At 44.7% G+C, this 67,893-nt stretch overlaps 3 protein-coding genes across 5 annotated transcripts in view; 1 reads left to right on the forward strand and 2 right to left on the reverse strand.

Moving 5' to 3' along the window:
• Positions 1-1,450: 1,450 nt before the first annotated feature.
• On the forward strand, positions 1,451-13,733 carry adam17b (ADAM metallopeptidase domain 17b). Of its 2 annotated transcripts, none has more exons than XM_044168155.1 (18): positions 1,451-1,921; positions 3,134-3,266; positions 3,367-3,500; positions 3,581-3,669; positions 4,829-5,009; positions 5,465-5,595; positions 5,680-5,766; positions 5,845-5,955; positions 6,132-6,276; positions 6,354-6,445; positions 6,714-6,866; positions 6,953-7,152; positions 7,520-7,623; positions 7,716-7,850; positions 8,336-8,466; positions 8,547-8,714; positions 10,038-10,094; positions 10,455-13,733. In XM_044168155.1, the coding sequence occupies exons 1-18, from the start codon at positions 1,831-1,833 to the stop codon at positions 10,836-10,838; spliced, it is 2,526 nt and encodes an 841-aa protein (XP_044024090.1). In that variant the 5' UTR covers positions 1,451-1,830; the 3' UTR covers positions 10,839-13,733. The 2 variants fall into 2 exon arrangements, with proteins under 2 accessions (XP_044024090.1, XP_044024091.1); XM_044168156.1 differs by having other exon boundaries at positions 1,620-1,921; positions 6,135-6,276.
• A 653-nt stretch (positions 13,734-14,386) lies between these two features.
• On the reverse strand, positions 14,387-30,609 carry cpsf3 (cleavage and polyadenylation specific factor 3). 2 transcript variants are annotated; one of them, XM_044168157.1, is made up of 18 exons: positions 30,415-30,609; positions 29,752-29,815; positions 29,554-29,651; positions 29,008-29,136; positions 27,633-27,810; positions 25,191-25,280; positions 24,948-25,098; positions 23,976-24,151; positions 23,715-23,873; positions 22,254-22,400; positions 21,315-21,467; positions 20,796-20,904; positions 18,534-18,632; positions 17,399-17,493; positions 16,686-16,773; positions 16,540-16,606; positions 15,884-15,980; positions 14,387-14,760 (listed from the first exon to the last, which is right to left on the reverse strand). In XM_044168157.1, the coding sequence occupies exons 1-18, from the start codon at positions 30,483-30,485 to the stop codon at positions 14,620-14,622; spliced, it is 2,112 nt and encodes a 703-aa protein (XP_044024092.1). In that variant the 5' UTR covers positions 30,486-30,609; the 3' UTR covers positions 14,387-14,619. The 2 variants fall into 2 exon arrangements, with proteins under 2 accessions (XP_044024092.1, XP_044024093.1); XM_044168158.1 differs by lacking the exons at positions 29,008-29,136; positions 29,554-29,651; positions 29,752-29,815; positions 30,415-30,609 and adding an exon at positions 28,189-28,194.
• A 10,852-nt stretch (positions 30,610-41,461) lies between these two features.
• asap2b (ArfGAP with SH3 domain, ankyrin repeat and PH domain 2b) overlaps positions 41,462-67,893 on the reverse strand; it is a 32,583-nt gene continuing 6,151 nt past the window's right edge. Inside the window, exons 2-24 of the mRNA XM_044168154.1 lie at positions 62,218-62,290; positions 59,595-59,740; positions 59,332-59,406; positions 58,250-58,299; positions 57,467-57,596; positions 55,428-55,513; positions 55,003-55,078; positions 54,663-54,749; positions 53,379-53,482; positions 52,699-52,768; positions 51,485-51,569; positions 51,326-51,374; positions 51,059-51,225; positions 48,658-48,791; positions 47,762-47,856; positions 47,103-47,292; positions 46,845-46,930; positions 45,214-45,329; positions 43,994-44,061; positions 43,073-43,180; positions 42,766-43,000; positions 41,894-41,998; positions 41,462-41,802 (exon numbers count right to left, since the gene is read on the reverse strand). Coding sequence (XP_044024089.1) covers positions 41,477-41,802; positions 41,894-41,998; positions 42,766-43,000; positions 43,073-43,180; positions 43,994-44,061; positions 45,214-45,329; positions 46,845-46,930; positions 47,103-47,292; positions 47,762-47,856; positions 48,658-48,791; positions 51,059-51,225; positions 51,326-51,374; positions 51,485-51,569; positions 52,699-52,768; positions 53,379-53,482; positions 54,663-54,749; positions 55,003-55,078; positions 55,428-55,513; positions 57,467-57,596; positions 58,250-58,299; positions 59,332-59,406; positions 59,595-59,740; positions 62,218-62,290 — 2,661 coding nt within the window. The 3' untranslated portion in view covers positions 41,462-41,476. The remainder of the gene's footprint in view (positions 41,803-41,893; positions 41,999-42,765; positions 43,001-43,072; positions 43,181-43,993; positions 44,062-45,213; positions 45,330-46,844; positions 46,931-47,102; positions 47,293-47,761; positions 47,857-48,657; positions 48,792-51,058; positions 51,226-51,325; positions 51,375-51,484; positions 51,570-52,698; positions 52,769-53,378; positions 53,483-54,662; positions 54,750-55,002; positions 55,079-55,427; positions 55,514-57,466; positions 57,597-58,249; positions 58,300-59,331; positions 59,407-59,594; positions 59,741-62,217; positions 62,291-67,893) is intronic.

Consider the following 67,893-nt stretch of genomic DNA (forward strand, 5'->3'; position numbering starts at 1 on the left):
ATTAAATGTTGGACGTAAAGATTCTTTGCAGGATAAACATTATTTAACAGTTTGAAACGAAGCTCTTTAGCTTTGGGAGGGACAGGAAGTTTTAATATTTACATCTGAACTGTTTTATATTCTGAAACCCTCCGTAATATTTCGTCGTCTTAAAGGAAAACATTCGTTGGACAAAACAGCTCTTAGGAACTCGTCGTTACATTTTTTTTGTCTAAAAAGGAAAAGTTTTGAATAGTTTAGGGAAGCAGAGTGTGCTCATCCAGAAGCCTTTAACAGAACCAATCACAGCTCGCGGAATCGCATCGATTGACTTGTGTTCAATCAATCGATCGATCGATCTGAACAGCAGCACAAACAGGTTTCCTGTCCTCTGCACGCGACCACGAAGACAGGAAACGCGTCTCCTCCGCACTTTAACGGAAACACTTCTACTTCAGATGAACAATGAGTTTCTTCAGCTGTAGCTGATGGTGATATTATCTGTTGCCCATCACTTCCGGTTGTAGTTCTCTTGCAGTAAAAGCGGATCTGGATGAGCTCAGAAGTTATTTATAGAGCTGCCAGATGTCTCTGTGTTTACTCTCTGACACAAGATGGACGACAGGCAAAGCTTCACCTCCAGCGCGTTTAAACTTTACGTTTGTGAAGCAGCTTTAACTCAAAATCACGTCAAATAACAAGAGTTTTATTCTTCTGTTCAGGAGCTTTTTTTGGATTCCGGCGTGTTTGACTCACACGCGCGTCAAGCTCTCCACAATAAGAGCACGACACGACACGACGGATTTTCAAAATAAAGCTCGTTCTGGGAAATCTGATTTTAGCAACCTGCAGGGATTATATTCTGCAACACAACAATAAATCTGTAATATAAAACACTGATGCATATATATAAATAACAGTATGCATTATTTCCTGACCAGCAGCACGAAGAAGGATTTAAAACTACAGTTAACTGAACAAATAAAATATTAAGTATTCAGTTTGTTTGTCTTTTAAGTGTTGGGGCGTCATGGATTAAGTATTTTTTTTATCTGTCTGTATTTTTATTTATTAGTTAATTCTTTTTCATTAATTTTTTTTTACAATTCATTTCACTGTTTTAGTTTTTGAGGGGGGGCTTGGATTCAGTGTCTGTTGTTTTTTATTATTTTATTTTGTATTTATTAAAACTGATGTATTTATTTCATTCATGAATATTAGTAATATTTCTTTTATTATTATTTTTAAAAAACATTTTAGGCTTTTTTCTGGGGGTAGCATTAGGGGACTCCTCTTCAGGGACTTCAATATTTATTATATATTTTTTATTATTTATTTATCTAATCCGCATTTATCATGCTTATTTTTCAGAGTATCTATTTATGTACGGTCTATGTATTATTTTACATGTATTTATAACTTTTATAACATTTTATATATTTATAACTCAATGTTTTTAAAATCCTGGTTTTCATCAGTAAAGCTTCATTTTCCTCTCTAAATGTTACCTTGCCTACATTTGTCGTCTTCAAGCATTGATGACTTTATGTTAAAAACGTTAGTTAGTATGTAATATTTCATTATTCCTGTTTGTTTTACTTTCTCTTTTATTGTGAAGGCAGTGACGCCTACTTCCGCCCTGCCTCACCTGGCTGCAGGTGGCTTGACTCGGCAGCTGTGTGTCTTCCTGGTTCTGCGGGACTGGACGCGTTTTTTCTGGGTATTTTAAACACAATAAAGAGATTCACTCAACTTTGTCTCTAAAGTGTTTTTAAACTCAAAGTTTCTTTAAAGACTTTAAAGTCTTGAATCCGACTTTGACCGGAAACAAGCAGCTTTTTTCTGTCGAACATGAGACAAGAAGTCACTTTCTTTACCGTTTTCATCGTTTTAACGGAAGCCGCCGTTTCTCCGCCCGCAGATGCAGAAGAGGAGCATTTCAGTAAGTTTCTGCTCCTGCAGCTTTGTCTAAATGTCTGGTTTTAATGTTTCCTGCCTGACTGCAGGTAACACAGGTAAAGGTCTGGAAGCTCACATCGGCCGGAAAAACACACACAAAAAAACCAAATAAAATACTCCTCGTGAATCCACATTATGAGATAATATGTCAGATATTTGAGTTTTAAAGTCAAACAGTAAGTCAGAATCATGAGATAATAAGTCAAAATGTGGTTTTAAGTCATTATAATGTGATAACATCTCATAATTTAATAAATCAAAATGAGATTATATAATCTAAATCTTATTAATTTAATATCTTGTATCTTAGTTACTATCTCACGTCCTGTTCTGTGTAAAACTTATGAGAGAGTAAAACTGAAAGTCCGAATTTTATGAGTTTTAAAGTCAAACAGTAAGTCAGAATCATGAGATAATAAGTCAAAATGTGGCTGTAAGTCATTATAATGTGATAACATCAAAATGACGATGATTATAAATCTACACTTTGACTTTAAAACGCGTAACTGTGAGATACTAAGTCAAATAAAAGTGTATTCTATGTAAAACTTATGAGAGTTAACTCGTAAAATTCAGACTTTCAGTTTTAAAGTACGAGATAGTAAATATCTCAAAATTATGAGACACTGAGTCAAAATTTGGGGATAATAACTCAAAAGTTTGGTTTAATATTTTAACATTTATGTACAATCTTACTGACTTACCATCTCGTATCCCGTTATGTTAAAATTATGAGATAAATACAATTAGCAGACATTAAGTCACAATATTGACTTACTACTTACAGTCTATATTTCTTACTATCTCATAACTTATCTCAAAATTTGGGGATAGTGAGTCAAAAGTACGAGACACTGCGTCTTAACTTAGAGACAGAAAATCCCCAAAAAATGTCAAAATCATGAGCGTAAACTATAACGATCCATTTTAGTTTAGTTAGTAAAGTGAAACGAGGAGATATTGCATTTTAAATCACAACAAAAGTAAAAGTTTGAGATATTAATTTAACTGGATATAACTTCGTGACTTCAGCCTCGCAGGACGTAAACTACGCGAAGGCACTCGTCTGTATTTTTGATTGGTCGGGGTCCAACGGGTCAACCCTCTGAGCCAATCACGGCCCGAGTTCACGACTCTGTCAGAAGGTGTTACAGGATCAGACACACGGCGGCTGAGACTCTGTTCCCCTCTGCAGCGTCTCTCAGGTCGATGCTGGACGACTTCGACGTGCTGCCCCTCTCCAGCCTGCAGGCTCACTCCGTCCGCCGCCGCGACGTCCAGACTCAGACTCACGTGGAGAAACTGCTCAGCTTCGACGCCCTGCAGAGGTCAGAGGTCACGTTTCGCACAGTTTGGTGCCACAGAAAGACGCCAGAAGGCAACAGTGTGTGTGTGTGTGTGTGTGTGTGTGTGTGTGTGTGTGTGTAGGCAGTTCAGACTGTACCTGAGGACCAACGACCAGCTGTTCACGGACGACTTCAGAGCCGTCGTCGTGGACGAGGACGGCCGAGAGCGAAGCTACGCGGTCAACAGACACAACTACTTCACCGGACACGTCATCGGTAACGCCGGCCGGCCCGAAACCCAAAGACCTTCACGGACGAGATGGAAAAATGTTTAATGCGTGTTTTTTCTGTTCCAGGGGAGGAAAACTCTCGCGTTCAGGCTCACATAGACGACCACGAGTTCTCGGCTCACATCCTGACGGACGAGGCCGAGTACAACATCGAGGTGAACGCAGGACAAGCGAGTCTTTATTACTGCAACCAGGTCTCCGTCAGCGAAACATCCATGAGAAGAAAAACCAGGATGATTACGAACAGAAACATCCCAGCTCCGCTTCAGTCAGATCACACGACACAAAATAACACCCATATCAGTTTAATGCTGATATATTTATATCCTTTATTTTCTTTATTTACTTTTTAAGAGGCGCGTGTGCACGTTGTGCAGAACGTGAGACGAAACAAATCAATATTTGAGACATTTAATCAAAGAGCGAAAGAGTGAAATTACATTTTGTGATTCATGTTTTTATAAAAAAAAGGTTTTTATGTGAAATTGCTAATTTAAATTACCGCGTTTAATGTATGAATCACGTTGGAGACGTTTTTGTAAGAGGCTTTTTTTTACCGTTTTGGTGCTAACGTACCTCAGGCCGCGCTCATAGCCAGTGTAAACACCGATCATTTAATCATTTTAACCAGTCTGAGAGTCTACAGCCATGTTAGCAGCTCTGTGAGGCTGCACTTACACACCGCGCTGTGAGCTAAATGCTAACGTCGGTAGGCGATCGACGGAAAATTAATCTGCGACTAATTTGATAATCGTGTAATCGCTTGTTGTTTTTAAAGGAAAACTGTTTCTGGCTTCTTAAATGTGAAAATGTTATGCTTTTATTTGTCAAATATGATCGTAAACCGGCTTTTTTTTGACAAAAACAAGACATTTGGACACTGGGAAGCATTTTGCACTTTTTTCTGGCGTTTTATAAAACGCCACGAATAATCGACGAATTGAAAAAAATAGCAATCGATACAGAAAATGATTGTTAGCTGCAGCTCTAAACTTCAGCATGCTAACATTAGCTGGTTAGCAGTAAACACAGAGTGCAGCTGAGGCTGATGGGAGCGTCAGCAGCTCTGCAGGTGTTTGGTCAGAAACCAAAGTGTCGGACGCGTTAACGTGTCGACCTGATGGTGGCGCTAGATGGAAAGTCAGAGGATCAGCAGAGTCAGTAAAACTCGTCCTCTGGAGACAAAGAACATCAGTCCAAAATTTTATGACAATCCATCCAATATTTGTTGAGATATTTCAAACTGACATTAGCATCCATAGAAATGTTCCTGACGTCTCCTTCTGCGATTCTTCTTCTCTCCACTGCGTTCAGCCTCTGTGGAGGTTCACGTCGGCGCCCCCTGACGGCCGCCTGCTGATCTACCGCTCAGAGGACATCAGGAACCTCAGCCGACTGCACCAGCCTTCAGTCTGCGGCTACGTGACCTCTGACACGGGCCACCTCTTCCCCGACGGCGTTAAGGCGGCCATGTTGGAGGACCAAGAGGAAGAAGGTCAGAAGAGTTTAACACAGACAGAAGAAGGATTTCTGCTTCGTGTGTCGTGTGATTAGATTACTTTAAATTCTTTATATTATTGGCCCATTTTGAGGCAAATTCAGCAGCTAAAAAGAGCTTTTAGTGTGAAAAGAGAGCTTTTAATGTGAAAAGAGAGCTTTTATTGTGAAAAGACAGCTTTTATTGTGAAAAAAAGAGCTTTTATTGTGGAAAAAAAGAGCTTTTTAATGTGAAAAAAGAGCTTTTAATGCAACTCAACACTTCCTGCAGCTGCTTCACAGTAAAAACTTACTACTGTAAAAACAGATCATCATGATCATTAATTAATTAAGCACACACTGTTCGTCTCTTTGTTTGACATCTAGATGTTGTAGCAGTTTAATTTAATATAACACAATAAATTCATTGTGTTCTTGTGATCTGACTGTGTTTACGTGTCGTTACCTGGTCAGAGTCTGTGTTCAGAGGGAAGCGTCAGGTCCACGATCACCTGAAGAACACCTGTCCTCTGCTGCTGGTGGCCGACCATCGCTTCTTCAAACACATGGGCCGAGAGGAGGAGAGCACCACCCTCAACTACCTGGTCAGTGCTCAGTCCACACACAGTTTTAATTTAACCTCCATCGCCTCCACGCAGCGACGTTCACCACCCCGACTGTGTTTTCAGATCGAGCTGATTGATCGCGTGGACGACATCTACAGAAACACGTCGTGGGACGATGAGTTCATAGGTTACGGAGTTCAGATCCAACAGGTGAGGACGCCTAAACTCTTCTTTTAATACAACATTTAGACCACGAGTGGCGCTGACACGCTGTGTGGCTCCTGTCAGATCATCATAGAGAAGAGCCCGACCCCTGTAGCTCCGGGAAAAAGCCACTTCAACATGAGAGGAAGTCCAGTGGAGGGTCGAGATGTCTGGGACGTCAAGAAGCTGCTGGAGGTAAACACCTGACAGACAGACCATTTCAAAGAGTGCACTTATAACTCCCATGATTAGCAGCCTTAACAAAGCTGCAGCAGGTGAAAGGGCAGCTCCACCTGCGTGAAGCCTGATAAAAGTGACGTCACCTGAGTCAGCGCCGGGGTGACCTCTGTATGCCGTTTCGATCCCTGCAGCAGTTCAGCGTCGACATCGCGGAGAAGGCGTCCAACGTCTGCCTGGCTCACCTCTTCACCTATCAGGACTTCGATGAAGGCACTCTGGGTCTGGCCTACGTCGCCCCGTCCAAACCGGACTTTGCCGGCGGCCTCTGCTCCAAAGGTAAAGTCCCGCAGACGCTGATTTTCTTCCAACACCAGAAATAACTGACGATTTACTCCGATGCTTTTGTTCTCCAGCCTGTCCGTCGTCTTCTAACGAACAAAGAGCGATCTACCTCAACACGGGCCTGACCAGCACTAAGAACTATGGGAAGACCATCCTGACTAAGGTGGGCTGGTCTTCTGAAAGCTGTTCATGCAGTTTGGCATTCACAGTTTACTGAGCTACATTCTGCTGTAATGCAGTGATGTTTTGTCCACAGTCCGTGAAGGTCACTAACATAAAACTAACTGTAATGACTACGTAAAGAAATACGTTGATTTAAGAGTTTTTATTTCTGTAAGTCAGACATCTCATCCACACTGGAGGAGACTGTAATGGGTGTAGCGAGGGTGTAGCTGTCAGAGATGACGGTCAGTTTGTTGTCGTCCCCACAGGAAGCCGACCTGGTGACGACTCACGAGCTCGGCCATAACTTCGGAGCGGAGCACGACCCCGACAACATCCCGTACTGCGCCCCCCGAGAGGACCACGGAGGGAAATACGTCATGTACCCCATCGCTGTGAGCGGAGACCACGTCAACAACAAGGTGCCGGCTCCGTTCCCGTCGCAGCTCGGAGGTTTCTGCAGTGCGACGCCTGTCCGCTGATACATGTGTCTCTCCTGTGTGTCCAGATGTTCTCCAACTGCAGCAAACGCTCCATCGTGAAGCGTCTGAGGTCCAAGGCCCCGTCCTGCTTCAAGGAGAGGAACGTTAACGTGTGCGGTAACTCTCGGGTGGAGCAGGGGGAGGAGTGCGACCCGGGCCTGCTGCACATCAACTCGGACCGCTGCTGCACCACCGAGTGCAGGCTGAGAGCCGGCGCTCAGTGCAGGTCAGCTGCTGCTCACACGAAACACGCTCAGCGCTTTCTGTTCAGGTCATACGAGTCAAATCCATTTCAAAAGTAATCAGTGCTTCGGTCTTTGTCCTTGTCTGAGCAGCGCTCCCCTCGCCTGAAACAAAGGCAGTCACCCGCTAACGTCACCTGACTTCTTGTGATCCCTCATGACCAATCAAAGAGAGATTTCTCCTCAGACAGTTTCATTCGAGTATTTTCAGAGACCTGCGCCCGGCTGGCGGAGCTGGTGGAGGCGTGTTTGAGTAGCGGCTTTGTGATACTGAGACAGGACGAGTACACCCGCGGGGTTTCACTTCCTCTCGCACCTCAGATGACATGAATCCGTCCTCTCTGTGTTCAGTGACAGGAACAGCGCGTGCTGTAAAAACTGCAGGTTCGAGTCTGAAGGGGAAGTCTGCCAGGAGCCCATCGACGCCACCTGCAAAGGACACTCGTACTGCACAGGTCAGCCACAGGTCAAAGGTCATAGCCGGTTGTTAATGTGGTGTGGAGCTTTGAGTGACCGCAGGCCGGTCTGCTGTGTGTTTGTGTCGCAGGAAACAGCAGCGAGTGCCCGCCTCCAGAGAACGCTCCGGATGAAACCGTGTGTCTGGACAGCGGCGAGTGTCTGAACGGAGAGTGCGTCCCTTTCTGCCAGGCCGTCCTGAAGCTGCAGCCCTGCGCCTGCAACGGTTTGACCTTTTTAAATTGCTTCCTTTAAAAACGTCAGAACTTTAAAACAGTTTTCCTTTCAGGTAAACGTCACAGGTGTAAAGTCTCCACAGAGGCATTTCTGATACAGTGCGTTAAAGACAACGCCACCTGCTCGCTGCGCCGATGGGCCGACGTCTGGGCCGAACAGCAGCGGTTAGCGCTTCCTTCTGCTGAGCGTTTGAAGGAAGAACAGCCTGTAACCGGGACGCCATGTCTTTCCTTCAGCTCAGCCAAACTCAGGTTCAGGTTCAAAACGTCTTACAGACGAACTGTCCCCCTCGCCAGCAGGCCTTGAGGTTCTGTTGAAAGAAATCTAGGAAATATTACAACTTACTACATTTTGCACATTATATACTTTTCAGGCAAAAGGTTTGATAACAAATGAACAGAATAAAATGGCAGCGGCAGGTAACCGGCAGTTTGACTTGTCGCAGTAAAGCGTCCGTATCTGTCTCTTGTGTAGAAACCAACTCGTCGTGTAAAGTCTGCTGTCGGAGCGGCGGCGGCGTCTGCGCTCCCTACCAGGACCCAACGGGCAACTTCCTGTTCCTGCGTAAAGGCAAACCGTGCACCGTGGGCTTCTGCGACGGAGCGGTGAGGCGCTTCACCGACACTTTGTTCCTGCCGATGTCTGAAATCAAACGCAGGGCTTCACAGTGACTGTTTGTCTGCAGGGGAAGTGCATGAAGCAGGTCCAGGACGTGGTGGAGCGTCTGTGGGACTTCATCGACAAACTGGACATCAACACGTTCGGGAAGTTTCTGGCTGATAACATCGTGGGTTCGGTGGTGGCCTTCTCTCTGCTGTTCTGGATCCCTTTCAGCATCCTGGTCCACTGTGTGGTGGGTCTCTGCACACTCACTTCATCACCACATCAGCTGTTTCCTATATGATGTAGCTGCCTGGTGCCGAGTCCAGGTCAAAAGATGGAGGCGTTTCAGGTCTGACTGCTGAACGTTGCTTAAATCTTTTAAGCAGAATGTCGTCTTCACCAGAATACTTGATCGTAGAAAAGGTTTCAGTCGTAGTCATCTGGACGCTGTTTTCAGAATCAAGACGTTTCGGCTCCCGAGGAGAGGACGGAAAGCTCCAGATAGAAGTGTACAGGAAACCAACACATACGGATCAATACTTGCTCTTTGACTCACACCATCCACTACAGCACGAGCTGGGTGTAATCCGGACATTACAACACAGAGCCCGAGAAGTGCCCACCGGCTCAGAGGGTAAGAAGAAAGAGGAAAGGCATGTCCAGAGTGCACTCTTAGCCTGTGGTTATCCTACTTGGGCTCTCAACAAAGTCAAAAGAGCCAAAAAACAGGACAAAAGTGTAACTGAACCAAGAAGGAACGGCGTCTCCATCCTTTATGTATCTGGACTGTCTGAAAAACTACAAAGGATCTTTAGACAGCACGATGTTCCTGTTTTCTTTAAACCAGGCGACACTTTAAGACAGAAACTCTTCACCCAAAGGACAAGTTACCCACACAGAAACAGAGCAATGTAGTTTACTCCATTCAATGCAGTGTAGGCCTGATTACTGATTACTGGGCCATCATGGAAACAAAAGAAGGTCAGTTTCAGGTGACACTAGGCAGGTAAACAGCAGACACTCAGGTAGACTCCTCCCTGAGGGCGGGGCCTAAGCAACACAGAGTAGCTTAAATTTCTGAGTTCTCAGACCATTTTCACAATCGAGAATGACTTCCGGATGGGAGCCGAAACGTCTTGATTCTGAAAACAGCGTCCAGACGACTACGACTGAAACCTTTTCTACGATACAACACTCCTGGACGAATGAGGGACGACACCGGCAGAATACTTGATGTGTTTCGACAGTTATACTGTTACAGTTTTACTTTTCGAACGCTTTTGCTGAAGAGATATTAAATTCTGAGAGTTTTAAAGGGAGTCTGGTCTGCTGGAGATAAAGAACACGTTCACTATGTTTGATCAATGGTGGTTTAACATTTAACTCGAGTTCTGGTGTTTCCTGTTTGGTACTTGTCTTAAATCAATGAGTAAACTTGTTGTCAGATTTCTGTGAACATTAATATCTGATGGGTAATATTTAAAGGGATTCTTCACTGTTAACACAAACGATTTTACTCTTAAAACAATATTTTTGTTTGTAGTTTTCTCACTTCACGTCTTTGTTCTTTCAGGACAAGAAGCTGGATCGACAATATGAACAGACCACCAAGTCCCTGTTGTTCCCCAGTGTGAGTGTATTTATACGACACACAACACCGTGATGCCGCTTAGTCCACAGACACTTACTACAGGAATCAATCTTTTGACGCCAAATATTGATTTAAAAATGATTTTAAAAAGTTTTTTTGCCACAGGACTTCTTTCTGCGGATTGATACGATCGGACTCGAGAGTCCGTGATCAGAACTGCGTCCATAGCAACGTAGAATGCCGTAACTGACCAATCAGAATAGAGCGTAATAAACTTGACTAAATCCTGACTGTGATGAATTTTGATCTGAAAAACGTTCCAGTTAATAAAGTAAAACAAACCAGCGGTCTGCTGCTTTAATGGTTTAACACACTGACTGTGACTGTGGATTTTCCCAGAATGCCGAGCTCCTGAGCAGCCTGGAGTCTGCGTCTGTTCGGATCTTCAAACCTCCAACTTTCCCCACCGCCGCCGCCGCCGGGCTGCGCTTCCAGCCGTCCGGCCCCCAACAGGCCAGCACCCCTCCGGACCCGGTCCCCAGCCGCGACCCCGGCTACCCCCCTCTGGACAGCCCCCGCATGGCCACCATCCAGGAGGACCCCAGCTTCGACTCGCACCTGGACCAGGAGGCCCTGGAGGAGGCGTTCTGCCGGCCGGCGGGGTCGACCCAGCGCTCCTTCGAGGACCTGACGGAGAAAAGTGCGACGAGTCGCGGCGGGAAGGCGACGCTGTTCAGACTGCAGAGACAGCATCGGATCGACACCAAGGAGACGCAGTGCTGAGAGGACTCACCTGCCTACACCTGCAGAGGCCAGGTAACAGGCAGGTGGAGTCGCCGCTCAGAAGTCCGGTCGTTCTTCTGCTCGTGGAGAACAAAGAGGGGAGCTGCTGCTTTGTGTTCGCAGTAAAACTCAGGTCCGATCTCGTGTTTGACAGCAGGTTTTTCAGCTGTTTTCCACGCGATGAAGCGTCACGATTCCTCGCGCTTTGGCAGATCAGAAAAACGCCGCTTTTTATTGTCTACGAAAGAGTCTCCTGTGCGTTCAGATCCTGGTTTCAGATCGCAGTCCAGTCCAGGATCCGTCCTCGCCGTGTTCCTGTTGTTTAATCGCAATTTAGATTGAACGTTTGTGTCAGAGCCGGGTATCAAACCGCCGTGCAGCCCACAGTGTGGACGAAGCACCGAGTGTCTGATCAGATGTTCTCACTTTCAGCCAGCAGGCGTTCATCAAACAAAGTGAGAACGAGCTGTTTACCTGACAGCGCCAACCGCATCGTTCCTCTTTCTCTTCTCCATGCTTACAGTTGAAGAGCGCCCTGCGCTCCTATTGGTCAACCTCACCCAACTCTGCGCTCCTATTGGTCAAACAAGTCTTTTTGTCAGGCTCCCACGCTCCGTTCAGCGCCTGAACGCCTCGCAGCCGATACGAGTCTGATCCTGGAATCAGTCGAGTCATTTAAAAAAAACAAACCTGCAGATTTTCGAGAGATTATATTCAGATCTTATACGGCTGTTTGCGTTTGGATGAAATGAAACGTTTTTTCTTGTGTTAAATGTAAAAAAAACTTTTTTATATTTCTCAAATTAAGCTATTTAAATGTATTTAAACAAGATACCAAAGTGATACGCAGAGCTCAACAGACTTAAACATGACAATCATTTGTGTCTAACGGCAGTAAAATCTCTGTGACTTGATGCCGTTAAAGAGCCTGTTTCGCTTCCAGCAGCAGAAACTGTTGAACCTTCGGGTATTTAAAGCCCGACAGATGGCTTCAGCTGCTTTTCCTCGACTTAACATAACGGTTCATTAAATGTATCTGTGTTTCGGACTGTTGGGCGGATAAACCAAGACGTCACCCTGAGCTTCAGACACGTTTCACCGTTTCGTGGACTAAAGGATTAATTGATTGCGGCCCTAAAGGCCAAACCGCACTGAAAGCCGATGGCACGCATTTTAAAACGCAGCAGTTGTTGTTTTGTGGTTCGAAAACCAGAAAAGCCAGCGGGTTTCGATTCACGCTGCTGTAAACAACCTGTTTGTGTTTGCAGACTGTAACAAGCTGCTGTTACACTGAATACTGGAGCCCGACGAGCCCGACACACAGCTACATTTGTCGTCTGATCAGCGACGAGAAGTTAATGTCAGATTGTATTTTTTTTAAGGATCCTTTCAAAAATGTTTGTTCATGACGTCATTATCCAATTATTTTTTTAAAAATCTCAAGTATCTGGAGGGAGTCTGGTTGGAAAAACACGAATCGTCATTCCCCACTTCTGCTCATGTGGAAAGATTAAAATACTTTGGGAGGATATGTAGTACGTTTAGCCTTTTAGGTCTCCGATAACAGAAGAAGTGATTAGATGCGACTTGTATCTCTGTGATTTAAAAACTGCTATAAAACTTAAGCAACAGGTGGGAAATGTTTAATCTACGTTTCGCAGAAAATGGGAGAAATGCGTCACCTTCAAGCCTCAAACAACAGGACGCTCTCGCATCTGGTTAAAGTTGAGGACGATAAGAAATGTAAACCACGCTTGGTTCTGTTGTGAAACATCTTTAACGCCACTTAAACAAACTAAACCATTTAAATATCGGCCGCGACCCTGACAGTGTTCGTGCTTTGCTGAGCTACACGACTCTTTGTGCAACAAACACGAGCATCTTTCTATGGAAGTCCATTTCTGCCAAATAAAGTCAGTTTTAATTATATTAGAGTAGATTAGTCCATTAATTGATTAAATCGATCGACAGAAAATTAATCAGCCACTATTTTGATAATCGACTAATCATTTAAGTCATTTTCAAGCAAAAAACCAAACCAAACGTCAGTCAAAAACCGAGGTATTTAAAGCCGTTTTCATCGTGGGAGAACTGTTTATTTTGATGAAATCTGTTTTATTTTTTATGTGTTTGTGATTAAGTCTTGTGTCGTAAGTCAGACGGTTTTTTAAATCTTTTTATTTTTTAAACGGCAGTCAGTCAGGACTCCGCACGCCTTCTCTTCCTCTGTGGTATTCAAATGCAGTCGTCAGTATTTTTAATATTGCGTTTTAATGATGCGTCGTTATACGCAGGTGGTCGTGTGCCATGTTCTGTTACGTTCACAGAGTATTGATCCATTTAAAGGTGTAACAGGTTTGTGTGTTTCGTGTCACTGTGTTTACCTGTCGGTCAGTCTGCTGTTTCAAAATAAAATGTTTTACTGTTTTACTGAAAAGTCTGTTTCTGAACGCTAAGAAATGCATTTATTGTTGAATAATTGTGTGATACGTTTTCTAATCTGCTGTCGTCAGAGTGGAACTAAAGAAACGATATTTATTTAGTTAAGCTGCAGCAAAGAGAAACCTACTGGAGTTTTAAATTTGATGCCTTTTGTATTTCTGGGTTAGAACGAGGAAAAAGATTAGAAACTTTCCTAACTGCATTTATTGATGGGACTGCGTCATATGATTTGTATGATCATTATTTCTTTATTTTTATATTCATATTTCTATGTCTCTGTGTTCTCTGTATCTGTATCTAACTTTATTATGTGATGCAATGTTGTTTATTTGCGGTACATGTTCGATTTAGAGAACCAGGTGTCTGTTTTTACCTTTTCCGCCCTGTGAGGTCAGAACTGGTCGACGTGGTAACCAATATGGCCGACTAAATAAAGGCTTTTAATAAAACGTCCCCCCGTGCTCTGCTTCAGAAGAATGTTTCCTTTTCTGTGAACAGTATTTTCAGTGACTGTGTGCTCTGGACGGTAACGTCAGCCGGCATTACTTACAGCTAATTAGCTAACGTTAGCATGCTAACACACTAAACTAAGATGGTGAAACGTTATAATACCTGCTGAACATTAGCGTGTTAGCGTTTAGCTCAGTACAGCCTCACTGAGCTCTTAATCACGTTGAAAATAATCTTGCTAGTTTTCCAGAGCTTTCAACCATATCACACAGTTGATCAGTGGACAGAGTTTGAGCTCAGTACCTGTAATGATTTCGGATTTAATGTTTTTATGATTACGTGGTTTTACTTTATCATCTTTTATTTTATTTGATCTGTTATGATTTCATTTCGTTACTTGTGATTCGGTTGAAAGCTCCGGGGAAAAAAAAGCTAGTTTTGTCAAACTACTATTTCCAAAGGTCAGGAATGAACTTTGATGCTGAAACAATTGAAAAAATAACAGTCAGATTAATCGATAATGAAAATGATCATTAGTTGCGTAGCTCCGTGGTTTGTATTGATCTCTGATTAAAATCAGGATTCGTTTTTAAACACAGAAACACCAACAAAATAAAACTTCACTCCTCAAATTAGATTCAGAAATCCACTAAAACTCTGACTGGACAAACGTTTATTTTCCTCGTGAAGAAATTATTTTAACATGACGTCCGTTTTATAGACGAATCACAAAAACAAGTAGAAAAACCACCGGACCGCCGGTCCGTCTCCTGAAGCGGATTCCTTTGGAATCGGTTTTAAACAAAGAGTTTGTCTTTGTTAGCGTGTTTCACATCAAACTGTCCTCGTCAGTCCACCTTCAGCTCCCTGAGGACAGATTAAAACTGCATCACTGAGGACAGGTGTCGCCGACAGGTGACCGCCGCCCCCTGCTGGTGACGTCACAGGTGGGGCTGAGGGCGTCGTAGAGCCGGTGGACAGCGACCTCCACCATCTCCCTCAGAGTCTCGTCCTCTGCACACGCCACCGACTGGAGGACGAGACAGAGGTCAGAGGTCAGCGCACAGGTAAAGGGCATTACGTCAGTTAAAACACCTTTAGAGACACACACACTGTAGTTTATTCTGCCTCCGCCCCACACACACCGTCCTGCTGCCCCAAACGCTCACTACAGCACCACATGTGGATTCATCCGCCGCTGGAAATAGTCCCCAACAGATGCTCTGTTTCCTCCTGTTGGTCTGATAAAAACTACAGCGAGCAGCTGTTTGAGGAAACTACTGAGCCTTTTTAAACAGGAAACTACAGATCTGTGTTTTTAAAGATCTTCAGCAGGAACCAATGAGCTCACAGCTGAGAGCCGCAGACAGGAAGTGAGACGGCACTGAGAGACGGACCGACATGTTGGTTTGGGTCTACACGTGACATTTGATGATAAGAAAAATATAGAACACCAGACTTTTCCTTTAACATCCAATAGTTGTTAACCTGCCAACTGTAGGATGTCCTACGAAGGCCACCGTACAGAGGACAAACCCTTCTGATTTAGGTAACAACATAACGTTTTCTCTGGCGCCACCTTCAGGACAAAATAAAGATCTCAGAACAGCAAAGTTGTCTCGTCATGTTTCTTCAATGCAACAGTTTTGTTTTCGGGCGTGTGATGAACATTTCAGCCTCATGGGGGCGCTGGTGTGTCTGTAGTTATACCAAGCGGACGACTTAAAGGTCCAGCATGGAGGGTTTAGCGGCCTCTAGTGGTGAAATTGCTGTTTGCAGCCATTTGAACACCGCTCGCCTCGCCCTCCCCTTCCAAAGGTGTAGGAGAAACTACGGTGGCCGCGAAATTTAACGAAAAACGCTAACGCCCCTGCCAGTGTTTGGTTTGTCTGTTCTGGGCTCCTGTAGAAACATGGCGGTGCAACATGGCGGCCTCCATGGAAGGGGACCCGCTCCCTCTGCAGATATAAAGGGCTGATTCTAAGGTAACGAAAACACAGCGATTCTTATTTTCAGGTGATTAAACACAAATGAAAACGTACTAATAAATATTATATTTCTGCCGCCGGCTGCTCCTGAATGATCCACGCTGGAGCTTTAAGAGACAGAAGATACAAACAGGACGTCTCACTCTGTTCAGACGTTGTACTCACTCTGGTTTCTGGGTCGATGAACGCGGTGACTCCGTCCACCGTTACGCTCAGGTTTTTACCGTCTTTGAAGTCAACGCAGTCGTCTCCAAACATGTCGCTGCAACACAGACAACATTAACAGTGTTGGTCGGTTTGTTCCTGTCACAGACTGAGAATCAGTCACCTCCACATCTGCTCATACAATAACCACTGTGATAAGCTCTTATTTTGAAATCTCTGCAGACGCTTCCTTCTTCTTCATTTGTTTCTCGATTCGATGTATTTTAACAAAAAGCTGTGAATGATATGAAATCATGGTGGCAGTTGAGTAAACTTTACTAGTTTTTAAAAGAGAACCAAGTCCAAAGAAACTTGACATTTTTTGAGAATAAATTGATATATAATAAACTAAAAACTAACAACATTAGGATCTGCTAATGTAAAGTCAGAGACTGCGGTTTTAAATCACTCTTACAAAGGGTTTGTTTGTATTATGGTGTGTGGAGTGCCAGACGGGTGGGGCTTCAGGAAGCATCAGGTAACAGATTTTAAAAAAAGACACTGTACTGACTTTAACGTAAGCTAAAACTCTTTGCTGGTTGTTAGTCAGACTCCACCCGGCTGGCACTGCAGGCAGAGTAAAACAAACGTCCACCAGGTGTGTGAACTGTACTTACTGCAGCATGAGCTCCAGTCTCTCTACAAACACCTCCATGTCAAACGTTTCTCTCTTGCCTTCAAGAACTGAAACAAACGTCAAACATTAAAGAGTCAGTCTGTTGATCAGAGTCTTTAAAAACAGCAGGTTGTTGTGTTTACTGACATTTCTGGGCGTTGGGGTTGGATTGGACCTCCAGGACCACCGTAGTGACGGCATCAGCGTACATGTCGTTGAGCGGGTTGGCGGTCCACTGAGGACAAAAAAAAAAAAAAAAAATCTCAGTTACTTTTAAACTTGAAGTTAAAAACACAGTTTACTTTGTTCATCACTTGTTTATAGCCGAGCTAGCAGCGCGTGGTCCGTCCTCCACTTCGGTCCACACTGAAGCATCTCAGCAGCTGATGGGGTTCCCATCAGCCTCAGCTGCACTCTGTGTCTACTGCTAACTAGCTAATGTTAGCATGCTAACACGCTAAACTACGATGGTTAAACATTAAACCTGCTAAACATCAGCATGTTAGCTTTTAGCTCAAAGCACAGAGCTGCTAGCGTGGCTGCAGTCTTGTTACTAGAAACATAATGACAAATACCTTATTAAGACATTTAATTATATAATAATTGATTAGTAGACAAACATGATTTCAAAAACACAGATTGTGTAATAATATAATAATATGCGCATATGTGCTAGAATAGAAAGATTGACAGACGTTTGCAGCAACAAAGGAAAAACTTTCATTAACTTGATTTATGTACAGAGAGTGAAATGTCTAATGTCTGACTGAATTTAGAAACTTGTTGTGGAGGGTTTTATTGCCCCGTCACCACTTCCGTTACAGACATTTGACAGGTTTGACAGAGTTTGCGTCTCTGACCTCCAGCAGCACCATGCCGGCCTCATGAACCAGAGTGATGCTCTTAAAGATCCTGACGGTGATCTTCTTCGCATCCTCCACCTGCTCCACGTCTCCTGAAAACGCACACGAACAAAATAAACATCGCAGGAGATCAACTTTAAAGGTCCGATTTACAGGAAGGACACGTTTATATCCTGTAGCCTTTTAAAGCGAGAGTGTTTCTGCGCTAGAATAGATACTAAATGTAGATTCCTGATGGTTTCTATGCAGATGACAGTAAACTAAACTTGAACGTAGTGGAAAAAGTATTCACATCATAAAACATAAAAGTCTAAACACCACATCTTCAGTATTATAGTATTATAAGCAAAATGTACTTAAAGTGTCAAAGTAAAAGTAAACGGCACTTTTGATGATACCTCCCACAGGTCGGTGATAACTGAGTCCTTGTTTTCTCAAAACAAGTTTTTAATTTAAATCAATTTGTTTCAAGCTACACACAGTCATCTCTGGAAACATTTTAAACAAGAAGAAATAATTCTTGTTGCTGCACCAGAATTATGAAAAATTAAACTTTAACTTTAACAACTAGATTTACACTGAAAACTGGTTGTAAAGAGTTCTTAAAGTCTTGTTTTCCAAACTAAAATAACTTGGTAAGGAGATTTTTGCACTCTTATTTTAGAAGTTGATCATATTACATGAAAAAAAACAATTTGCAAAATAATTAGTAATAATAATAATAACAACTTTAATTGTGTAACAAAGTGTGGAGTAAAAAGTACAGTGTTTCCCTCTGAAATGTAGTAGAGTAAAAGTATAAAGAAACTATTATTAAATATAATAGAAATACTTTAATAGTAAAGTACCCTAAAATTGTACTTAAGTACAGTACTTGAGTAAATAGTTTATATTCTTATTTTTTTTGTTTTTAAATTTTACAGATGACAAACTTGGATACATGAAAACAGGAAGAATACAAACAAGTAAGTAAATACGAAGAAAAACTTTTTATCATCAGGAACATTTTGGAGTTAACTGGTTTGAAAACTGTTCTCCTCCAGTAAGGAACCAGTAACTCAGAATAAACAGCGTGATGTGAGGTTTGAGGTGCGTTCAGGTGAGCTGTGAGCAGTCGGTGTTGTTGACCCACCTGCGAGGCTGCGTAGCTGGCTGACCAGCAGGGAGATGGGTCCGGTGTACGGGATGGCCTGAGTCTGCGTCACTGTGCTCATACACAGATCTGTGTAGTCTGAACAAAGAGACGACAACAACACAGTCACCAAACGATGAGGAAAACCACAGCACCTGAACACAACACGCAAGGATGTGTTCGGTGACGCAGCAAAACAAAAAGATGCGTAATCTGAAGTGTCAAACTAGAGTAATAACACGCTCACTCTGTGGTTAATCACAATCAGTTAATTAATTGGTTCAAATCTTAACATCAGTTAGTTTTGATGAAACTCCATCTGCTGAGAAAGACCATTAGATGCAGCTGAAAACTCCAGAAAAAGCTAGTGAGTAGACCTTAGGTAGTAGAGCTTTCACGCTCAATCAGCGATTTCATTTACATTTAAATTTGTTAAAAGTATCAGTAAAAAATGTATCATTAAATTACAAAAAAATGAATTCAGATTCAATATTCTGACTTTAGGCAGAAACGAGCAGACAGGAACTGCGACTGTCATAATAATAAATAACATGAATTAAGCTCAGGCTTTCACAGACTGACAGCTGCATTTTATTTTCTGTGGTTAATAACTTGAACAAAACTGAAGCTAACTTAGGAACGTCATAAACTGGACAATAAACTGGACTGGACTGGACCAGGAACACTCAGGCTGTTTACAGGAAGGGCCAGAGCCGCCTCTGTTTCCTGAGGAGGCTGAGGTCCTTCAACATCTGTCGGACGATGCTGAGGATGTTCTATGAGTCTGTGGTGGCCGGTGCTATCCTGTATGCTGTTGCATGCTGGGGCAGCAGGCTGAGGGTAGCAGGCTGAGGGCAGCGGGCTGAGGGCAGCAGGCTGAGGGCAGACGCCTCAGACAACAAACTGATCCGTAAGGCGGTGGCATTGTGGGGTGGAGCTGGACTCTCTGGCGGTGGTGTCAGAGAGGAGGATGCTGGGTAAACTACACGCCATCTTGGACAGCGTCTCCCACCCGCTCCATGACGTGCTGGTCAAACAAAGGAGCACCTTCAGCGGAAGACTCATCCCCCCACAATGCACCACAGAGCGCCACAGGAAGTCATTCCTGCCTGTGGCCATCAAACTCTTTAACTCCTCCCTCTAAGTGTCAGTCTGTATGACCCGAAGTCACTAAACTGGACATTGATCATTAACATCTCTGCAATACTTGAGATATTGTGCAATATTCTGTGTTTAATACTCCTGTGCAATATTTAGTTTTCCTATGTTAGTTTTTCCTATTTATTGACATTAATATTATTTACCTCCATTACTGCTGTGCAATATCTTAATAATCTCAATAAGCTACACTTAACTCGACAGTACATGCACCACTGCTTATTACTTATATTATTACATTGTATTATTATACTGTATTATCATCATCAACCGGTAAACCCACCTGGTACTTCATTTATTTTCTGACCTGTTTTATAGTGTTTATAGTGTATCATATTGTTTGCTAGTACTTCCTCCTGTGTGCACTGACGTAAAGGCGAGCTGCTGGAACAAAGAGTTTCCCTTCGGGGATCAATAAAGTATTTCTGATTCTGATTACTAGCCACCACATTGAATTACGTTGCTAACTAGCCGTTACATACAGCCATAGTGAACGCAGCCTACATTCGTCACCAGCAGATGCAGAGACTGTAACGTTACGCTTTCTGCTGAGATGCCGTTGTGGTCGGCTGGTTCGGCTTTACAACAGACGCACTGTGCAGAGTTTTCGTGGACACTTCCTGTCTCTTCTCTGCGCTGTTTTCTCTCTTCCTCCTCTTTGTCAGATCACACCAGAGACGCTCTGAACGTCTCTGATCACACAGCGTCAGCGCGTTGTGCGACAGTAATAATCGTCCGTGCGAAACGCAGTGCGCTGTATGTAATTATGCGGATTAAACAAAGCTTCGATGCAAATCTACAGTGTCTGTTAGAGATACTCTGCAGTGTGCAGGAGTTTCAGATGAATCGGGTTTTTACATGACGAGTAGAAATAAGTGGAAAGTGTTTCCTGATGTCTTTACTGCAGAAACTTGAAAGGACCCTTGTTGGAGAAACTTAATGTCCTAGCCCCTCTCCCTAACCTAAACCTAAACCTTAAAACCAAGCCTGAACCCAAACTGTCCTCACAATGTAGAAATGTCCACATTATGGTGTTTAAAAACTCGGTCCTCACAAAGATAGACATACAAGTACACACACACACACACACACGGCGTTACTGACTGGAGAGGTCGGAGGGCGTCACGATGTGATAGTTGAAGTTTCTTTTGATGAGGATCCCGGAGACCCTCTGACCCTGAACACACTTCCTGTCAGTCAGAGAGCCCATCACCTGCAGCAGAGCATGCTGGGAGTTAACAAGGCTGTATAATAATAACAATGATAATAATAATAATAACAACAATAATAACAACAACAATATAATAATGATAATATGGGATGGATACGGCGCCGCCGCTCAGCCTTGCAGCCAATTTTTTTCCAGTGGCCACTCGCGGTATTGCAACGAAAAAACAGCATTTTCCCCAAAGGCCGCCATTTATATTTGTAAAGCTTTCCTCGAGTCGATTTGAATCCTCATTGGAATGAATAGGCGCCATCTTTGGGTATCCAGCTCTATAACACATCCATGGGCTGAACAACACACTCAGCTGCTGACAGATGAAAACCTCATCGCAGAGAAGCAAACGAACTATAAAACTGATCTGACAGAGTTTCAGTATTCGGAGGAATCAGACGAACCTTTGCCAGTTTCTCTCCTCTGAAGTTCAGCGTGACGGCCTCGGTGTTTCGCGGGTTGTGGACTTCGATGTCGACCTCGTCGTTGTCTTCGTACTCGCGGATCAGAGCTGCTTTCAGACGGGCCATCTCGTTCTGCTCGCCGTGGACCAGAATCTGAAGACGCAAAATCAAACTGATTAACACACTTTTCTTTATTTAGAGAGATTTATGGAGCTCAATGCTAATGTGAACACGCTCGTAGTTAGCGTATCGACATGTTAATATTTGCATGTAACCTTTAGTATGTCTGCAATACTGTTAGCGTGCTAACATGCTAATGTTAACAACATTAACTGTGTTATTTTCTGATCTGAAGAACAGAACTCGGTAGTCAATAACAGAGTGTATCCTAGCAACAGCTGCATCACTAATACTGGCTTCATAGAGCTCGTTGTTTATCGGTCGCTGCTCTGGTTCGCTCTCAGCTCTCAGAGCGTCGCTTTCAGAGAAGAAGAAGCTGTAAAAAGCCTCTGAACGCTTCCTGCTGAGCAGCAAACAGCAGCCAGACGCAGTCAGAGAGCAGCTGCTGAACATAGCGGAGCATCTAGCTGCTAAAGAGCCAGATGTTTCCCTCAGCAGCTGCTGGAGACCAAACACAGAGCTGACGGAGAGAAGACCGGACCGACGTCCATCAGGAGACACAGACACGCCTCCTGATGAAGCGTCATGTGACTCTGACACGCCTCCTGATGAAGCGTCATGTGACTCTGTAGCTGCTGGAGGCAGAAATAAGCTGCTGGTCGATCACAAGTTGAACTTAACAGGTGAAGATACGTTAATGTTGCGTTCACTGCTTGTTTCTGCTGCGACCAGGTGGACAAAAACATCAGTTAGTGCAGCTTTGAGCCCACCTGACACACTGTGTGTGTGTGTGTGTGTGCGTTTGGGTCATGTGATTACCACGTGAGGAGGTTTGAGCGCTCTGATGAACTCGCTGGTCTGCTGGTAGTCGGTGTGAGCAGAGAAGGAGATGTAGTCCACGGACATCTTCAGAGGAAGCTTCTGACCGGACATGGTGGCGATCTCATCCGGCTCCGTCATGATGTGCTGAAACACAAACGTTACATTACACCACTGTAATGCCACGTGGCATTTTTCTCCCGTTACACTGAATTTTGAAACGATCTCCGAGTGTTTGAAAGGTCCGACCCTCTGATTTAGAGACCGTTTGTGTAAGTGTGGCTGACTATTTTGTAAATGGAGGCCTCCTGACAACAGAGAGCAAAAAAGTTGATCAAACGCTTAAACATTTCTAGCAAGGATCCCTGAAATTTAACTACTCTACATACAGACACAAATCATTTTTTACTTTACTTGCTTATCTGTTATAGCCTGAACGATACAGGATTTTTGAGGCCAATACCGAACTGATATTTGAGAGTTTAAAGGATATGATGATGATATACAGTACGCACGTTTTCTTTACACAACCAGGAACTTCCTGTTTTGTTACGTGGACTGACGGCACATGAAGTGTGAATGAGTTTGAATTTAACTACTTAACTAATTACTACATTGTAATGATCTCTCCTTTCATCCAGCTGTTGTCGGTACGTGTCCACGGGAGCCGTCATTTCCACGCTTTCCATTCATTGTCTATGTAGAAAGCCCTGCAATGCATTCTGGTAGCGCCGCAGTGCGTTTCGAGAGACGGGGCGTCACGTAGGACGCTCCTCATTCGCATCAAGTTGAATCTAGGCTCCTTTATGCAAATCAGGGGCGCCCAGCGCGACTCGCCGCCTCCGGAAAACTCCCGAAAAAACATCTAAACTAACCGTTGTCGATGTAAAATGAAGGCAGACTGCACGACTTCTTTCTCGCCTCAAACGTTTTGAGAAACACGTTTCGGTGAACTACTTTTGTAATATAAGAGGAAGTTTCCAAACGAGCCGCCACGTTGGTGCGGTTTGAAACCCGGGAGCAGACAGCCCACGAGTGAAAGCGTTCGTCCAATCGGGTGCAGCCAGGAAGCGTTTCCTGTTGTGTTTCAGGGAGTGAGAGCGCCTGTCAATCATCTATGGTAACATCTAGCGGCTCGCCTATCAAGCGTCCAATGTGCTGGGAAGCGGTGCGACCCCTCGCGTCCAAAAACGCCCCCGTCGCCACCGTTCGTCTCTCCGTCTGCAGTCTTTTGTCCTGCACATGCTCACTTATAAACAGCAATTAGAAACCCGGTTACGTGTAAACGTGGCCGAGAAATCAGCGTCCGCCAGGAGAAATCCAGATTACAGAAACCAGGATTCTTGTTTACGTGAAATCAGCTCACTGGAGAAACTTGCTTACTTAAGTCTCTCTGTTCTTTTACTTTGTTCTGTGTGAAACACTCTGGAACTGAAGCATGCTGGGAAACAGGAAACCCACCTTGGCGAGCGTCCCCTCCACACAGTATCCAGCGATGATGACTCCGTTCCTCTTGTCGGTGCACCAGCTCTCGAACAGCTCTCTGGACAGACCGCTCTGCATCATGCCGGGGGACGCCATCACCACGCTGGGGCCGATGTCGTCGAAGTGGTCCATGCTCTGAAACACACGGCGACGGGAAACAGGAGTAGAAAACAACTGCCGGGGGTCGAACCTGCGACTACCCAGCGATGCGACAGCCTACTGAGCGCGCTCACTGACCTTGAGGTTGCTGATGTGCTTGAAGACGAAGGGGTTGTTGATGTTGATGGCCTTGCGGATCTTGTCGTTCATGGCGTTGATGTAGGTCTGGTAGACGGCCATGCACTTCCTGGCCAGAGACGAGGCGTAGTAGATGGGGATGTCGTGCAGCTCCGGGTGGTTCTGCCAGTACTCGTCTTATTTAAACACACACACACACAGAGTACAGTGTGTGTGTGTGTGTGTGTGTGTGTGTGTGTATATATATATATATATATATATATACACAGTATAATATATACTATATATATATATATATATATATATATATATATATATATATATATATATAAATAAACATACAGGATTTTAAGATTGGGTGAAGGTGATGCCGGTATGGAAGTATATTTGTTTATTATAATTAATTAATTAACAATAATAATAAAGAATAATTTAATTGGAGCAAACAAAAATTTGAGATTGAAAGTTCATTCTTGGCTTTGAAAACAGACACTCAAGGTCCATTTAGTAGCTCGTTCCAGAGCTTTCATTCATATCACTCTTGCAGATGTTTAAATTTCCATCTGGCAGCAAGAAACATTCGATTTCGACTCCGAGATCAAAGCTGATCTGAACTGTTTGAAAACTCTACGGAGACGTCAGAGCCAGCAGAGCCAAGAGACTGCTGGGATCAGACCGTTCTCCCCAGGATGACCATGGACGCTGACTGAAAGCTCTCACACAGCTAAATGCTCCTCGCATATCTAAAAACATCAGAGCTAATTTTACAGTAGACAGTATTTCGGCTATTTTTAACTTCATTCGGTGACACAAGAACGAAACTTGTGTCCTTTACCACCGCTGATGGTCGACGTGAAATGCATGCTGGGATACTTGGGTGGAGCTTAAAACACTTCCTGTCTAAATGTGGACTTTGAACCGGGACGGTGCTCAGACGTTCTCACGAGGACAGACGGTGCCGGGTCATCTCACCCAGGATGAGCAGCAGCTCCTGGGCTCGTCCCAGAGCGAAGACGGGGATCAGACAGCGGCCCTCCCTGTTCACGATGTCATGGACGGTGTTACAGAAACGAGCCTCCCTCTCCTCTCGCTTCTCGTGGATGTGAGTCCCGTAGGTGGACTCCTGACAGACAGACGGACAGACGGAGACGAGCTTCGGTCACTCAGCGCTTAAATAACGCCTGAATCTAAATGAGTCTCTGCAGCTGCACTCACAGTGATGAGGATGTCCGGTTTGACGCTGGGGATCTCTGCCGCCATCAGATGTCGGTCCTCCTGACGAGAGAAATCTCCTGTGTACAACAACTACACACACACACACACACACACACACACACACACACACACACACACACACACACGATTAGCACAGGTGACCACAGTGAAACATCACGACGGGGAACTCCTATAAAAAAAAGGTGCTATAATCTTTTATATTCAGCAGGAATGAAAGGAAAGGTGTTGGAGACGGCGGTGAGACCAGCGATGTTGGACAGCTTAGAGACAGCGGCGCTGAAGAAAAGACAAGAGGCAGAGCTGGAGGCAGCAGAGCTTAGGATGCTGAGGTTCTCTTTGGGAGGGACGAGGACGGACAGGATCAGGAACGAGGACATCAGAGGGACAGCTCATGTTAGATGTTTCGGAGATAAAGTCAGAGAGGCCAGATCGAGGTGGTTTGGACGTGTTCAGAGGAGAGACTGTGAATATATTGGTAGAAGGATGCTGAGGCTGGAGCTGCCAGGCAGGAGGTCTAGAGGAAGACCAGAGAGGAGGTTTACGGATGTAGTGAGAGAGGACATGAAGCTAACTGGTGCGAGTGAAGAGGACGCAGAGGACAGGGTTAGATGGAGGCACGTGATTCGCTGTGGCGACCCCTGACAGGGAACAGCCGAGAGGAGAAGAAGAAGACTATAATCTTTAATATGTTGGATATTAATTACTATTTTTGCACATCTGAGCCCCGTCGCAGCCCGTCCTCACCCGGTCTTTCCTTACTTTTCCTCCCTATAGCCTTTTGATTAAACTATTGCGATTATTTTGATGGATATAACGATTAGGATTCACGATTAATGGGAATGATTCATTTTTGCATCGCCGTTTTCATTTTCACTGAAACAAACTGTTAAAATCCCGACGACGTGGCGTTTGTTGGTCCGTGCCAAACAAACGCGGTCTTGCGTCTGGAGAACCAGATGTGCCGGCCGGCGTCTCCGCAGCTCTTCGTCAGAAAGCTGTCCGTCACATCTGAGCTTCATCAGAAACTTGCAGCTCCTGCGATTTGGATTTCGCACTCTGCCGTATCGTGATTTCGATAATACTGCGCTGTAGTAGTCATAGTGATGTAACTGCAGAATATACCAGAGTAACAATAAATAAATAAATAAAAGGCAGTCAGCCCAGCGGATGATCGTGAATATTGATCAGTGGCTTTATGGCGGCGAGACAGGGTGAAAAAAAGGGTTAATAACAATATGACGATTAGGAATTATTAGTTTTTCCTTTAGTTAATCAGGAGCAAGGAGCTTTTAATATAATCAGAGTAAACTCGCCTTCACACTCCTTAAAATACACATCCATCAGTTCTCAGGCGCTAAATGTTCGGATAAATTACTCTTATTGGCAACATTAATCTCGATTACTATCGTAATTAATCGCTTAATTGTGCTGTCTGGGTTTTAGACCGCTGGTCGTTTTTACAGATATTTGCTTTATGATGATACGGCAGAGCATAAAATGTGGAAACTGACACCAGAGAAACGTCCCGATTGATAAATGAATCAATTTATCAAAACCGTTTATTAATTAAATAACTTTTCTTTCAATCGACTCGTCAATGAATCGACTAATTGTTTCAGCTCTGAAAAGTTATTCAAGTGAGATCAAAGTAGTGACGGTGCATCATGCAAGCAGCTCCAACACATGACCAGGCTGGTTTTTATCACACTGGAACAAATGTGATAAAAACGGTTGGAAACACTGTGATAGAAAATACTCCAGAGTCAAATCTCACTCATGAAACACTCAGCGCGACTCGCACGTCCAGAGGACGTCATCGTCTCTGACGTCCGTCCAGAATAAACCTCATGAATCCACTGAGACGCCAGAGAAGAAAGCCGCTGCAGAACCTGCCTGAGAATCCTGCTGTTTCTAAGTTTCCTTCAGTCTCACAGTGATCCAGAGACAGCTGTCTGTCCGTCCACGGGTCCACTGCAGACAGGAGCTGCTGACTGCTGGTTCGGCTGCTCTAACGGGACAGTTTGACCACATGTATAGAGGCTAAAAAAACAGGAAGCTGTAGCTCACAGTGTAACTCCCTGCCTCCATGGCAACATTATACTTCCTGTTTACGTCCCCCACAGTTTGGAACTGTAGTCAGTCTGTAGTGGCGTCAGTGTCTACGCTAGTTTGTGTTATATTTGTAGTTTCGTGATCTGGAACGCGCCACAAACCATAATGAGAATCTGTGTTGTGTCACAGATTTTTAGTTAATATAAAATCTGTGCGTCCGAGCGTTTCATTAATGAGGGACGACTGTCCACAAACCGAAGCTCTAAAAGAAAACACGGTGATGTGAGATACTCTGAAGGAGTAAAATGAAATGTGAGAGAGGAGGAAGGAAGCAGATCAGACAGGGTGGACTTCTTGGTTTGGACAGACCTTGACTCCGGCGATCTCGATCATGAACATGGCGGCTCCGAGGACGTGACCGGCGTGGTAACACCAGAACTTGATGCCGGCCACTTCCTTCACCTCGTGGAAGTTGATGGTCTCGATCTTCTCCATGCTCTCCTCCAGGTCCGTCTCGGTGTACAACATGTCGTCTGCTGAGATGTTACTGCAACAAACATCACAGATCCGCTTCACGACACAAGTATACATCACAGCAGCATTAACGCACGCCATGTGCACAGAGAAACACTAAACCATTAAACATCAAATACTGTCCCGGTGAGTCCAAGCCACTCTAGTTTGAGAGTCCTACCGGACTGTGACGCAGTCCTACCTCACCTTGACGCAGTCCTACCTCACCGTGACGCAGTCCTACCTGACTTTGACGCAGTCCTACCTCACCTCGACGCAGTCCTACCTCACTTTGACGCAGTCCTACCTCACCTCGACGCAGTCCTACCTCACTTTGACGCAGTCCTACCTGACCTTGACGCAGTCCTACCTCACCGTGACGCAGTCCTACCTGACCGTGACGCAGTCCTACCTGACTTTGACGCAGTCCTACCTCACTTTGACGCAGTCCTACCTGACCTTGACGCAGTCCTACCTGACCTTAATGCAGTCCTACCTGACTTTGACGCAGTCCTACCTGACCTTGACGCAGTCCTACCTGACTTTGACGCAGTCCTACCTGACTTTGACGCAGTCCTACCTCACCTTGACGCAGTCCTACCTGACCGTGACGCAGTCCTACCTGACCTTGACGCAGTCCTACCTGACCTTGACGTAGGTCTACCTGACTTTGACGCAGTCCTACCTGACCTTGACGCAGTCCTACCTGACCGTGACGCAGTCCTACCTGACTTTGACGCAGTCCTACCTGACCTTGACGCAGTCCTACCTGACCGTGACGCAGTCCTACCTGACCTTGACGCAGTCCTACCTGACCTTGACGCAGTCCTACCTCACCTTGACGCAGTCCTACCTGACTTTGACGCAGTCCTACCTGACTTTGACGCAGTTCTACCTGACCTTGACGCAGTCCTACCTGACCTTGACGTAGGTCTACCTGACTTTGACTCAGTCCTACCTGACCTTGACGCAGTCCTACCTGACCGTGACGCAGTCCTACCTGACCGTGACGCAGTCCTACCTGACCTTGACGCAGTCCTACCTGACCTTGACGCGGTCCTACCTCACTTTGACGCAGTCCTACCTGACCGTGACGCAGTCCTACCTCACTTTGACGCAGTCCTACCTGACCGTGACGCAGTCCTACCTCACTTTGACGCAGTCCTACCTGACCGTGACGCAGTCCTACCTGACCGTGACGCAGTCCTACCTGACCTTGACGCAGTCCTACCTGACTTTGACGTAGTCGGACAGCAGCCAGCGGTAGATGGCCTTGGTGGCGTGAGTCATGAAGGTGCGTCCTTTGAAGCTGGTCTTCTGCAGGAACCAGGGCAGAGCTCCACAGTGGTCCAGGTGGAAGCTGCGAGGGAGGGCACGTTTATCATCATCATCATCATCATCATCATCATACTGCCAGTTAACATTTGAACTTTTCTGAAGTGATTTTTCATTTTCATTCGTCTGTGTGCGGCTGTGCTCAAAAGGTTTTTCACCGATCTAATAAAAAAAAACGTAACTCATTTTGTTACTTTTTAATTACAGTTTCCTTTGTAGTCATTACTTTGGACTACAGAGTGACATCATCTGTTTCAGAAAGTTACAAAATGTGTCGCACACTGCAAAATGTCCTGCTCGCTACGTATCTTCAACAACCAAATATCATCCAACATATCAATATCAGGCTCAAAGATCCAGAATATATATATATGTGTGTGTGTGTGTGTGTGTGTGTTTGTTCTCCGGTTGCTGTGATGATAAATGAGCTTTCTGAACTCACTGGCTGATGAGCAGCAGGTCGATTTCAGCCGGATCGATCAGGTCGATGTACGGCAGAGCGTCCATTCCGTCCAGACCAGGATGGATCCCACAGTCCAACTAAACCACAACACACACACACACACACACACGTCTTTACACACTGAGCTGACTCTGCTCTGCAGATTTCAAAGCTTACAGCTGATGTGACGAAACGTACCATAATCTTTCGTCCCTTGAACTCCAGGATGATGCAGGATCGTCCCACCTCTTGTCCTGCTCCCCTGGACACAGACACACAGTGACACCATCATCCAGATGCTTAAGGTTTAAATCTTAAAGCTACAACTCCTCCCCAACTAACATTAACTAACTAAACTCGGCTAACCAACCCATCAGAACAAATAATAATAATAATAAACGCATTTCTGCCCCAGAGACACTGTAACCCCCGAAGAACGTAAAGCCAAACTCTATTCAAAAAACAAGCAATTTTAAAAAAACACTTTGTACATTAGCAAAGGCAAAAACATGCCAAATGGGTTATTTAATTTCAGCCAATCAATTACATGATCAACTCTGATTTTATAGAATCCAGCCAGAAGCACCAGATTTAAAGTAATCATCAGACGGATACCCGCAGTTTGTTCTATAAGTTAAAAACCTTAAAGTGATGTTTGGTACATTTGGTCTATGCCGAAATGATGGCTTGCCTCTGATGATTCGTTAAAAGTCTTAAAAAGCTCAAACTTAGCAATGGTTTTGCCTTTGTTGATAAAAAAGATGTACTAAATAAGGCTATTTGTGAATAGAGTTTGGTGTGAGAGCAGCAAACACGGAGGCTAGCTGGTAGAAGTCAGATAAAAGTTGTGTTTAAACTCACAGCGGGCGGATGAGCAGTTGGTCACTTTCCTCCGCGGGAACCGTCACGTCGGATTTACGTTTAGCTGCCATGTTTACTCTGATAAACCTGACAAATCTTTCACAAATACAACTTAATTCATAGCTAACGGTACTTCAGCCAGAGACGTTCAGCGCAGCTTAGCCGCTACGCGCGCTTGGTTATGGCGTCACTTCCGGCTCCTGCTGAAATCTCTCCGTGCAGAACAACTGCGTGTGGCGTCGGTTCTTCTTCTTCTTCGAGGTTTTACGGCAGCTGGCATCCACCATGTTGCATTACTGCCACCTTCAGGTTTTATTCTCCCTTAGTGTTAATGTTACCGCCGCCTTTCCAGCCCCCTCATCCTAGACCCCCGTCATCCCGGGCCCCACTCATCCCGGGCCCCACTCATCCTAGACCCCACTCATCCTGGACCCCCGTCATCCTAGACCCCACTCATCCTGGACCCCACTCATCCCGGGCCCCACTCATCCCGGGCCCCACTCATCCCGGACCCCACTCATTCTGGACCCCCGTCATCCTGGACCCCCGTCATCCTGGACCCCACTCATCCTGAACCCCGTCATCCTGGACCCCACTCATCCTGGACCCCGTCATCCTGGACCCCACTCATCCTGGACTCCACTCATCCTGAACCCCCGTCATCCTGGACCCCACTCATCCTGGACCCCCGTCATCCTGGACCCCACTCATCCTGGACTCCACTCATCCTGAACCCCGTCATCCTGGACCCCACTCATCCTGAACCCCACTCATTCTGGACCCCCGTCATCCCGGACCCCACTCATCCTGGACCCCCATCATCCCGGACCCCATCATCCCGGACCCCCATCATCCTGAACCCCACTCATCCTGGACCCCACTCATCCCGGGCCCCACTCATCCTGGACCCCACTCATCCCGGGCCCCACTCATCCCGGGCCCCACTCATCCCGGACCCCACTCATTCTGGACCCCCGTCATCCTGGACCCCCGTCATCCTGGACCCCACTCATCCTGAACCCCGTCATCCTGGACCCCACTCATCCTGGACCCCCGTCATCCTGGACCCCACTCATCCCGGGCCCCACTCATCCCGGGCCCCACTCATCCCGGACCCCACTCATTCTGGACCCCGTCATCCTGGACCCCGTCATCCTGGACCCCACTCATCCTGAACCCCGTCATCCTGGACCCCACTCATCCTGGACCCCCGTCATCCCGGACCCCACTCATCCTGGACCCCCGTCATCCTGGACCCCACTCATCCTGGACTCCACTCATCCTGAACCCCCGTCATCCTGGACCCCACTCATCCTGAACCCCACTCATTCTGGACCCCCGTCATCCCGGACCCCACTCATCCTGGACCCCCATCATCCCGGACCCCCATCATCCCGGACCCCCATCATCCTGAACCCCACTCATCCTGGACCCCCATCATCCTGAACCCCCGTCATCCTGGACCCCCGTCTCCGCACTCTGGGAGGCTTTTAACGCTGTCCTGTACCCGCTCTGTTCTTCGTAGCTGCGGCATCATTTCCTGTGTCAGCGCCCTGCAGGACGTGAGGACGTGGTCTACGGCCTCATGGCCCCGATCTCAAAGACCAGTTTCTCTGCCGGCTTATTATTACTGGCTCTTCTGAACACATCAGTTCTGGACTGCGTGTAAACGTCTCCCAGGTGCTGCTGATGTACCTGTCTGCACGCTGGGCCTTTCCCCTGTGATCCGGATCATCTCATCTCGTGTCCCAGGACTCCTGAACGTGCCCGCCTCATGAAGCCGAGGCGAGTCTTAATGCTCGCCGGGGCCGACACAGAGTCGCTACCTGTTGAAATATCGCTGCAGCTAACCTGTGCAGAGTCTCACCTGGTAACACAGATCCTTTGATCCACGCTGTCTTTATGTTTTCGGTCCCTATAAGTATAGCAAACTGGGCCTAATCGTAATCAGCTCTTCATCACATGCTCCAAGTCTTCTGCTCTTCCTGTCCAGCCAGACCTCTCTGTACGAGTCCTCGCCTCCTCCCAACATGTCCGCAGCACCTTTTTGTCTCCGTGCCCCCTCAGGTCGACCCGGTAATGACACTTGTAGACGCGCCGAGTCAAGAACAACAAAACGCTGAAAATGACACTGGATGGTAAAGAAGTAAAAACCCATGAACCCGGCTCAGCTAGATACCTGGAGTACCTCCGTCTGTCTGTGGAGGGAAAGTGCTTGATGCTAAACGTTTTACAGTTTTTTACAAATCGCTGCGATACATTTAACAAGTTTCCTAAACTCTTAACGCACCGACACGCCTAAAACACACAACTGGCAAAATGGTTAAATTTCGTGCTCAAAGTCACACACTGTAAACTAAACCCCCAAAACTGATTTTCAAAATACAATAATAAACTAACACATGTTCTCTTCCAACAGCAACATTTAGTCAGTCGTAACACAGTGACAGAGAAACACTATCAGCAGCTGAAACGACAGAAACTGCAGTCTTCTGTGAGTCAGGTCTGCCCTGATACAGCAGACAGCTGTTATTGATCACAGATTGAGTTTCTTCTGAAGCCTCTACATCGTTGTTTCGTTGGGTTTAGTAAATGCAGGCATTTAGTTTCCTTTGCTGCAGAGATTCAATACAAAAAAATGAACGACCATCTCAGAGTAGCTTTATAAAATGTAGTTTATGTAAAAAAATAAATAAATATAGACACAGAACTGCTGCAGTGAAGACTTTATTTGCATTTAAGGACATTACTGCAAGATATACAAACAGAAAAAGAACCGGATTATAATAAAAAGAACAAAGTAATCTTCTGATCTGCCCGCTCTTCTGCATCACACCTGATATCTTCTGCAAGGCATCATGGGAAGAATCTGTTGGCGTGCCTTATCCGCCCCGGCAGTGATCAGCTGCGATTTATATATTTGCATAATTGCAATCAGCTGTTTCTCATTAGCAGTGGGATAAAACACAGGGAATATATTTGTGTTTGCAGCTGTTCGCTTTGACTTTAGCCTGTATAAGCTACGTTCAGAACACGATGTTCTCTGTTCTGACACGCGGCGTGAACGCGTTTGTAAATCTGACTGTAAAGTGTAAAGTTGTTGTGGTCTTGGTCGAGCTCGTGTGTAAAAGAAGTTCAAGCGTTTTAAATCGGTGTTGACTGTGTGCATTTTGTATCAAAGCAACAAGACGTGTGTTAAGTGTTTAGCCTACAAAGACGGATGTTGTGCTAACCGCGTTAAGAGTTATAGCGATTGTAAAAAACTGTAATACTAAAAGAAATGGAGAAAGAGCAGAAACGCTGTGAGTAACCATCGACTTTAAAAGAAAAGAAAAGTTATGCTGGGCTTCTCCAGCTCCATTCCTCCGGCATTAAGATGCTTTACGTGTCAAAGAAGGGCTCGTACTGCCGGCCAGCGCGAAGGAGAAGGAAGATGTGCGAGACGTGGAGGTGAAGTGTGGGAAAGAAGTGCCGGTTAAATGCTGCAAGTGTGGAGGAGACCACAGTGCAGCCATGCAAGAGAAGTCCCAAAATCTAAAATAATAAACAAAGTGTCATATGCAGAGGCTGTTAAGAGTGTGTATGGGATATGGTTAAAAGATGAGCGGGAGAAGGTTAAACAATAAAACATCAGTACTTGCAGATGGAGACCAATCAGCAGTAACAGAAATGGAAAAAGCTCCTAGGAAGAGTCTTTGCCAGCGTTCACAGTGGAAATCGCCTCACTGAGAGACAGAAAGGAAAGAAGAAGTCCTGAAAGATCGTGAGAAGGTGCTGGTAAAGAGGCAGAAACCAGCTCCGCTCTGGATGTGGACTGGATGTTCTGCTCCGGGACGAGATCAGCTGAGTTACGCTGTGTTCGGTCAGTTACCAGAGGGAGCGTTAGAAACAGTGGTGACACTTTTCAATAAGTTACGGACAGAGGGAAGACTACCTGTGAAGTGGAAGATGGCGTTAATTTGCTAAACCAGGAAAAGACCAACAGCACTAAAAAGGAAGACTGTTAAACGAGTATCAGAGCAGATTTAGGAAAAGGAAGACAGCAGACGCTCTAATTAAAGTAAGTCATGAAAGTGAAAAGAACCTTAATATGAAGGAAATGATGGCTGTAGTTTGTCGTTAAGCGTCTGTTAATTAACCTGAACAAGCTAAGCATAGGTGGAAGGTTGCATAACTGGATCAGGGATTTTCTATCAAACACAACATTTCAGGAACCTCAGACGGTTTTGTCATTAAAAACGGGATACCCCAAGGTAGCGTCATCGGCCCGGTTCTATTTAATATCGTGATTAATGATTTCTTTGGAAATACAGGGACAGGTGTGCAGTCAGCAGTGTACGCAGGCGATGCAGCAATCTGGAAAATTGCTCACATGTGTTGAAAAGTTTACAGAAAGCAACAGGCAGTGTAGAGAGATGGTCGTACGATTGGGGATCCAAACCTTCAGGAGCAGAACCATCAGGCTTTACGCTGCTCAGCGAAGAGAGAACAGCTGACGAGCAGGGGTTCACACTGTACAGCAAGTGTTTAAATATCTATGGACTGATGAAAGATACACTTGGAAGAATCATACTGAAGATATCGAGGCCAAATGTAAAAAGGTGTTAGATGTAATGCTGCTCCGATGAGCGCTGCTCTGGACTGTGGCTGCAAGGTGAGCGAAGCCTGGAGAAACCGGACAGGACAGGACACAGAGCACGGAGACCTAGTTTAGGAGCATTACAGTTGTTTCCGGTTGCTAACGAGCGTTGTTCAACACTGAAACCACATTTTCAAAACTCTTCACACAGCCAGCGAAACAGAAGTCCGTGCGGACCAGACTGGGAACCATTTTGCATTCAGCGACCGCACGTTTCAAAGTTCAGGAGCTCTTTTCCCGTTCGTCCTCCACAACACGCGAAACACTGTGTGTTTCCAGCACGTTGTTCTGACGCTAACACACTGCATTCAGAATGATCACACACACGTTCAAAACAGGACGATGAGCATTTCCGCAGTAATTCTTTTAAACTGCTGAAAGTAAACTGAAACCCTGCAGGCAGCGGAGACGTGTCTCCTGCAGGCCGCCGGACGGATCGGACGTCCAGCAGGAAGTTTATCAGCTGTGATGCTGATGAGGACAGAGAGCAGACTGGAAGCATCGCTGTGATTTACTGTAACGAACAGCTGCACATGTTGTTGCAGTAATGTGCAGGAAGTATTTTATTTATTCTGTTTTTATTATCACTGCAGCCCTGGAGCTTTCCCCTCTTTTTTCACCTTTTGGTTCTAATTTTCAAGTTCATGTAAAAAAATGAAATTTTGATTAATTTCTGATGCATTCGTTTTTCAGATGCTTTCAGTAAAGTGAAACTGTGTTACAGTATTTATGTGGAAAATCAGTGAAACTGTAAAAAAGAAGAGTTCATCCGTCATGTGACGCTGCCTGCTGTTAGTGTGTTTCAGGTCAGTGTGTGAATGAAATGTGTGTTTCTGAATGAGAAGTGTTGCCGGTGTTTTGTTTTGTAGGTGAGATCAGCTGTTTGACTGAGTGAAGAGTTCTGAAAATGTGGTTTCAGTGTTGAACAGCTCGTTAGCAACTGGAGAAAACTGTAAAGCAGTGCTGGTTGAATCCAGTGGACTGCCTCTGCACCGGAGGAGAACTAAGGTATCTCTAACATACTGGGTCAGAATCCAGGGAGGAGGAGGAGGAGGAGGAGGAGGAGGAGGAGGAAGCTCCTTACACAACACAACGTTTCCTGGTGAAGGTTTTGGCTGGGACGTTAACAAGAAGGCGAAACAGTACACATGAGATACAACACAGCAGTGATCCATAGCAGCATTGCCCCCTGGATATTTCCACAACCCAAAGGAAAGAGAGTGGGCCGAGAGGAAGGATAACACTGGGTGCGTGGTTCAAGAGTATGTGAAGAATATAATTATCTTAATATTTTACAGATGGATCAAAACACTCAGGTAAGGAACCTGCAGGGCTGGGTATATAAACTGGCTCTCAGGGCGCACGGCAGAGGAGGTTAAACCGGGTAAAGTGCCGCCGCAGTGCAAAGTCGGGAGAATCGGTCCGAGAGGATGTTTTAATGGAGGTTTATATGAGCCCGCTGAATCTGCAGCAACCGGGAACAGACGCCCGTTTGTGCTGGAGACCAGCTCACGCTGGACCAGAGGGACATGAGACTGCTGATAAACTCGCTGAAAATGCACTAAACAAAAATGATGAACGACATTTTGGAAATTTGTTTTGGGAGATCAGAAGCAAAGTCACTAACTCGTCAGGGAGTAACGGCAGTAAGGGGAGAGATGCCATAAAAGAAATGATCAGGTGAACGTAGGGCAGAAGGCGAAGGACGGGACTCCGCGCTGGCGTGGAGAAACACTTACAGGCTCAAAGGGCTTTATTCAAACATTTAAAAGAAACAGGTTTAATATCTAGAATATAACATCTCTATAAAGTTCTGTTGTTTGTTAGTTTTGGTTAAAGTCATGATGTTACACACTCCGGTACAGTAGGGGGCGGCACCTTTACCGTTGGTCTGTAGCCCGCCAGTAAAACAGAAGAAGAAGAAGAAGAAGAAGAAGAAGACGACACTGGGGAAGTTCGAGCTGCTCCTAAACACACTCTGAGGTCCAGGTTTTAGCTGCTGGCCCTCGTGCGATACTTCCAGTCTCATCTTGGTCTTATTAAAGCTGCAGAAATATATTTCAGGGACGCAAACAGCCGCTCGCCAGGCCAGTCCCGCAGGACGCCGCAGGACGCCGCAGGACGCCGCCGCCGCAGGACATCCCTCTGTTAACTGAGCTCAGATGGAAGTACACTCCCAGAGAACCAAAACTCTCAACTCTCATTTATTTCCACAGTTTCAGACAACATTTCAACCACTTCCCCCCCGATTAGTGAACTCCGTGTTCGCAGCTGACCCCCGACACTTCCAGCCGGACCTGGACCTGCTGCAGGACTCTCATCAGGCCTTAAACTCCACGTTATAGGTTTTTATTCAGTTAACATGAGAATTTTGTCTTAAATCACAGACCACGACATATTAATCTAAATGTTAATACTGTTTCAAATTCAACTGTAATAAATCATAATTTTAAGTGATCAGTAGTTTCCAGAAACCCCCTTTGACGTGTGTGTGAGTGTGTGTGTGGATATTTTACTGTGTTGCTATTTATTGATCGCTTTCTGTAAAGCGCTTTGTGATCACTGGCTTTGATAAGTGTTATATAAATAATCCACTGCATTATTGTCATGACGCTTCAGATATTTCGTATTGTCCTGAAAGGAAACTGGCTTCGCGGTTTTTTCTGTTTGTTTCTTGATGAAGTGAAAGCAGGGCCGCTCCGAAACGTCTCGCTGCTGAGTTATTCACGTAAAACATGCTGCATAAAAGCATTAATGGTGACTTTACTGTCGCATGGATCGGTGCTGGTGACGGGAGGAAAGTGGAGCTGAAGTCCTCAATCGATTAACTGATTAGCTGATCGACTGACAAATAAACATCGATAATATAATAATATATATAATAATCATCGTCATTTATGAAGCGAAAACTCCAAAATGTTCCAGTTTGTCCAGTTCTGTTTCTCAGTAAACTGGACGTTTGTGGACGTCAGGAACGTGACGGTCGGAGGGAACGAATCACAAGAAGGCAGAGATGGCGAGATGATGGCGAACAACGCGAGAAAGGGAAATAAACAGATGGAAAATGGAGGACGTGCATGAAAAGTGCGCAGCGGAGTCACGTCGGGTGTTTTTAATGACGCTGCGTTATCAGAAGCGGCGCACGGTAGAATCCCAGCGGACCTCCTCTCGTGCAGTTTCCTGTTACAGTAATTATCGTCGGCCATTTTGTTTCAGTCAGAACATTCAGGAAACACAGATCAGCCGGAGTGGAGCGTCACAGGTTTGATACCAGCAGCACGGGCTGCGTCGCCGAGAGCTTCTCAGACTCTGTCTAACAATATCGTACACGCTATATGGCCAAAAGTACGCGGACAGCCTCCGCTCTGCCGGTTTCAGTCTCTCCTCCAGATGCTGGACCAGCCGCAGGGACCTGCAGCGCATCGGGACCAGGTCTGGCTCACGTGTGAAGGAGCCACGCGGTGCAGATGTTTATACGAAGTCTGCTGGATCATTTTAAACTAACTCCCCTCAAATCCCGCCCCGACACGTTTAAGGATCTTTGGAAACTTTTACATTTAAAATAAAGTTGTGTGAGTTTGAACAAGGCACGGACAGGAAAGGCGGAGTCACGGGCGGGGCTGCACGAAGCCGTCAGGTGGAACGAAAAGCAGCGTCAGTGTTTTTGGGTAGCGGGTAGGTTCGGGTCTCAGGTCGGGCTCCGGCTTCCCGGTCCGTCCAGAGGACAGAGGACCACGTTGAGTCCGTAACGTCTGCAGAGGCGGAGCCGTGCGGGTGGAGAACAGGAAGTGACGGGGGGAAGGCGTGACTCCTGTGCGGCGACGTCACTCTGTGATGAAGTGAACGAAGGTGACGGGAAACGCTCCTCGCCTGGCCGGGTCTCCTTCGACGTGACCGACCTGAAACACAGCAGGGAGCACGGCTCAGGACAGAGGCCAAGGTGACTGCACACCTGCAGTCAGAGGGGGGCGATGATGCGTTTCCTGTCTGGGAGGCGTAGCTGTCACTCACCCACCACTCGTTGTCCTCCTCCGTCTCCACGACGATCACCTCGCCCTCGCTGAACGTCAGCTCGTCTGGATTATCAGCCGAACAGTTGTAGATGGCCTTCACTCTCTGAGGCTTCTGCTTCTACACACACACACATTATAACACACACACACACACACACACACACACACATTATAACACACACACACACACACACACACACACACACACATTATAACACACACACACACACACACACACACACACACACATTATAACACACACACATTATAACACACACACACACATTATAACACACACACACACACACACACACACACAGACACACACACACACGCACACACACAGAGACACACAGAGAAACACACACATTATAACACACACACACACACACAGACACACAGAGACACACACACATTATAACACACACACACATTATAACACACACACACACATTATAACACACACACACACACACACATTATAACACACACACACAGAGACACACACACATTATAACACACACACACACACACAGAGACACACAGAGACACACACACATTATAACACACACACACACACACACACATTATAACACACACACACACACACATTATAACACACACACACACAGAGAGACACACAGAGACACACACACATTATAACACACACACACACACACACACACACATTATAACACACACACACACATTATAACACACACACACACACACATTATAACACACACACACAGAGACACACAGAGACACACACACATTATAACACACACACACACACACACACACACATTATAACACACACACACACATTATAACACACACACACACACACATTATAACACACACACACAGAGACACACAGAGACACACACACACACACACGCGTGTATACTGTATATATACTGTGTATTTATATACTTTCACAGCTGATTTGTCCTGTTCCTGCAGATTGTGAGTTACTGAGTCATAATTTCTGTTTAACAGACTACATGTCTCTGTGCTGACCCCTGACCTCTGACCCCTGACCTCTGACCCCTGACCCCTGACCCCTGTCTGTCTGTGCTGCTGCTGAGTTTGAGGACTTACAGAGAAGGTGCTCCTGGGTTTGGGTGCTGGAGGAGCCGGACTTTGGGGGGATTTGGAGTGTGAGCCTGCAGAGAGGAACAGCAGCAGGTTACGGACAGAAACGCAGAGTTTGATTTGTTCCTCTAACTTGAGACAGAGATCGTTATTTTACACAGGAGCTTAAAACTGTGTGTGTGTGTGTGTGTGTGTGTGTGTGTGTGTGTGTGTGTGTGTGTGTGTGTGTGTGTGTGTGTGTGTGTGTGTGTGTGTGTGTGTGTGTGTGTGTGTGTGTGTGTGTGTGTGTGTGTGTGTGTGTAGTGTGTGGACCTGACAGACGTGGTGTGTGTCAGTGGTGTGTGTGTGCTGATCTGTGTCAGACAAAATGTGTCACAGTTTCAGTTGTGTGTGTCAATAAAACTGACTGAAAGATTTGTGTACAGACCTGAGTACCGGTCTCAGTGGAGACCAGTTCTGATCTGAAATCAGACAAAATAAATTCACAGTTTCAGTTAAAACTTTCAATAAAACTGACTGAAACCAGTACAGCCGACCACTTCTGACCAGTTCTGACCCAGTACCAGTTCTGACCAGTACCAACCACTTCTGACCACTTCTGACCAGTTTTGACCACTTCTGACCAGTACCAACCACTTCTGACCAGTACTGACCAGTTCTGACCAGTACCGACCAGTTCTGACCACTTCTGACCACTTCTGACCAGTTCTGACCAGTACTGACTAGTTCTGACCAGTACCGACCAGTTCTGACCACTTCTGACCACTTCTGACCAGTTCTGACCAGTACCGACCAGTACCGACCACTTCTGACCAGTTCTGACCAGTACCGACCAGTACCAACCACTTCTGACCACTTCTGACCACTTCTGACCAGTTTTGACCACTTCTGACCAGTACCAACCACTTCTGACCAGTACTGACCAGTTCTGACCACCTCTGACCAGTTCTGACCAGTACTGACTAGTTCTGACCAGTACCGACCAGTTCTGACCAGTACTGACCAGTTCTGACCACTTCTGACCACTTCTGACCAGTTCTGACCTACCGACCAGTACCGACCACTTCTGACCAGTTCTGACCAGTTTTGACCACTTCTGACTAGTACCAACCACTTCTGACCAGTTCTAGTACCAACCACTTCTGACCAGTACCGACCAGTTCTGACCAGTTCTGACCAGTACTGACCAGTATATACCAGCACAGAATAGTAGTACTAGTACCGACCAGTAGAAAGAGAAACCAGTAGTTCTGATCAGTTCAGACCAGTAATGAGCAGCACAGACCTGTACAAACCAGTTTTAACCAAACAACTATAGATCAGTAGAGACCAGTACAGTCTGGTGCAGTATGTACCCTGTGGGTGATTTGGGGGACTTGGGTCCTGGTGGTCCCGGTGGTCCCGGTGGTCTGCTGGTCTGGTGACTGGGGACTGGTGGGGGGAGGGGCGGAGCTTTGTAGTAGGGTGCTGGTGGGATGGTGGGTGCTGGTGGGACTGGAGGCGCCGGGATGAATGGGGGGAGCCCAGCTGCTGGTGGGGGAGGGAGAGGAGGGAGGGGGGTGTTCCTGGCTGACTGGGTCTTGGTCTCCAACATGCTGGACCTCTTGTTCACCGGAGGAGGAGGAGCTGCTGGGAGCACTGGGAGAGGAGGAGAGAAACCACAGCGTGAGACAGAAGAGATCAGATCAAGTCAAATCAGCAGAGAAGAAGGAAACAGGAAGTGACTCACCGTACATGGAGGAGTTCCTCTCGGGGGTTACGGGGTTGGGGGGGTCGGAGGACGACCGCTGTCTTCCTACGGTTTCTATGGCAGCCGGTTTACTTTGTCCCAAACCTGCAGGGAGACAAAACAGGATCAAAGGAGGGGGATCAATACACTGATCAGCTGAGGAGTTTCACTTCATTTATCAATCAAAATGACAAATTGCAGCCTATATATATCGTGGCCTTACGCCACGTAACTGTAGCGTCCCCGGTTCGATTCCAGCCGTCATCGTGGACATAGTTCGTCCCAAAGGTCAAGAATGAACTCAAAAAATGTGAGTTTAGTTTATTTCATGCTAATTGTGTTGTTACTTAACTGCAGCTGCATTGAACTGAGTCTTTTTAGCTTAGCTTAGCATTGTTTAGCTTCCGTCATTGTATCTTTCTCTAATTCACTTCCTTTTCTTGTTTTAGCTCATTTTTAAATGTTTATTTTATTGTAAATAGTTTTTGCTTAGCGTTTTTTTAATCTTTAGACTTGACTTTGTCCAGGCGCTGGATAATACACGCTGACGGACACTCCTAGTAACCAATCAGAGAGCTGGAATGAGCAGCCACACTGAGACGAGTTTGTCTGTTGTATCTTTCTCCCTTCGTGTCCCGTCAAAATGAAACTAATAAAAGGCAAAATGCCACAAAAACATTCAGCTTCTCTGTGTTTAAAGGGGTTGTTGACCTCTGACCTCTGGGAGGAGAAGGTCAGGGGTCGAGGCTGAAAGCTAAAGGTTTTTCTTTGCTTTTTTATTTAGTGGAATTCCTCTTCCCACTCTCCTTCTTCCTGTAAAGCTCTTTGTGAAATAAAGTTTATTTAAACCAGAAACAGAGTTACTGTCTGACCTCTGTTTGGCACTCTGGGTGGCAGCGGGGGTATCGGTCCCGGAGGCGGCAGCTTAAGGTCCATCATGGTGCCGTAGGTCTCGTTGCTGATCATCATGCTGGGGACCTGAGGCCTCTGTTTGTCCCGCGCCAGGCAGGCGGCGTCCCGGGCCAGCGCTGCCAGGTTGGGCTGCATGGGGCCGCTGCCCGGCACGAAGCAGCTGACCGGACGCTCCTCGCGCCGGTTAGGGATCGGCTGCAGGAAACAGGCTGTTACACACCTTAACAGCTACACGTCTGCAAGCTGTTTAACATAAAACCAGCTCACCTTGTCCTCCATCTCGTCCTCGCTCTCATCCAGGTCCTCATTCTGGAGGCGCCACTCGTACTCGACGTGAACGTGGACGTTAAACTTTCCCGTCTGAGCCTGAGTCAGCTGAAACGCACACACAGCAGTGGTTTTAATACGAGATCAACGAATCTGTCTTGATTTGTAAAAGCTGGTAATAAGATAAAACGGAGAAACAGTCGGAAACGAATGCACATGAAAAACAATAAAAACAGTCAATAATCTCTTAATATTACCAATATTATTAGCAGCAAACAGGAAACAACAGAAACGATATCTGTGACAACATAATCTCTGAGATTTCAGCCGCATCTCATCTATATAAGCGCGTAAGTGGACCTTTAAATTGAATTAACACTACCACGATGTGTTGCCAGCTAACGATGCTTAACGTAACTTTCAGTTTTTTGTGTTAGTTTTGTTTACTTTACGTTTGTTTTGTTAAAAACCTTCTGAACAATCACTGAGTCTCAGCTTTTTGGACTTAGCTTAGCGTAGCTTGGCCTAGCCTAATTTAGCTTTATTTATCATAGCTTACCTTTCTCTAATTTACTTAAATTTATTGTTTTATTATTTATTGTGTTATTTTGTGTAATTTATTCAGGTCCAGTTCAGTTTAACCAACAACGGTTTACTTTTGTCTGATTTAGCTTAGCTTCATCTTAGCCTAGCTTTAGCTTATTTCACTTTAGGTAAACTCACTTCATTAAAGTGAAACAGGGCTTAACTTTATATTTGTTCACTGTAGTTAACTCAGGTAAATTTAACTCCACATATAAAATTATAAATCAGCTAACAGTGACTTCTGTGCAAATGAGATGCATAAAACAAAGAGCTCTTCTAATCTCACATAAAAAGACGACATTATAACAAATATAAAACATATATAACATTTCTCACCAGTTCTTCACACTGAGTGTTTCGCAGACGTTTGGCGACGTCCAGCGGCGTCTCTCCTGCTTCATTTGCTGCGGAGACAAATTCACGGTCAAATTAAGCATTTCACTTAAAACTGAGACATTTAGAAACAAAACGAAAGGTTTGTAGTCGCGCTGTCGTCCTCCCTGCACACCAGGAAACTAAACTGTTGCTATTCTTAGACGTTACCTTCCATCGATGCAAAAAATGTAAAGTTGGTGGCTGCTGGACGTTAACATGCTGATGTTCAGAATTTAATATCTAGCATGTTAGCATGCTCATGCTACTATGTTAACATGTTGGTCCATTTTGAATAAGAAGTCTATAAGATTCATCCACTGGGGACCATGAATTACCATTAATTTAGGCTGCTGCACTCACATCATCTCGTTCAGACCATGATTACAAGCAGCTGAGTCAGGAGGAAAAAAACAACGCCTCCCAGATATCGTACATTTCTACGATATATCGTAGAAAAGGTTTCAGTCGTAGTCATCTGGACACTGTTTTCAGAATCAAGACGTTTCGGCTTTTTACTGATTACTGGGCCATCTTGGAAACTATTAGGTCAGTTTCAGGTGAAAGTAGCTATTAACAGATACTCAGGTAGACTCCTCCCTGAGGGCGGGGCTTATGTAACTCAGAGTAGCTTAAATTTCCAGTCCATCCATCCATCCATCCATCCATTTTCAGTTCGCGGGTGACTGGAGCCTATCCCAGTGACTTTGGGCCTAAATTTCCAGTTCCCGACCAATTTTTTCACAATTGAGAATGACTTCCGGATGGGAGCCGAAATGTCTTGATTCTGAAAACAGCGTCCAGACGACTACGACTGAAACCTTTTCTACGATAGACCAGTCCTGGACGAATGAGGGACTACACACCGTCTTATTTCCACGATATCTCCCAACAGAGGTGTCAACAGACCATCGCCAAAATGGCTACAAAGCCTCCACCACTGACAGTTACATCTAAGCAAAACCCAAGAGTAACACTCAGTCAACTAAAGCTACTTACAAAGAAGCTACGCTGTTTGTTTGTATCTGTTAACGAACCGGAAAAGGCTAATTTAGGCTATTCATAAGGTGTGACTGCACTGTAGGGCTATAAACGGGATGATGTGTGCACGTCCCAGAGCCGGACTGCTGTGACGTGAGGTTCGGTTTTGCTGCTGAGTATCTTCTCTGTGTTTGCGTTCTCACTGATGGACACTGAAGCTTTTCCTCTCAGCAGCAGTTTGAGACACTCGCTGTTGTCCGTCAGACAGCAGTAATGCAGCGCTGTGCTTCCTCTGGCCGTCTGCTTGTCCAGGTTACCGCTGAAACGCGCACACACACACACACCTTAGCGTTACTATACACGTGAGGACGCTCACTGACACCCTGCTTCTCTAACCCAGGGGAAGATGTATTACGTCCTTTACTTAAGCAGAAGTACCAATACATTAATGTTAAAATACTCCATTACAAGTAAAAGTCCTGCATTGAAAATCCTACTTGTAAAATGTAGTATCATCAGTAAAAGGTTGTGCAGTAAAACGTCTCCTGTCAGTGATTCTGACTCTGACATTATTAGATTGTTAATACAGATGCATCAACGTTAGAGCAGCATTTTACTGTTGTAGCTGCTCGAGCTGGAGCTAGTTTTAACTGCTTTAAATACTGTTAGCTAGTTTTAACTGCTTTATATACAGTTAGCTAGTTTTAACAGCTTTATACATGGTTAGCTAGTTTTAACTGCTTTATATACAGTTAGCTAGTTTAACTGCTTTATATACAGTTAGCTAGTTTTAACTGCTTTATATACAGTTAGCTAGTTTAACTGCTTTATATACAGTTAGCTAGTTTTAACTGCTTTATACACAGTTAGCTAGTTTTAACTGCTTTATATACAGTTAGCTAGTTTAACTGCTTTATATACAGTTAGCTAGTTTTAACTGCTTTATACACAGTTAGCTAGTTTTAACTGCTTTATATACAGTTAGCTAGTTTTAACTGCTTTATATACGGTTAGCTAGTTTTAACTCCTTTATATACGGTTAGCTAGTTTTAACTGCTTTATATACAGTCAGCTAGTTTTAACTCCTTTATATACGGTTAACTAGTTTTAACTACTTTATATACAGTCAGCTAGTTTTAACTGCTTTATATACGGTTAGCTAGTTTTAACTGCTTTATATACAGTTAGCTAGTTTTAACTGCTTTATATACAGTTAACTAGTTTGAACTACTTTATATACAGTTAGTTAGTTTAGACCAGTGGTTCCCAAACTGGGGGTCGGGCCCCTGACTTATTGTGAGAGGTCACGAGCCAAAAAGGTTGGGAGCCACTGATTTAATCTTTAACAAGGCATTTTATTGTATAATCTTATTATTATGTTTTGTTTTATGTAAAATGTTAATCTGAAAAGTTACTAGTAACTAAAGCTGTCGGGCAAATGTAGTGGAGTAGAAGTATAAAGTAGCATAAAACTGAAATACTCAAGTAAAGTACAAGTACCTCAAGTTTTGCAAGTAACCAGTGAGAGTGACGATTAGAGCCGAAACGATTAGTCAATTAATCAGTTAGAATATTAATCAGTAACAATTTTGATAATTTAGGGATTGTTTAAGCCATCTGAGAAGCAAAAACATCATCAATGCTCTGGTGTCAGTGTCTTTACTGTCTCAGATTGTCTGCTGAAACTGAATATTTTTGGGTTTCAGACAAAACTAGACATTTGAAGTCGCCACCTTTGTCTCTTTTCTGACATTTTACACAGAATTAATCAAGAAAATGGTCTCCAGATGAACTGATGATGACAGTAACGGTCAGCTGCTGCTGCGGTGGTTACCTGTTTTGGGCGAGGAAGTCAACGATGTGGAGGGAGTCTCTGTCGCCCATACGGACGGCCAGGTGGAGCACCGTCTCTCCAGGTTCCTGACAGAAACAAACAGACCTTGAGTAAAAACACGACCCGCTCATCATACTTTCACTTCACCGGGTTCTGCCATTTTTAAAACTACTCAAGAACTCAAGAGATATCTGAAAGATTGTTGTTCTGGGACAGTTTGTGACTGACAGCAGATGGCAGTAATCAGTGTAGTCGTACGTGCTCGTTGGGCTGTGGGCTGGCCTCTATCAGGTCCACCCCCTCAGCGTAGACCTGGATCAGAGACAGGATGTCTCTGTTCCTGACGGCCTCGTACAGAACCTGCAGTCTGGACGCAGCGTCGGCACAAAGCCGCTGAGCGAAACGCTTCTCTGTGTACTTCGCTGTGATGTAGTCTTTCCTCATCTGCCTGGAAAACAACAGCAGCACAGAGACGCAGTTAGTACACTATGAGTTCATCGTTTCTACATCGGCCCTCTTTCTTCCAGGCGGCCGTTGGTTTCAGATCATCGGAACAACAACGTTATGTCTGTCTTTATTTTTTCAGGGCCTGTCTTCCACATGTTGGTGCGTTCAAGTGCTTCATGGCCATAGCTGGGCACAGAGGTCGTGTCCTCAGTGTTGTTTCTGGAAATTTGGGGTTTTAACTACCTGAGGAGGAGTTTACATTCTACAGTTACACATAAATTACACTTTAGGCTGATTTTCAGATTCTTTAAGAGCCAGTGTTTTTAGATTTGACTGTTCATTTTGTGTATTTCTCCACCTGAATTATATTCCTGTCTTTGAACCATCGTGCAGGGAGATAAAACTTTTTTTTTTTAAGGTTGATTGTGATATTTTTTGGAGTCAAAATTGATTGATTAGCTGTCACTCACATGTCACTGGTCGGGTCAGGTTTGGTTGCATTCTGCACTGACAGATCCGCCTCCATGATCTCGTTGAAGCTGGCGTTTCCCACGTTCTTCGCCAACTAAAACACAACAACAACATGTCAGGTGGTTTGTTCACAGCGGAGCTAAAACGATCACATCCGCATGTTTTCTGGTTCTCCACATGCAGCTCTGAATGTACGAACACATGTATGAATTACTGCAACAGACCTGCAACGTCTCTACTGTCTTCAAATACTAGACATGTATTCACATTTTATGTTTTAGTGGTTTTATAGATTCCTCAAGTTTACAAAATGTTATGCAAGAAAATGACAGTTTACCAGTAACAGTACACTTGTGTCCCTATTTTACATTCACAACTTAATGTTTTTAAGTAAATCAACATGATAAAATGGTAGGATTTTATACGATTTAAAAGGATAAATTCTAAACAAATCAAACTGTTGCGTAAACTGTCATAAAATAATATTTTTAGCATATTAATTAAATATACATTATATTACGATTAAAGACGACAAACTGAGCTACAAAAACCACTGAAGCAAATATCTGAAATGAGATAAAAGGTGGGACAACGAACAGACTGACGTCATGATATTAAAGAAAGAGTCACAATATTTGGTGAAAAACAATGTTGTAATATTATATAATATTTAACATCATGATGTTATACTAAACTATATTTTTGAAATATTATTACTTTTTTGTCAAATTATTTGTACCTTTTTCTAATTTTATTTTCAAAATTATGTTTTTTTCTCAAATATTTTTTCCCTCAACAGTGGAAATAATACTACGTCATAGACAGACACAATTTATTTAAATACAGAAATAAAAACCAAACAAACAGACAGAAACCTCTGGCCAGATGGACTCACCAGCAGCTCGGAGGTTCCCAGGACATCCAGGTCCAGACTCTGGATCCTGGAGTAGTGGACCCCCATCTCCCTGTGGATCCCCGAGCACTCGATACAGATCAGCACTCCGAGGTTGGTGGACAGCCAGGTGGGACCTGACAGGATTGGGGGGGGAATTTGAAGACGATGATTAAGCTGTTTTCATCTTCTACATGTCATGTAAATATTTAGGAACTAGGTAGAGTAATGTAGACTCCTCCCTGAGGGCGGGGCTTAAGCAACACAGAGTAGCTTAAATTTCTGAGTTCTCAGACCATTTTCACAATTGAGAATGACTTCCGGATGGGAGCCGAAACGTCTTGATTCTGAAAACAGCGTCCAGACGACTACGACTGAAACCTTTTCTACGATGGGACACTCCTGGACGAATGAGGGACGACACCGTCCTACATGATTGATTCAAAATGTTCCCTGCTCTCTCACTCATTCTCAGTCACGTCTGTCTTCTGCCACATCTTTGGTCATATGTTTGTTCGTTTACACAGCGTCTGATTTTTAGCCATGCTAGCAGCATCTGTCCATCATTTTCCGTCCTCCACTTCGGTCCAGACTGAAGCGTCTCAGCAGCTGCTGGACTGTGATGAGACGTGCTTCATCGTTCATGCTCCCCTCAGGATGAACTGTAATAACTCTGCTGATCCTCTGACTTTCCATCTAGCGCCACCATCAGGTCGACACGTTAACGTGTCCGACACTTTGGTTTCTGACCGAATACCTGCAGAGCTGCTGACGCTAATCAGCTAATGTTAGCATGCTTACACGCTAAACTAAGATGGTGAACATCATACCTGCTAAATATCAGCATGTTAGCATTGTCACTGTGAGCATGTTAGCATGCTGACGTTAGCATTTAGCTCAAAGCACATCTGTCTCACAGAGCTGTTAGCATGGCTGGAGACTCTTTCTGTGCACACTGTGAGTCAGCGACTCTACATCAGAGTAAATATGACTCATTACTGGTCTCCTGACTTTGAGCCTGTAATTGAGGCTCTGATTCACTCACAGAAGGTGAACAGGTGAGATTTAAAGTCAACAACACCAACAGACTGCTGACAGACAGCTCGGCTGAAACTCAGGAACGGTTTACTTCCTGCAGCAGCAGCTGTGCAGTGAAACTCGACAGTATTTCCTTCCATCAGAAACTCGTCTGACCGGCAGGACCAACAGCCGAGGAATTTACTTAAGTTACTTCAGCTCGACTAAAAGTACAGTTCACCCGAGATACTGCTGCAGCAGTGAGGTTTCTAAATCTGTTAACGAGCTCTGCTTTAGTATACCATTTCATTTATCGCATCTACAAAACTGTGTGACAGTCATCATGTTCTGTTATCATTATTATTAGTAGTATCGTACAGCATAATGCGTGTCGTAGGAGCAGCTGTGTCATTCGTAGCAGAAGTTGCGCTTAGGGTCGCAGTAATATAAGCAGGGCAGCGGTCCCTGTGTGCTCAGGTAGAACTGGTACTACTGGCAGGTGAGGTAGGCAGATATAAAGGAGTTCCTGGAGACCAGCGTTCATGCGTTTTTTTGTGATCTTAGTGTTGCTGAGGATGAATTTCATTTTGTATTCTGTTGCCCCGTGTACAGCAATTTGAGAAATCATAGGTAACATGTTGAGTTGGCTCTTTAATGAGGAGGGTTTTGCCTTAGCAAGATTTATACACAATGCATGGAAACTAAGACAGAGAACACTATATCCATCGTAATAAGACCTTTTATTTGTTATGGAAAATGAATGTTTTGACATGTTGAATTTGTGGAACTGTATGTTGGGACTGGTCATGTGGCCATCCCGGTTGCTGTTGTTGCCCAGTGTCTTGTAAGCCCATACGGGCGGGGCACCATAAGGTGCAGGACGCTCACATAAACAAATCAATCAGTCAAAACTAGCAGCAGTTTTAGTAATAGTAGTAGAAGTAGTACTGATAACATGAGCAGTAGCAGTAGCAGTAGCATTAGTAGTGACAGAAGCAGTAGAAATAGTAGCACGAGCAGTACAAGCAGCATTAACAGTACTGCTACTGACAGCAATAGCAACAGTAGCAATGAAGGTGGCAACAGCCGCAGTAGTAGCAGTTGTTAGTAGTATTAAGTTAGTAGTAGTAGTGATAGCACTGGCAGTAGCAGTATTACTGACCGGCAGCTCCGCAGTCGCAGCAGTTGTAGTATTGCTAGCAGTAGCAGCAGTAGCAGCAGTAGGAGTAGCTGCAGTGGTAGCAGGAGTATAACAGTAGGAGAGTTGGAGGTGTAGCAGTACTAGCAATAGTAGTACCAGTAGGAGCCAGGTGTGCAAATACAGTAGGAGCAGCTGCAGTAACAGCCACAGTCGCAGCAGTTGCAGTACTGTTGTAGTATTACTGACCAGGAGCTCCGCAGTCGCAGCAGTTGTCGTTGCCGCTCATCCTCTTCACCTCTCCTACGATGGCTTTGGTCAGCTCCTGTACGATGTTGTTCTCTCCTTCGTTCTGGTCGCCTTTAAACGCTTTGTTCAGCGCCTCCTCTTTACTGTTCTGCAGCACCGACACCCAGCTGGACAAACGTGAAAACACCACATTAGATCAGGTGTTAAAACGGAGGTCAAAGGTCAGGGGCTGGTAGACAACTGCGGGTCAAGCTTTCTGCTACTTACACCTGACATTCGGCTTCATCCTCAGCTTGGAAGTGATACGTTCTGTCGTCTGAGGCAGGAAATGAGACATTAGATATATTTTTAGGAATCAGACAAGAGGACAACACGATGAGTAAACAACATGTTGGTTCTGTAGGCGAGCATGTGTCGGCAGCGTACGTGAGAACAGGTCGAAGCTCTTCTCGTCTGGATTTCTCTTCACCTGGCAGGTGAGCAGGTTGAGTTTGGCTGGAGGTGTGTTAGCCTGAGAGACAAGAAGCAGGGAGGAGGGTGAGACAACAGCAGGAGAGGACGCCTGTCTTACTGAGCCTGACAAATATGGACATCCAAAGTGTTCAATAGCAAATAAATAAATATATAACCATGAAATTGTGAATTATTCAATACTTGTCCACCACTTTGGTTCAGACGGAAATATCTCAGAAAATGCTGAATGGATTGCCATCAAATTTTGTCCAGACATTCATTGTCCCCAGAGGATGAAATCTAATGACTTTAGTGATCCTCTGACTTTCCATCTAGCGCCACCATCAGGTCGACATGTTAACGTGTCCGACACTTTGGTTTCTGACCAAACACCTGCAGAGCTGCTGACGCTCCCATCAGCCTCAGCTGCGCTCTGTGTTTACTGCTAACTAGCTAATGTTAGCATGCTAACACGCTAAACTAAGATGGTGAACATGGTAAACATTATACCTGCTAAACATCAGCATGTTAGCGTATTCACTGTGAGCATGTTAGCATGCTGATGTTAGCATTTAGCATGGCTGCAGATTTATTTCATGCCATTTTTCCCAATGACCATTTTATTTCATGATGCCACTTTCCATCACAAAGCCTTCAGTTATGATTGGCTGTCTGCTTGTTCAGAGCAAACCAATAAAAAGGGTTCATCCTCTGGGGACCAAGAATGGGAATCTGACCAATAGATTTAGATATTTATTGTGTACAGATTGATGCCATGATGCCATGATGCCATGATTGGGACCATGAACGCCAGTGGTTCTGGACTGAATCAAAGCCCTGCTAGCTGGATACTGCAGATACTGACAACTACTTATGTTAATGTAAAACTGGATTATAACAAAAACGTCCAGAGCTTTTTATTTCTGAGAGCTGAAGCAGAGACGAGAGGTCGAAATAATTAATAACTAAGGTGCATTAGTGCCCCTCATGCTCTGTCCTGATTGGCCGTTTGACTCTTCGTGAAAAAACTTAAAACAAAGAAGGAAGAAAAAGAAACTAAATAATAAAAGTTGAAATGGAAAATAAAACCCAGAAGGAGACTTTTTATTGGCTGATGGACATGCAGGCAGGAGGGTGGAGCCTCTCCTGCAGGAGGACCAATAGGAGACGAGGATCTGGTGTCTTACCGTGCCGTGGCAGATGGTCAGGAAACCGTTCTTCACCGAGCACTTCCTCTTCTGCCACACCTTCCTCAGTCTGAGGAAGAGACAAGTCATTGAGAACGCAAATCGCTGTATTGATCTTTATGCACCATTCCTATTAAATGATTCAAATCAATCAGTAGTCCTGAAACTCTCCGACGTAACATATTACGCTTTTATTTAAAAAAATGTTAAAAATGTGACACAGCACGTTAACATAATAACCTCAGAGTACATCTGAGCCATGCTAACGTTTAGCAGCTGCGTACATGCTAACGGTAATTCAAATGTTAACGTGTTAGCATGCTATGTTACACGACTCATTCACTCAGTAATTGTATTTGTTGGTGTATTTGTTGGTTGTATTTGTTAAAGTTGCTACATTGCTAAAAGCTGATTTGTTGGAGAGTCACAGAATGCTAACAACCAAGAAATTACCATTAGCCCTGATTAGCCAGTTAGCATTCGGTGTAATCCCTTGTATACGTCTGGGAACAGAAAGAAGATGGCAGACATTCAGGCTGCATTGTGTTTATAACGGAGTTCTCTTCCTAACATTACCTGCAGCAGTGTGAACAGATCTGCCCCTACAGGTTGCATGTTTGTGTAAAAGCTCCACAGGAAGTTATTTTCCTGCGGACTTCTGGGACTTTGAGTTCACTCACCCCTCGCTTCTCTTGTAGAGGACTCCGGAGCGTTCGGTGCCGTGAGCCTTGTTGCCCTGCAGCTGGTGGAGGCTGTAACCTGCGCTCTGCTTGGCCTGAGCGTCCTGCGGAGAACCAGGAAACACATCCAGCATGAACCCTCGCTGCAGGGCGGCAGCGCTGGAAAGTAACTCCAGTATTGGACTTAAACACAACGTTGAGGTTTTTCCATTTTATGCTACTTTAGCGGATTCAGGTCAATAATACAAAACATACTCAAAAAATATATATTTGCATTTATTAATATAGATTAAACTGCTCAGCAGTATATAAAGTCATTCAAATTAGCCAAACAGATCAAACATTAAAGCATCAATAATTATAATCCAATAATATAATATATATTATTCTGCATAACGAGTACTTTTACTTTTTTAAGTTTATTTTGATGCTGATACTTTTGTACTTTTACTCAAGTAAAATTTTGAGCAGGACTTTTACTTGTAACAGAGTATTTCAGAGTATTTCAGAGTATTTCAGAGTATTTCAGAGTATGCTCATCAACACATCAGTCAAATCTGAAACACCACAAAGGCTCCCTCGCTCCGAGATTTACTATCGTAGCGGGAAAAGTTGTCTTCTGTCAGTTCTGGCAAAGTCTGCAGCTCAGCGAGGCTGGACTGACACACAGCGCAGCTTCGAGCTAGATGCTAACATGCAGCAGGTATAATGTTTACCATATTCACCATATGAGTTTAGCGGCCATAAACGTGGCGGTTTGGCGGTTTAGCGGTACAGTGTGTGTGTGTGTGTGAGTGTGTGTGTGATATGTAGTGTGAAGCGCTTTGAGAAGTGGGAAAGACTAGAAAGGCGCTGCACAAGCACAGTCCACGTGTTTGTTAAAATAATGTCACTCTGTGCCGTTAAACAGACCGCCGATGGAAGCCATGAAGTGTTATTCAGATCTGCTGCAACATGTGAAATATAATAATTTAGCAAACTAATACTTACAGTGTCTACTGAATATATTAAATATTATATTAAATATTATAATCCAGGATTTTCTGTTTATTGTTCAGCACAAAAATATCAATAAAAGCTCCACCGTGAGGACGGAGAGTCTCGCGCACAGGTGTGTTTAATAGGACAGCGTTTATTAATCGTTTACTGAGGTAAATGTGATATTGATTAGGTCAGGTTACGCTGGAATCAGACCGTGTTTGGATTCATTGATTAAACTGCATACTATCAACACTGCTATCTATATCTGCTGATGGTCTCTGATGGTCTCTGATGGCTTCCCACCTCTTTCTGCTCAGACTGCAGGGAAGCCTTCAGGACGTCTCGGAGCTGAGTCAGCTGTTTCCTCTCTCCATCCTGCGTCTGCTTAATCTGGACACCACAGAAGAAGACACGGACATTTAATACAAATTATACATACATTGCTGATGACCACCGCAGTGCTTTGGATATTTTAATGGATTTCCCCTACCTTCAGGGCTGCTAACATTTCATTTAAATATCGTAAAAGAAAAGAGGCAAGCAGAGACGTTTTGGATGAAATGACCCTTTGACGTCAGTTCCTCACTATAATCTACTACACCAGTTTCTCTTTTCACGCTGCGCTAAATATCTCCGTCCTCACCGCCGTCAGGTCTGTAGCCAGTTTCTCTACGGAGGGTTTCAGACTCTCCACAGCCTTCAGTCCGTCCTGGAAAAAACTGAACACAGACGAAAAACGATTTAGTTTTGCACCAAAATCAACTCACAAATTAAAATAAAAATGCAAAAAATGTGTGTAGCAATAACAAATCGAAATGAACAAAATTAAATGAACTGATTACATGTTTATTCTATATTCCATTTCCTTGTGCAATTTTCTCATTTCATTATTATTTCTGTCTCTAAATGAAGTTTCAACATTGTTTTTATTCATTTATTATAGATTTCAGATTTCTGCGAGACTAAATGATTGTGGATATTCTCTGTAGAGATCCTGAATAATTCATGATTTCTGGTGTCTTTCTGACTGATATAAACATGTTTTAGTTTCTTTGCAGACTGACTTACTTGCACTGAGCGTGGAAATACTTGATGAGGTTCTGGAGGAAGTCGGCGCCTTTCTTCACTTTGATCTCGTTCACTTTCAGCAGATACTGCAGAGAGAAAATACATCGATTTCTATCTTACTGAATTAATAAACAAGACATTGTGAAATAAAAATATATAAGAAGAAACAGACAAAGCGTATTATATAACCACAGGATTGTGAAATAATCCAACCCTTTGGAGCACTTTGTGGTTTTTGTCCAAATGTTTTTCAGCCCCTCTGAACTTTATTTTAAATTCCAGAGATCCTAAAGTGTTCAGAGATACCAAATATGCAGGAAATGTGTCTGAAATGATGCAGCAGACATCTGTGATATTACCTGAAACGCCACAGCTGGTGCTTTTAATATGTAACTGGGTGCAGGTGGGATACAGCTGCAGTGAAGCGTTACAGTGAAGTGTTACAGTGAAGTGTTACAGTGAAGCGTTAGTGAACCACAGCTGCAGTGAAGCGTTACAGTGAAGTGTTACAGTGAAGCGTTACAGTGAAGTGTTAGTGAACCACAGCTGCAGTGAAGTGTTACAGTGAAGTGTTAGCGAACCACAGCTGCAGTGAAGCGTTACAGTGAAGTGTTACAGTGAAGCGTTAGTGAACCACAGCTGCAGTGAAGTGTTAGTGAACCACAGCTGCAGTGAAGTGTTAGCGAACCACAGCTGCAGTGAAGTGTTACAGTGAAGTGTTAGTGAACCGCAGCTGCAGTGAAGTGTTACAGTGAAGTGTTACAGTGAAGCGTTAGTGAACCACAGCTGCAGTGAAGTGTTAGTGAACCACAGCTGCAGTGAAGTGTTACAGTGAAGTGTTACAGTGAAGTGTTAGTGAACCACAGTTGCAGTGAAGTGTTACAGTGAAGTGTTAGTGAACCACAGTTGCAGTGAAGTGTTACAGTGAAGTGTTACAGTGAAGTGTTACAGTGAAGTGTTACAGTGAAGTGTTAGTGAACCACAGTTGCAGTGAAGTGTTACAGTGAAGTGTTAGTGAACCACAGTTGCAGTGAAGTGTTACAGTGAAGTGTTAGTGAACCGCAGCTGCAGTGAAGCGTTACAGTGAAGCGTTAGTGAACAACAGCTGCAGTGAAGCGTTACAGTGAAGTGTTACAGTGAAGTGTTAGTGAACCGCAGCTGCAGTGAAGCGTTACAGTGAAGTGTTAGTGAACCACAGCTGCAGTGAAGCGTTACAGTGAAGTGTTACAGTGAAGCGTTACAGTGAAGTGTTAGTGAACCACAGCTGCAGTGAAGTGTTACAGTGAAGTGTTAGTGAACCACAGCTGCAGTGAAGCGTTACAGTGAAGTGTTACAGTGAAGCGTTAGTGAACCACAGCTGCAGTGAAGTGTTAGTGAACCACAGCTGCAGTGAAGTGTTAGCGAACCACAGCTGCAGTGAAGTGTTACAGTGAAGTGTTAGTGAACCGCAGCTGCAGTGAAGTGTTACAGTGAAGTGTTACAGTGAAGCGTTAGTGAACCACAGCTGCAGTGAAGTGTTACAGTGAAGTGTTACAGTGAAGTGTTAGTGAACCACAGTTGCAGTGAAGTGTTACAGTGAAGTGTTAGTGAACCACAGTTGCAGTGAAGTGTTACAGTGAAGTGTTACAGTGAAGTGTTACAGTGAAGTGTTAGTGAACCACAGTTGCAGTGAAGTGTTACAGTGAAGTGTTAGTGAACCACAGTTGCAGTGAAGTGTTACAGTGAAGTGTTAGTGAACCGCAGCTGCAGTGAAGTGTTACAGTGAAGCGTTAGTGAACAACAGCTGCAGTGAAGTGTTACAGTGAAGTGTTACAGTGAAGTGTTAGTGAACCACAGCTGCAGTGAAGCGTTACAGTGAAGTGTTACAGTGAAGCGTTAGTGAACCACAGAGTTTATGTGATGTTGTCAAACTGTGGAAAATGTTCGACTTGAGTTTGGAGCTACTTCAGGAGAAGTCAGGGTTCGTTACACACATAAGAAGACATAAAATATAACTAAAGTCATGTGACCTCTGACCTCTGACCCCCGCGTGACCTCACCTCACACATCTGCAGCTGGAAGAGTCGTCTCTCCTTCTCCATCTCCTCTGCGATTTCTCCTCCGCTGAACTCGGTGCGAATCATCCCGTGCTGCTTGGCGTGCTCCCTCTTCTCCTTCTCAATCTTCGCTCTGGAGAGGTCAAAGGTCGAGGTAAGAGCTCCACGAAAACCAAAAATACTGTGGAGAGTTCAACTCAGCAAATACAGGATCTAATCTCCAGCTTCCAAAATTAATAAACTCTTTCTAATCTTCCAGTTAAAATCAGGCCGCTGCTTTATTATTGTACACTTATGATGGTGACTATTTAAACTTGCTGATGAAAGGCCCGTGTTTGGTTAGATCAGAGATATGAGCTCTATAAACGTTAAATGGGAAATCAACTTTTACAAACTCTTACAGCTGACTCATCTGAAATATATTTTTTGAGGAAGTTTTCAGACAACGTGAGGAGGTTCAGAGGAAGTACAGCGCAGCGACTGTTGGCACTCTCTTCTCCGTGTTTATTTATAGTATTTTGTGTAGTTTAATATGTTCTTATTTATATTCTGGTTTTATTAGATTATTCTGTGTTGAATGTTGTCCTGTCTGTCTCGCACTATGAGCTCACCACAGTAGGTTCCTAACATCTTCTGTTGTAATGGAAATCAATTTAAACTCCGATTCAGTGACTTATGAAGACAAGCTGTTTATGTTTTATTGTTTTTCATATCTAAAGAGTCATGAAACGTATTAAACTCAGTCACGAACACACAGAGGAAGGTTTAAGGTGTTTTTGTTCTCACAGTTTGGCCTCGTAATCCTTCCAGGCTTTATCGAACGGCTTCTTCAGATCCTGCAGGAGGAAGAGACGTCACATGAGTAGACTGAACTCCGACCAATCACATCACAGGATTCATTCATAGAAACAAACACAGAGAGACTTTGACCTGTGAGTCGCTCAGGAAATATTTCAACACGATAACGTGTCTGAAGTTTTTCTGTTACTGATAAAAACACAGGAGGGAACTCGAATGCAAACTTCCCCGAGGTCCTTGACATCTGCAGGCGTCTTTATTTTATTATTATTTTTTATTTGATATCGACTCCGAAACACATAAATTCCACAACTTAACTCACGTAGTTGGTTAGAAAGAGAGCAGCATGATCATCAATCATTAAAAATATTCTACTCAAGATATTTTTCATATACAGGAGCTTCGTCACCATGACGACCCGGATTTAATATTTTTAACTGGAGTATTTGAAGCAGTACATCCACGTTCAAGCAGGTAAACTGACGACTACCTGCAGTAGAGAATTATGAATTATGTCAGTTTCAAGCAAAAATACCGAACGTTCTCTCGTTTCAGCTTCTCAGTTTAGAGGATTTACTGCTTTTCTTTGTCTCCTGTGACACTAAAGTCAATATTTCGTCAGCTTGGACTCTGGAAACCGTAACGAGCATTTTACTACGGTGGCCCTGAGGGCTCAACGCACTGCGACTTAAGAAAACACAAACACAAGCAAATTAAACTAATTAATTACACTTTGATAACACATGCAGAATTTAGAAAAAAAACGCTGCAAACTGAGAAACAGCTGGTTACTAGTTCACCGATTCACATCTGAATCAGAAAGTTTTAACTCATTTCTGTTGTGTTCTGTGTGACTTTCTAAATGCTGTTCATGAGAACGTTTTCTTCATTTGCTTGTGTTTTGTCTCTCTGTGTGTTGAGCTCTCAGGGCCACCGTATCTCTTTATCTTCTGACATTTTAAAGATAGAGAAAGTAATCGCTGGCTGCAGCCCTAACATAAAGTACTCTTCATTTGAGACTGCGAGGTTGTTAGAAGCTTTCAGACTGACGGAGGAAACTGAGCACAAACCCCTTTCACTCCTTTCAGGTCTCCCTTCAGCAGACTGTCCAGAGGGAAGGTGATGATGTTGTTCATGTTCTGCAACTGCAAACAGGAAGTCGTGTTAAAGCAGAAACCTCCACAGCTCAGAGCTCAAGTGTCTTAATATAAAGTTCCTCTAACGGTCAGAGAGGGAAACTAAAACTGGATGAATCCAGTCATCGACTCAGAACTGAACTGAAAGTGTCGATTCATGTGTTTGGCCTCGTCGTGGTGTGAGTTCAGTCCCTCACCAGGTTTTTGAAGAGCGCCGACAGCTCTTTGGTGAAAACAGCGAACTTGAGGAAGGCCGAGCCGACCTCGGCGTCCTCCCTGCAGACGCAGTTGTCTCCGAATTTCTCCATGGACTGGACGTACTGCTCCTCATTGTCCACATGAGCTGAAACACACAGGAAACACATTAGACCGGACTGTAAACTAAATATCAGAATTATTATAAGTCAATCCGTAAATAGTGTCTGCGGCCGTCATTAACCTCGACTGCACAAAGAACCAGGCCTTTAATATTATTATTAATATTATTATTATTAATATTATTAAGCTCAACTTAAAATAAGAGTTTTGAGTATTTGCTGTCTTTGCTAAACTTCGGAATAGTTTACCTTTTATTTTTAGATCAAGACTTTTTTAAACTGATGTTTTGTAATTTGTTACTTTCCAGATTTTTTCTTTGAGACACCAAACTACTGTAGAGAAATAATTTAACCCTTCGGACTCAGCTGGTTCACGCAGTCCTGTTCTGCAGTGTGGCCTGAGGGGTCAAAGGTCAGTGTGTAAGCACGGAGAGAGAGGAAGCTGTTTGTGGCTGAAACCTTTAACATTTCTCTTTGTTCCTGTCGCTTCTTCACTCTCACCGGTTCACATGAAACCTTGTCCACATACTTTTGGCCATGCGGTGTATTAAAAGTATTCTCTCTGGTTTTGTTGCTGCACCCAAAATACCAAAACGTCAGTGTGCTTTCTATATTTCTATAATAACCTCCCTGTGAACGCTGACTGCTGCCGTACCAGCTGATACACCTCCAGGTACGGCGACTCATGTCCGTCATGTTCACTGTCACATTTCTAAACACGTCACTACAAAACTGCAGTCACATGTCTGATGTCTATATGTATATAAAGCTATACGTCATGAACAAATGAACTGCGTGAGTTATTCAATTTAATCATTTGTGGACATTTTCTTTGATGTTTGTGTTTGACCGGTAAGCAGCTCGGTGCCGAACATATCTTTCCGACATAAAAGCAGCTTTCAGAGGAGAAAGAAGAAAAGGAGCTGGAGGACGAGGCCGCCAAACTACCAAGACTGTGAACGCTGCTGCCGTCCCCGGGCCCAGCAGCGTTAGCAAGGATGCGGCCGAAGCGTGCACCAGCAGCAGGTCATCGCCGTCAGAGCTCCCAACCGACAAAGCTGCTTATTGCGGATCAACATTCAGTCGTTGCTACTTATTGTTCATGACGTTACCTGATCCCTTTCAAAATTAAAACCAATCAGACACTTCTTGCACCATGACCGAGCGGAGACAGCGGATCGAGCCAGTTCCTCCTGATGGACGTCGGTCCGGTCTTCTCTCTGTCAGCTCTGTGTTTGGTCTCCAGCAGCTGCTGAGGGAAACATCTGGCTCTTTAGCAGCTAGATGCTCCGCTATGTTCAGCAGCTGGACTCTGACTGGGTCTGTCTGCTGTTTGCTTCTGAGCAGCTCGAGTTCAGAGGCTTTTTACAGCTTCTTCTTCTCTGGCAGCGACGCTCTGAGAGCTGAGAGCGAACCAGAGCAGCAGCAGATGAACAGCGAGCTGAAACTGTGAAGCTCCGTGAAGCTGCAGGTTCAGCTGATGGTTCAGCAGCAGAGACACCCACACATTCATTTTATACAAATATCTATTATAGCTGCTTTAAAATGTGAAATCTGCTGTTTTTGATAGCTATGTACCAAACCTCAGGAGAAGCAACACTTTCATGGTGTTTGTGTTTAAATTAGCGGCTGACTGATTGGATATCAGACTTTCCCTTCGACACCAGTTGGAAACAGTTTTAAGAAGCAGCCACATGCCGTTCTTCCTCTGTGTGTCAGCAGACAGACAGCTCGGTCGGCGCGGCGGGCGTCTCTCCCTCGGCATGCTGGGACAGGAGAGCGGTATGACAGGAATGTGTGGAGGTGAGACTCCACCCGCCTGAACACAAACAGCTGGGTTCACCGCAGATCATTTTCCAGGACGATTCCAGGACATTTTCACTGACCTGACATTTGTACCAAAGTTTCATAGACCTTTGAATTTTCTGTTTCAGCAGGGTCACGAACGGGCTCAGCGCCACCGCCGTGTTAGCAATATGCTCATTTAAAGGATTTTAAACAGGATGTTGTTCATCATATAGAAGTATATTATCTGTTTCATACATTTCTTCTGTCAGGGTTTGGTTACGTTTGCATTCAGACTGAGAATGTACTTTGAACCAACTGTTTCAGCAGTTTTCTTACAGGCTTGTCTCTGCATGTGCAAGAAATATGGTGATAGGACAGAAAGTCTCAACACTGCAAAACTAAAACTAAAAAGTTTTTTGTCACTCCTATTGTTTTCTTATTTCTATTTGGAATTAACATGTTCTGAGTTTCGGGACTACAATTCCCATCATGCTGTGGGAGAAGCAAGCAGAAAGTATCAGTGAGCTTTTTCAGCCGGTTTATCTGCACATTTTGGTGAATCTACAACAATCAGTGGGTTTCTGTTGATACTGAAGGAAGCTGATGTTGACGGTTTGTGTGTGAGCAGACAGCGTTACCAGCAGACAGGAAGTGACAGGCAGAGCGAGGCTGCGAGGTATTTTTGGACAGACTGAGGTGGAACTGTGTCACTCACCCAGACCAGACGTGTGAATGGCCTTCACCGACTTCTTGATCTTGTACAGAACTGATCTGTCCACGTCCAGAGCCTGTGGAGGACAAACACAGTGAGGACGGAGAGACCAGACGCCACAGCTGGAACCACAGCTGGACAGTGTAAAACATCTGAACACACACGCTTTCTGTTTGAGGTTTCTTGTTTCTAACACTGTGCATCTCCGTGCAGGGCCAAAGATTTGAACCGAGGTCCAGCAGCAGCCGTGAGGGTTAAAAACTAGTTTTTAGAAACGTCCGTGCTTTGATTCCTCAGTTTCTGCCAGTTGATTTTGCAATTAAAGGGGTAAAATATGCAGAAGCAGGATATGTTCCCATCACAGGTGATATTCAGTGTCTAACCTGACAGACCAGCTGGCTGCCAGTCAACAAACCAGTTTAACAACTTAAGGTTCATATAAAGCTGCAGACAGGCTTTAACTTCAGCAGCAACAAGAAATACTCCAGTGGTCTGTTTCATGTTTAACTTTAGGCCGTAAGAACCGCAGACTTCAGCTGCTGGTTAAAAGTATTTTTATATAATAATGTTTGAGCAGCCCGCAGGCCGACGCTGAGCAGAGACACTGAACAGGAAACCGTTTGTGTTTCAGACAAAACTTCCTCCAATCAAATCTAAATGCAAAACCATGATAGTCTTCTTTTAGTAAAATGATATCCAGGTGAGGCGATCACACACAGACTTTTCCACGTTGCGGCATGTACAATTCAAACTGAAAGGTAGTTCAGCCACAGACACAACAGACTGCGCGGATCAGTGAAGGAGTTCCTGCTGGTTTGAGTCAGAAGGTTCTTCGTCTCATGTGAAATTAAACTTAATTCCTTTCTATACAAACAAATTCAACACAACCATCACATCACAGAGCCCTGGAATCCCCTAAATAACCCTGGAAACCTTTCAAGGACTGAGGATTAAAACCTCCTTTTACACTGCGGGAACATTACCACCTGTAACTGAAGGTGTTTCCCCTGTCACAGGTTTAGTTCCTGAAACTAAATACGAGTTCCATTCCTTTAATGATGCTGACGTTTAAAAGTCATCACATGTAAACGTGAAAGAAAATCAATATTAGCGGCAGTCGTTTCACTCTTGAATAGTAGATATAATAGTAGATTGTCCTCTAAATGTATATCCTACTGTAATACAGAGGTTCATGGCCTTGTACTGTATCGTCAGAGTGATACCTGATGATGATGATGTTTAACGCAGAACCTACAACCAAAGACTCACAGGTTCTTACAAGTTCAGGAACAAGTGGAGAAATTGCCTTTGAGATGCTTCGGTGAGGCTGTTCACGTCTGGTATCGACATGCGTCTGGAGAGACGACTTGTGATCGGATCTTTTCCCCGCTCCATATGCAAATAAACACGAACATCACATCCTAATGTTGTTTTTATTAACCTGAATACGATGAGTTTCCTGTTTATCGGACCTCAAATGAGAAGAATTAGGTTGGAAAAAAGGATAGACGCTGCTGGAGTGTCTCTGGGGGCCGAGCCTCACTGATTACTGTACAAAAACACACCTTTATAACTTTATTCACTGATTTTGGTGAAACTGCATCATATTTTATGGAGAAAATATTTTCTGGTTTTCCCTCTGACGTCCTCCGGCTGCTCTGCCTCAACTCTCGGTGATTAACAGTTTCCTGATGGACAGGTAGCTTTACTTGTTGCTAAAGTAACCGCTAGCTGCTGCTAACTGTAGCTGTAAGCTTTATTAGCTTTATAAAGTTAAAACTCCTCCTCCCGGCAAAACTCCCCTGGTGCTCCGAGCTCCGAGCTAGCAGCGTGGTAGGGGTGCAGCGGTACGCCGCAGTATGACAGCTGACGGTTATCGTACCATGTGCATTTGCTTATCTACGGCATTGGATTCTATCAAGTTTATCTCAAGTTTCATGCCTGTCAGGACATAATATTCTGTGAAATTCTATTAAAGTGTTGGTTCAAGCGTTTGTATTGTCATTGTAACTGATAATAATAATATTTGTGTGACACCGTGATATTTTCTGAGACGGTTATCGTACCGTGAAAATCTCATACCGTTGCGAGACTGGCTGGCTAACTGAGCCGAACAGCTACAGTCAGCAGCAGCTAGCGGTTACTTTAGCAACAAGTAGCGCTTGCTGCCCATCAGGAAACTGATTATTAAATCAGCGAGAGTTGAGGCAGAGCAGCCGGAGGACGTCAGTGTGTTTCCTGTGTTCTCCGTCCACAAGAATCCATTTTGCCTGTTGTTGCTGTGGCTGCTTCTTGTTGTTTCGCACTTACGGTAGTACTTCTCTACACTAGGTGAGCAGTTAAACCACTGGAGGTCAGCAAAAACAGATAACAAACTGGACTGGACCAGGAACACTCAGGCTGTTTACAGGAAGGGCCAGAGCCGCCTCTGTTTCCTGAGGAGGCTGAGGTCCTTCGACATCTGCCGGACAATGCTGAGGATGTTTTATGAGTCTGTGGTGGCCAGTGCTGTCCTGTATGCTGTTGCATGCTGGGGCAGCGGGCTGAGGGCAGCGGGCTGAGGGCAGCAGGCTGAGGGCAGCAGGCTGAGGGCAGCAGGCTGAGGGTAGCAGGCTGAGGGTAGCGGACGCCAACAGACTCAACAAACTGATCCGTAAGGCCGGTGACATTGTGGGGGTTGAGCTGGACTCTCTGGCGGTGGTGTCAGAGAGGAGGATGCTGGGTAAACTACACGCCATCTTGGACGGCGTCTCCCACCCGCTCCATGACGTGCTGGTCAAACAAAGGAGCACCTTCAGCGGAAGACTCATCCCCCCACAATGCACCACAGAGCGCCACAGGAAGTCATTCCTGCCTGTGGCCATCAAACTCTTTAACTCCTCCCTCTAAGTGTCAGTCTGTATGACCCGAAGTCACTAAACTGGACATTGATCATTACATCTCCGCCATAATTAATAATTGTGCAATATTCTGTGTACTACTGCCGTGCAATATTAGTTTTCCCTTGTTAGTTTTTCTTATTTATTGTTACGGATATACCTCAATTACTCTCGACAGTACATGCACCTCCGCTTATTACTATTATTTATTACATAATTAGTTACATTGTATTTATACTATACTTTCATCATCAACCAGTAAACCCACTTGGTACTCGACACTTAGTTTATCTTATACTTATACCGACATGATACTTAATTTATTTCTGACCTGTTTTATAGTGTTTATAGTGTATCATATCGTTTTCTAGTGCTTTCTCCTGTGTGCACTGACGTAAAGGCAAGCTACCGTAACAAAGAGTTTCCCTACGGGGATCAATAAAGTATTTCTGATTCTGATGAAAAAGAAGACTTTTGGCAAGTTTCTCTTTAAAGAGCTCTGACAGCATAGACGCCTGTGAAAACCTTTCAGAGATGCTGCAGTAAACCATCAGAACCTCGTCAGCACCCACAGAGAAACCTCCCATTTAGTCTTCAGCCACCACTGTCCTCTGTTCGTACAGCGGCACGAGAGTCTTCTGTAGCCCCACTTATAGATACAGACTCAGTTGTGTGTAACTGCATTCTGCTACTAGTTAGTTTATAGATATGTGATGTTCTTTCTCAGCAGTTATTTTTGATTCATGTGTCAGTGAAGTGAGTCGACGGCTGTGCAGGAACGTTACCGTTCATCCGCTCAGACACACTGCAGTCGTGTGGATAACTGAACCATACTACAGGTTTATATTATGTCCAATAATCAGAAATCACCTTCTCCCCCTTAAAAAGCCTAAACTTTCTCAAAAACTGAAAACGATCCAGGACTACAGCCCCTGAAGGACCTTGGGAAACCAGTAAAGCCGGCTTAACTCAGACTACATGATTTAAAGGTCCAGAGCCTGCAGCTGTTATTCTTACACTGAACGTAAACATGGACCCCACGGCCGATTTAGTCAATTCTGATAAAGTTTATTCAAACAGGACGGTTGCATCCTTACCAGTGATGGCAAAGGGAGAGAACGGGACGGACAGTATTCACCACGAGGACCACGATGTAAACCATTACAAACACACCTTTATACATAAGGACGAGAATAATAGTAAGACCACAGTTCCCATGAGCCTCAGCGGCTCAGAACACTTCATCACTGCACCAGCTGCTGAGCTCATCCAGAATCCAAACGTGAGCTGATTCAACACGTCTTTGGACACTTTAAGCTCAGCAGCTTTCAGTTTAACGTCTCGGCGTTTGTATCAACGCTTCATGTCGGTCACCTGGTGTTGTCGACGGGAAGCAGGAACGCTGTTACACTCTGTCAGCAGTTTCCCCAGCTTCAGCTCAGTGACTCACCGTGTGAAGCGGCTCAGTTACTGTCGGACTGAAGGTCACAGAGACCAAACTGGTTCTCTGAATCTCTGCAGGGTTCGTCCAGCTTGTCCCGGCTCCACTTAACTGAATGAAGAGTCAACGAACCAATAAAAATGCAGGTTTTTAAACGTCTGCCTCAAACCTGCAGCTGGATCCTTAGTCCAAGTTTTTAGATCACCTGAACGACAATAATCTGGTGACGCTGGTACTAAAACCATTAGTGAATTAGTCGATCAATTTTGATAATTGATCATTCAATCGTTTAAAGAATAAATACGGTATGTGCTACAGTTAGCGGCCCTCAAGTCAAAGGGGGCCCTTGTCCTCGAGGATTTCAATGAAGAAATGTGTATAGATGGACTCCGTTTATACGAGTCCTCAGACAAAAATCTGCGCTTTGGCGGATGTAAACAGGAAGTATAATGTTGCCATGGAGTCAGTCAGTCAGCTGTGAGCTACAGCTTATTGTTTTTTAGCCTGTATGTGATCACATGTAGTCAAACTGTCCCGTTAGAGCAGCCGAACCAGCAGTCAGCAGCTCCTGTCTGCAGTGGACCCGTGGACGGACAGACGGCTGTCTCTGGATCACTGTGAGACTGAAGGAAACTTAGAAACTTGATAAGAAGCTAAAATGAGGCTAATATCACAACATTATATGTGTCAGTTAGTTGTCCCTGATGGAGCCGTGGTCGTGGTCTAGGACTGTAAACTGGATCTCTTCAGCTTCGGGCTGTTGGTTGAACACAGACATCTGAAGACTTTGGTGGGCCACGGAGCCCCCCCCCGGTCCTTGTATGCTTCGGTGTACCTGTCTGTCGTGGTGTGTGAGTGAGGGTGTGTCTGTGCTCTGGGCTGGCTTCCTGCGACTGATTACCGGCACACCTGTCTTCAATCATCGCCGATGAACACGGTTCATATACCAGGCACCTCCACACCACCGACGCCAGGTCGTCCCCCGTACATACGTACGAGTCTCACGTAACGGCGCCCGCTGCACTTAGTTTCGGTTTTGTTTCTTGCCTCGTTAATAACTCCGTTTGTCTTGTCTCGTTGTTACAGACTCTCGCTCTGCCGGTGATCACCGCCTCAGTCTGCCCGTCGGATCATCCGGTCTTCAGCTACCACGTCACTCTCGCCATCCGGCCGATCTTCGCCTCCGGACACTGCCGGCTACCCGCACCTTCACGGATCCTCCGCCTGATCAGCTCAGCCTTACTGTTACGCTCGCCAGTCCAGAGCCAACCCACCTCGTCCCCGTCCGGAGCGCAGCGAGTCACGCCTCCGACTGCTCAGTCGAATCCTCGGGGGGGGGGGGCACGGGTGACGCTGGAT

This window comes from Siniperca chuatsi, linkage group LG16 (genome assembly GCF_020085105.1).
Source record: "Siniperca chuatsi isolate FFG_IHB_CAS linkage group LG16, ASM2008510v1, whole genome shotgun sequence".
Taxonomy (NCBI): Eukaryota; Metazoa; Chordata; class Actinopteri; order Centrarchiformes; family Sinipercidae; genus Siniperca; species Siniperca chuatsi.

Coding starts and splice junctions, on each gene's coding strand:
- cpsf3 (XM_044168157.1), bottom strand. CDS start 30,485: ATGGCAGCTAAACGTAAATCCGACGTGACGGTTCCCGCGGAGGAAAGT. Junction 29,137..29,553: donor GACCTGCTGCTCATCAGCCA/GTGAGTTCAGAA, acceptor CCTCCCTCGCAG/CTTCCACCTGGACCACTGTG. Junction 16,774..17,398: donor CCGGCATGGTGCTGCTGGAG/GTCAGAGACGCA, acceptor TTTTGTCCTCAG/TGGACCGCCAACCCGCTCAA.
- adam17b (XM_044168155.1), top strand. CDS start 1,831: ATGAGACAAGAAGTCACTTTCTTTACCGTTTTCATCGTTTTAACGGAA. Junction 7,624..7,715: donor AGGACACTCGTACTGCACAG/GTCAGCCACAGG, acceptor TTTGTGTCGCAG/GAAACAGCAGCGAGTGCCCG. Junction 8,715..10,037: donor GCATCCTGGTCCACTGTGTG/GTGGGTCTCTGC, acceptor TTGTTCTTTCAG/GACAAGAAGCTGGATCGACA.